Source organism: Trichoplax adhaerens, genomic scaffold (assembly GCF_000150275.1).
Source record: "Trichoplax adhaerens TRIADscaffold_27 genomic scaffold, whole genome shotgun sequence".
Taxonomy (NCBI): Eukaryota; Metazoa; Placozoa; class Uniplacotomia; order Trichoplacea; family Trichoplacidae; genus Trichoplax; species Trichoplax adhaerens.
In genome coordinates, this window is record NW_002060968.1 from 548,753 (window position 1) to 618,181 (window position 69,429).

Genomic DNA, 69,429 nt, shown 5'->3' on the forward strand with positions numbered 1-69,429 from the left:
TGCTCCTTCTACTTAGCGAACTATATACAGTTTCTATATCCTTGAATACTTTACTTTCCATTATGGCAGAATACGAAGTGGACCAATATTCAAATGAATGAATTAAATATTAGATGGAGAAGTAAAGCTAAATGAATGATAAAGTTGTTTATTAATGCATATTGCTGTTGATCTCAACTAAGTAGATTGTAATCAGCGTCTTACGTATCTCTTTATTTTATTTTATTTATCATAAATTGATTATTACATAATTACTACGTCATTTCGACGTTATTGCCCTTACTGAACTACTAAAAGATATGTTGAATATAATCCAGATCAAGTTAAAATTAGATACTTGATACAAATCAAGTCTGAATTTGTTGATGTTTCTCTAAACTAACTTTCGTTAGATTTAGAAATTATCCCATGATATTACATAACGGCCAAAAGTATTTAAAATTTATGAATCGACTGCAAGGTAGTAAAGCAGAATATGAATCATTCGTACCTGTCAATAAAGTGACCAATGACTCCTGAATTAACATCCAAAACATTAGCTTTGCCTTACTTTGAACTGTACTGTAGATGCTTGCGAAAAGTCAACTCACTCTTCTAGGCTATTTGTTTTGGTTCACTGATTAATAGTATAATTTAGATGAAGCTATTTAGCCCATTTCATTAATCTGAGCTTCATTAATCCAGCATAGAGTTTAACAATTTATAAATACTTCGATTAAAATTAAAGCCTAGTAACACCCATGTTTACTAGAATAGCTGATGATGAATCTAGGTATTTACTTGTGTCTACTAGCACTATAACAATAACATCAACTAATACATCGTATATTTACTATTATTTCGGCTGAAATACCTATAGTACGATGTGATATTCCTCGGCTTGTTAAGTATTATCGCAGGCGATTTTCTTATTATTGATTGTATGTAGATTTTAATCAGTATGCTAATTTGTATGTAGCTATTCTGCATGTCTAGCATTATTACGATGTGTAAGCTCGTTCTAATGATAACTTTAGATGGATAAGTTTACTTTATATGCACCAGAAGTTTCTGACGAGACTATAAAAGGCTGCTGCCTGAAGACCGGTTTTTAGTTAATTAGTCGGTTAGTTAGTCAACTAGTTTGCCAATTGCTATTAAATTGTCAAGACTATCATCTTGGTTATCAAGATCTCTTCAGTAATTAATAGTAGTCCATCTCTTACTACGTCGTCTATATTGTACCATAGTATTTGGTCGTTGGAACTGAATTAGTTGATGATATAGCTCATCTTGCCTCTTGAAGTCAGTAAGAGGTGTTTTTCATAAGTATTGGCGTATGTAGACTACTTTGTCACTGGTGGTAAGTGACAAGCGTTAATCAAAATGTGCGTAAACCATCTTCGTTTTAGTTTAGATGCCTATGGAGTCTATTCCTTGGAATGAGATTTGAATATTGTTTCATTTTTATATTGCAATAAAAAAAAGCGTTGTATATGCTAAACTTTGACTCAGCATTATGGAAACTCCAAAGCAACGTATTCAGCATATCGTATAATACATTACTTAATCCGGAATAGTTTAACAAGAATTTAAAACTGCAAATCTGTACGTAATAATTTGAGCTAATTGCAATCGTAATTCGTCTGAAAGTATAATGCTAATACAAAATGGCAGCACTGTTTAACGTAGTGATTAGCAACAGTTGTACTTAAGTATATTAATTGTAGATGATAACTGGTGTAATGAAACGATTTAAAACCAATTCATTACACTATCACTGACTTTCTTGGAAAGAGACTCTAGAAGAGTCGATGGAAAGATATTTTTCCATGCATGCTAGTGTGTATTCCCGTATTTGCATTGGCTGAATAAGTACTGCAAGTTCCAGTAGCTTGCAACTGGATCTAACACCAAAGTCTATAATTGAGTGGAGCCGCTCCATTATAGCTATCAATGAGCTACATGGTAACCACAGTTGCAACATAGCTGATATTACTATCAGTTTGTCTCCTAAAGCCACCAAAATACCCGGGCAGTAGCTCATCGAAGCGATGAAATTGCTGCTAGGATAGTTCAATTTGCTATCAAACGATGGCTTAATGCGACGTAAGAGGAGCCTTAAATAACTGATGACTTTGCGTCTCTGTTAAGATTATCCATCATCCTTAACGTGCACTTGTGCAGCTATGCAGCTCTTCCATAGGCAGTAAGACAGTACTATAACTGGTTTAGCATAGTTGAAGCAGCTTATTATTGTGAAAAAGAGACCGAATATCCCCCAATTCCCTAGAGAACGGATCAGGTCGACTTTGCAAAGATGTATGGTTAAATAGAACTTCCAGCGGCTGCTCTCTTCTTCACTTTAGTAGGCAACAGAGAAGATGTCTTGCGAGAGCAAGGACACTGGCTCCAAAATAAGTAAAATTGTGCTATACGAAACACTATTATTTAGCTACAGTGCTACAGCATTGACTGTAATATTGCCGTTAGAAACAGTCGTCATGGACTATGGACTAGTTGGAATCGAATAGTCTATATGCAATCTTGTGGTTGTCATGAATTATATTATGAATAATTACTAAGCGCTCCACCCAGTTATTTACTTTGGCATCAAATCAAATCTTGAGCTTGTGGAATGTACTTGTGCAAGCAAATGGTGGACAGGATTCTTTCTTTGATGTAGCGTATTGCTTTTGTACTTGTCTGAGGGTTGTTTTGCTACCTTCTGAAATTTGCACAAGAGCATTGAAGGCAACGGCCTCTACCAGAAGTGGATACCGTTGTTATTGTCCTTTGGTTGTCCTTTTTTTTAGCTCGCATCCTAGCACGGTAAGCTAGCTCCAATCGAATCCTGACAGTTTATTTGCATTGATTGTCTTCTGGCCAAGACAGAATATTACCTACCAAAGGATTAAATTTATCGTAATAAAACCATTCTTTGACGCAAGCATAATTCAATATTGAACCGACAGGTAGGCTTATCGACGTCTTATTCACTTTCAAGTCAGCCATATTGGATTTTGTACACGTATAATAGCTCATTCTCCTCGTTAATTTTGCTATTATAGTGGATTGATATTCGTTAGTGCCTGCAAATTACTTTACTAATGGAAAATAGGATAAAATTTGTAGCTAATTTTGTTCTACTAATTGCACTCATCGTTGACATCACACCTAAAATTTTATAACATTTTTATGACGAATTCTCTAACGACTGAGATACTATGTAATAGTGTAACAAGCTCTGACAGATCAGGAAAGATCTTGGAAAAGAAGAACTAAAAACACTGTAACGGTTTGCATAGAATAAACATTAATTACTAAGAGCAGGGGCTGCCAGCTTATAGACTGAGCTAAATGTGTTCGTATTCTTGAAGGCCGGGCGTTTCAACGCTGCTACAGAAATAGAAATCGTTAGGAGATCGTAAAATCTTTAAACTACGAAACGAACGTAGTAACAGTTAGGCAATGACAAGCACTAGTAAGAGAGAAGTGTAGCGGCTTCAATACGTTACCTAACTTGGGTACAACTTAAAAATTGCGAACAAGATCATTTAACACTTACAGAATTTAGTATTAGAACGGTAGTTCCTAATTAATTATTATTACTTCACTAACAAGAAATTAAATAGAAGAGTATCACAGACTACCTTGTGACAAGTTTACTAGCCCAACATAAAGCACTTTCGTCGAGTTGCTTCTACAGATTACTGCCCTAATCTGTCAGAAGATCTTGTAAGAGTATAGTACTACTGCTACAACGCTCAAGAACTGCCCTTTTAAAAGGCTCACAACCAGTAGACACGCTATTTTATAATCTACAAAATAGCTTTATTCAATAACACTGAAGCTTTGTGAGCAGCAATACTTTCTTAAACTCTATAATTATGCAGTCTAACGGCAACCTAGTGGCGTAGCTAAGAGCGTTGAACCTAGTTTGCCCTTATTAATAAGCACGCAACTATTCTTATGGCCAATTATTCTGGATTGACTGTAAGCTAACAATGTACGGGTACACAGTATTACTCTAAATTACTTCTGCAATTCTGTTTCGAATGGCGATGGTTAGTTTACTATTCTAAATGTTTACGTTATAATGGATTGAAATAGTTCATTAAAACTCTCTTGTGATTTTGACAATATATTCTACTCTATGTTGAGTTTAACTTTGAAAATATTGTGTCTTACTATTTTTAACATCCCTGTTTGTTGGTATTATATAATACAGCATCTGTGGACATAGATCTTAATATGCTTTTTACTGTGATAACGGTTTGGTGCCATGAACGCAGTGCACATATATAAATAGAATGTTCTCGTTTAATTTGAGTCTTATTTTAATTCAGTTGTCATCTGTCACCGCAGTTAAATAATACTAGTGAAGCCTACCGAAGTACTAGCTGGCGTAGAATTTGATATTTTTTATTAAGGTTAAAAATAGAATAGAACTAAAGTCCATTAGTGAGGTTTCAATTATTCACAGTGTTGACATTTAGTGAAGTACTAACGGTCGCAGTGCCTAGAATTCATATAGTTTAAGGCCCAATCCTAATAAACTCATTTTGCGAAACCACTTGAAGTGATAATACTTTAACCTTAGCAAATATGAACTACAAGTTCCAAGCTTGCATCTTTAATGGGTATGCCATTGTGCTAGAAATTATTGAAACATGAAGAGAAGACAAGATCATCAAACATCAGAAGTAGCAAAGAAACCGTCTGGTCATGCTGATGAACATTCCGAATATGAAGTACGTTATTCTTATATAAATACTGTAACTTTAATTGATTACTTTCATGGATAGATTAAATATGAAATCATAATGATCATCATTTCATTTTAAATTATTGAGATACATAATAGCCATAATTCCTTACTATAATTTATCTACACAGGAGCAAATGATGATGGTTTGGAAAACTAGAAATATACTTAGAGAAGAATGCGATAATGAAACTTTATGGCTAATGAAATGCCAAATTGGTGAAACTCCCAGTGACGAACGAACTGTGAGGCCTTAACAAATCGTTGCAGCTTGAATTGGGCAATATTTTGCTTAATAATTCAATCATTGATGCTAACTCCTAACGGCTGTTAATACTTTAATACTCATCGTTTATCAGAATCTAAACGACTGTGCTGAGCGAATGGTATTCGGGGCTTTCGAATCTTGTCCTAATTGTAACAAATCTTCCAAATATTTCGAGTAATTATATATTAGTAAACTTACTACTAATGACTGTAAGGTCAAGTAATGGAAATAATTGTCGTTTATAATTTAACTAGCCAAATTTATAGTAGCTTAGAAGATACTGAATCAAATGCGCTCAGTACTTTACCTCTAGGTGTACGTCTAGTTTAAAATTTTTTAATTTTCTAAGCAAAGATTAAAATTTACTCCTAGAGAAACATCGAATGGCTTTGTTTGCACAGGCGGAATCGCCAACGTTCCATGCGAATATGTTACAGAAAAACGCGAGAGATGCGCTTGCAAAATTTCTGAAGAACTAAAGGCCAAGTCTCCGTTCCTGTAAGGATCATAATATTGTGTTGTATTTTACTTACAGTATTTATACATGGATCTTTCATCCTGTTAATAACTACTATACATCGAGATGCTGATATTACTGATTCAATTTTTACTCGTTTCATAAAAGAGATGTTACTAGTTGGATCATGTTGAAAAATATCTTAAAATTTATTTTCACTATTCTTTGATACCGTATTGCATGCCTGTTTATGAAAATTTTATCAAGTACAGAATACAATTTTCTTAGTAATAGTTATTCCTATGTACCTCGCGATCGGATCCGATTAAAGAAAGACGAATCATACCCTATTCCTGAAAAATCAAAGTATCGATATATTTTTAGGTACAAGTAATAATAACTGCTGGGCATATATATCTAAAATACATAAAAATATTGGTATAGGGTATTATTGTAAACTGTAGCTGTTTATAGATCATGCGCCAAGTAAATTAATACGCTATTAATTTTTCATGTATTGGTAATTTAATAAGAAAATGCTGGCTTAGAAGTAGAAAAATATATAGTTAGATGAGTATCTAATTTTTCATATAATTCTATGTAGGCGTAACATCGTAAAGCAGAAGCCCCTAGGCAATATTCGTGTCGCTACTATTGGCAAACTAGGAGAGAATATGGTAAGTTACATTTCTAAAAGAAAACTTCCATAAGTGTTTACCAATTATGTAATCAGTAACATTCCATTTTACACGCTGTTCTTTGCACTCAATAATAGAAAATTATTATTACTGTACTAACTGTTTTATTTAAAGTCCAATATCAGAAAAAAAATTGAAAATTTAGGAGGAATCTTTCACGAGCAGATCTCAAAATATGTAGATTTGTGTATTGGTCGACTAGGTTTGCTATTAGACTGCCTATAGAACAATACTTATCCTACAATACAATGTTTTCTTATAAATTTTGTACTAGTTTTACGTGAAATAACCTTTCCCTTTAGGTAAACTAAACAAGAAATTAAAAGAAGAGATCGATAATCTAGGATTGCCAACGGTTTCGGAAGAATGCTTGTCAGCTATTGCAAGTGACAACTTTGATGAGACTATCACAAAATATGGCATTAGTAATTGCACCACAGAGAAGGTATGTTCTCTTTTATTATCGATGATATTAGTGTAAAAGCAACAGTTTTGTAAATTAGATTTCATGAAACGTCTGAAAATGTATTATATGTATGTGAATCTTAATTTATAATAAACTTTTATCAAACGTAGGTCGCCAAGATTAAGAATAAGCGAAAAGGTAAGTATATAAAATATATATATCTTGCCCAATAGAATGAGAAGTAATATGCAAATAACGTAATAGCCCTTACTTGACTATATTATTACAGGCTTTTATTCAACGAATATTATTTCGCTATCAGGCCTAGTCACTACTGACTTACACAGCGGTAATAGCTGAATCTAAAATTTATTTCATGTGATGCTATTTTAATATTAAATACTCACGAACATCATATTTTGCTATGTGCAAAAATTTATGATAGTGCTCGTATGATAAATATTGATATTACATTAACTATAAATAAGTATAGCTGATAACGTTACTAAATGAACTTTTTTAGGATTTGAAAATGATTATAACGTTATCAAAGATTCAAATTGTAACGTTTATAGTGCTGTAATTGAAACTGCTCCTGGCAAGTGGCTTAAATTACAGGCCCTTCAGCATAATGAATTACACAAGTTAGTTCTAAAACAGACTTTATCTTAGCGATCCTCGTTTCTATTTGTGGCATTATGATAATGCAATAACATTCTATTTACTTGAAATACAGATTTCATCGAACAGGTCTGACTTAAACGATTTTGTTAATTTTTATAGCTATTGCTTATTTACGATTGAGAGCGCTATTGATTATTCACATGCAATCAAAAGCAACATTAAAGTAATTATTGAATACTTAATAATACTTGATGATTAGTATCAGTATTCTTTTACGTTAAATGTGCTTTCCAAATATCGGAATTTACTTGTAATAATAATGTAAAGAGATATAAGTTATAAGCCTGTTTTACTTATTTATAGTATACGTGTTCGAAAGCTGAAGCCATGATGGCCTTTGATGAGCTTTATTACGAAAACACAGGTATGAAAGTACTTACGCTGCATTAGCATTATCTTGTACACAGAGTGATAAAATTCGCTAAATTTTGGATCTATTCTCATAGGAGTTACATGTTTCAAAGATACTCAGATCAAGCGAAAAATTCAAAAGGGTTACCCTGTTGGCACCTCATATATTAGCGATAATGTACGGATAAATAATATTTCATTTGCTTTATTAATTTATCTATTTAATATAATTACATATTTCTATCATTAATTGGCTACGACTAGGATAACGAAGCCATTCAATTGGATAACTTAATTTCCAGTTCTTCTAGTGCCAAAATCTCGCCTAACATCGAAAAGCTGTTGAAGATGATCTTTAACGTCAAGCTGCTATCAGCCTATCTGTTAGACTACCAAGTATAGTATAAAATATTTATTAAAGTATAGTGCTAATTACAAAGATTTACAATAAGATTACGGATTCTAAATTGTTTGTTTTAATGTAATGTCATTAGGTTGATGTAGAAAAAATAAAACTGAAAGCTTTAACGACTGACAGAGTAGAAAAAGCAGTGCAATTACTTCATCAAATAGATTCGGTTAGTCTATCGTGGGTAAACACAATTCTGTTGCTGCTTGCATTTTTATTGCAAACTAATTCTGATGTAGCGAAAATTGAAGCTAGGAGTCTACTTTCTAACATACTCTTACTAGTATTTTCAGTATATAGTTTATCTAAAAGAAATGATACTCCTACGATGATAAGATCATAGTAGCTGTAGACTTGTTTCATATAACTTAAAGATGCTGCTTATTAAACATTATTAATATCCAGTATATTACACGCGGATAGGTTTCATCAAAGACATCGAGTAAACAATTAGAAAGAATAAATACCATAAAAAAGCTTAAAGAGAAATTTTTCAATTTAATTTACAAAGACTTACATAAAATAGATGGATGCCGTTATTGCGATGATGAGTATAATCTGAGGGTAATTTCCTTTGTTTTAATATCTTATGCACAGGATTATTACTAACTGTTCATACTAATTTTAAATATATATAATAGAAGACGGTAATAAATAAATATTCAGCAAAGTTATAAATCGGTATTATAAAGCGTAATATCTTATTTTGTTTCAGGAAATATGGTCTAACATGGATGATGTTATGGATATTGCTGTATGCTATGATTTAATAGAAAACGCTAAAAGAGTTGGCAAAGATCTTTTGTATAAATTATATCAAAGCATGAAGATAGAACTAGAAGTATGTCAAAGTTACATACCCTCTTGATGAATTGTTAAGAGCACTAGGATATACTAATGTTACAAGATTAATTATCGTAACTACTATATTATACATGTATCATACCCTTAATTATTTTATCATTGATACTGTTTAGCCGTTATTGCATAACAGTGATGAATTCAATATGATCTTCGAGTATGGAAGTAAAGTCTGTCAAAGGAAACACGACCAATTTTACAATTTAAGCATTGAAGAGGTCGTAAGATTAATTAATGTTGAGAGGAACTACTGAATTATTTCAATTTACTGATTTATCCATACTCGAAATTATGCGTTATTTTATTAATCTACTAGGCGGTTAATTTCGCTAGGTATATAAGGTTCAAAATCACAAAAGTCATAAAAAATACGAAAAATATTGTACTATGGATAACCGTATGTTATTATGGCTTGGCAATCGTGTAATTAATTACAGTCGAATACTTACTAAGGGTTTACAACCAATGGCGAAGAGAGATTTAAGCTATGTAGGTACAACGGTTAAACCATTTGTATATAAGTTTGTACTTTGCCTTCTCTCGATACCGTTATTAAATTAAATAGGGTTATTACTCAGGATATAATGTAATGTAAAATTAAATTTGTAATTAAGTAGCTTATTTTATATCATATTCTCTACCATAATCATATATTGTTGTGATTTAGCTCATGTGAGTAGATCGAGGGAAACAGTAGACTAGTTTATAGTAATCCTTTATAAGATACTAGCATGACACTTCATGATACGGAAGGCATAAATTGTCATAACAATAATTCAGCTCTATAGTTACGCTAAATCTTTAAGCATTAAGTTCTCGACTATGAACTTACTTATTATAATATAAGTTAGTTCACTTTGATATTAACTTGCTATGTAAAATCCTTGACGCCAAATAGTCTACGCCATAACAGCTGCTTTTTATTAGTTTTATATTCAGTAATGCTACATAATATAGCAGTATATTGCATGAAGAGTACGCTTAACTTAAGTTACGTAAGCATATTAGTCTATCGAGTAACCTATTTCTCTCAAAAGTTTTACAAACTTAATTATTTTGATTTAAAATTTTGATATAAAATATTAAATAGTACGAACTTATTAGATTTTTAATACACATATAACTCTATAGAATGTAGGTTTTCCGCACGGGAAAGGAATTTATTTTTCAGGTAAATATATTCATGTATCACAAGTATGTTAGTAACTGGACTTTGTAAGGAAACCGACGTTGTATAATATTAATTATTTATTTATATATTTTTGATTTATACGTCAAGATATGTTTTGGCAGGTAATACAAAAGCAGATTATTTAACTTGAAATTATTCTATCTCCATCTAACTAAGTCATAGATTATCATGATATATTAGTAGTATACTAAAACACGCACGAATGGTTTTATCTCTAGGCTGCTTTAGACTGTGGTTTAAGTATTACAAATTCGACAGGACTATTAATGCTATGTGAAGTAGCACTTGGGAGGATGTACGCTCTATAAAGAACTGTTTTGTATAAATTATTGAGATCAATGCTGTATTAGATACTGTAGTTTTTTTGGCTCACTCTCTAGCTTTTTACATTATTATAGAATGCACTGCAAACATTTTGTTAAAATGATGTATTTTAGATTACATTGTTTTTGATTGATTTCACTATAGCACCAATGAACAATCAGATCTATCGAAAGCGCGTCGTACGGCTGATAGTTTTAAATGTAAATATCGACATTAATACACCAAACAGATTTATGGTTCGAATTACAGGTATGATTGCTAAAGTTTAAATTTAATTTTTATGTTTATACGATGTAGTCAAAGGAGAAGTCGGACCCGATCCTGATGGAGATATTACAATAGAGAATGGTGTTGTCGTACCGTTAGGAGATATTGTTGGAGACTTCGACTGGCCAGATGGGAATAAGTATCTTGCATATCTCTTTATGATTTCTATATGTCGTGAATTGATTATTACATAGTTAGTGTATCAAGTATTATGTTATTTTCCTTAACCGAACTACTAAAAGATACGTCATATACAATCCAGATCAAGTTAAAATCAGATATTTGGTACTAGTCAAATCTGAATTTGTCGATGCTTCTCAAGATTGACCTTCGTTATCTTCATAAAGTAAGCACTTACATAATGTTTAATCTACTATGAGCATAATCAAGCAATTTTGGGGAATGGTATATATCTATTAAACCAAAATAAGGATCATGCATACCTTCATTAAGGTTACCGATGAAACTACAGTATATTAAAATTGACATTTAGCCCTACCTTCTTTTAAAGTTTACATTCCTGCGAATGTAAGCAAATTCTTCTAGAGTGTTTAATTGCTTAGCCTGGACTTCAATAATTTAACACGCGTTGTAGCATTTTGTAGGTTCGCCGATTAGTATTACAGCCGAATAGCACCCATGTCTGTTAAAATTTTTGACGATCGATCTAAGAATTTATTTGTAATAGTTTAAATCGTCTAACGACCCATTTCGACTGATGTATTCTACATTTACTCTTACTGTAATAAGGTAACGTATACTTTTTAGGATATGATTCCCTATCTTTGATACATTGTTATCACAGGCGATTTCCTTATTGCTCATTGATAACGTCATTTGCAGTTTTCATTTAGCATCTTACGATAAGGTGTATAATGCTACTTGTGTATTCCTAGCAGTATATTTAGTGTCAACATTTTAATTCGTGTTGCAGCATTAGTTCATCGGTGAATAAGATTTCGATATTGTTTCATTTAGACTAAATAAATGCCTGGTATTATGAAGGTGTTGTAGTCGGTCTATTGAATTATTTAAGTCGATATTTAATCCTTATGAATCGTATTTTTTTCTTATTTGATTGTTGATCCTTAGCTGGATAAATTATGAGTACTTTACAATTCAGAAAGTAAATTGCGGAACTTTTTGTAGATATCATTGTTGTTATCTAATTATCTGTGCTTAAAAATTAATTCAACAGCTACAGTAGTATTATAAAAGTAAATTATCAAAACAATGAAATTTGGCATAGATTCGCACAGTAGTACATTAGGTAATGCATCTACTAGGAATGATTAGAATTGATACAACACAATATGAAACAGTGTAGATTAGCCAAATCTCCTTATACCGTGGCAGTATTTTTTATTTATAGTTTTTACTTTTATGATTAACAACTAGCATCTCTTTATACCTAAAGCAGTGTTCTCGGCTGCATGGCAGTCGATACTTGCATCGTCGAAATTTCGGCGATAGGTTAGGCCATTGTATTGCATGATGCAAAGTAAACGCTTAACAAGGGTATCAGGATTAGGTTTAGCAATCCCTTAGGTTTTCAAGCGATTGACTCTGAATGTGAGTCGTTAAAAATAGAGAAATTTCTAAAATGACACAGGTCTATCGCTTCATATTCCCAGCTTAGCGTCCACAATTACGTTATTAAGCATACAGACTTTCTACATCCTATAAGGCTGACTTCGTATTGCTAGGATACTGTGAACACGCCTTGCTGCCTTAATTAGCTGAACTCGTTACCAAATATAGCAAAAGCAACTGAAATTGCTTCATATAAAATATCTGCTACGACACAGTAAATGTTTAACAGTAGATATTGAGCACGAGAAATTTTCAAAGTTAAGTTCAAGAACGATTTGCTATTTAGCAGCTCATGTTGCAGATGAACTATTTCTAATATCGTCAGGCCCAATGATGGATTTGCAGAAAGAGTCCCGCAAAGCCAAAGCTTAGCCAGCCATTTTAAAAATTGTTATATGTTAAGGAGTGCCTTGAGCCTCTAATCAAAATTGATCAGGAAAAAGAGGAAAAGTACACTTGTTTACTACGTTGAAGAAACCGTAATAGTAATGTCAGCTATCTATAATGTCGCATATTTAGAAAAGATTGCATTACGTAATGACCTCAGCTAACTATATTAGTAAAGTAATGATCAATGATGGGTGATCGCTAGGATAGTTCAAAACGCGTTCATGGCGCTTTCACTGATTTTGGTTTGGTGCATGCATAGTCGCGTCGTAGGAGCTTAAAATGTGATGACAAACCCAAGTCAACAACTGGGTGGAGTTAGTCAATTTTATTGCTGTTGTACAGTAATTGCTCTAAACAGTGGTATTGGCTTGATGATCGTAATTCTACGGTAGGTTATATTACGATATAACTGATTGGTGATGAGCATGTTTTCCATTATCCACAGAAATAGCTTGCCAGCAGCCCACTAAAGTGACGAATGAAACAGCTGCTGCTTGGTAATTAATTCGGATAAAGACAACATCTCCTATGACATCATAAAATACTGTATACATTGGATTATTAGCCCAGTTGTAACTCTAATGTAATTAAAAGGCATAATCCAGCCCGTGCAAGTACAACATATAGTATTTAGAAGTTATTATCTTGCAGCCGATCAGATTGTTATTCGTATATTAAGTAGCGAAAGAACTGCTTTACAGCATGGAGGTTGTCCGTAGAGCTAAGCTAGGCAGTTTTGAAAGTAGTCTTATCCGCAATTTTCTCCATTTCAAATTGAAGATTAATTATTGGATAATTTATTGTGGGATTAACAAGACTACGCCGTGACAAGTAAACTGCTTATTATTATGAAAAAGTGACCCAGTATGCTTTAATTGCTCTTAATGGTGCAACCAGTCTTGTAGATAAGCAATAAAGCTGATTTATAAATTTAACCTCTGATAATGGATTGCAGTATTACCACAAATTCCTTGCCTAACTATCTGTGTTGGATTCATCATTTTATAGAAAAGTTAACTCGCTAATGCAGGCATAATGATGAAATAAAGGCATCCAAATCATTTGTTATTGCTGATAGTCGTTTTCAGTGCCATACTCTAGATATTAAAACCTGATTCTATCATCATTTAGTAGTTATCGAAAGGGCTTGTAAGATATGCACTCGCAAGTGAATCGTTTTGAGGGCACGATGTATCATTTTGATAGCCTAGCCTCCATTATTATTGCAGCTAGTTTGTAATTGTTCATTTATTCTCGTACTTTGCAATAAGTGTCGTCCTCTATAGTCATTTTAAATTAAATTATAACCGTCAATATTCCAAGGTTTCCCGATCAACTCATCGAATTCGTCCCAGAATTAAAGAACACCACGGCATGTTAGGAAAATAGAACTACTTTGAAGAGATTACGCTTCCAATTTTGAAGTGCAATCAATCTAGCCTACTGGTGATTTTCATTTTCCATAAAGTTCAACAATTTGTAGAATCATCGATAAAATATACGCCTACCGTCTTCGTTTCAGTTGCAGCCACAAAATTTAGTCCATTTCGCTGAATGAGATTTTAAATATGGCTTCTTTTAAAACGGCAATGAAAAAGCCGTATGTACGCTTAACTTTAACTAAATATAATAGTTACCACAGTGCAACGTGTCCAACATACTGCATACTGTATTATGTTACGAATCTCTATTTAATTTAGCAAGAGTTTATCTGCAGACCTATATGGAGTCATTTGAGCTAGCTGCAATAGTTTTGTGTTTAAAAGTTAAATGGCAATACGAAATATAGCACTGCTTAACGTCGCTCTTAGTGTCAGTTGTGCGAAGTAAATTACTTGTAGAGGATTGTTGGTATAATGAAACGGTTCAAAAGCAGTTCATTATACTGTCACTGAGTTTTCCTGGAAGAAAACTGAGGATAACTTCAAGGAAAGTTGCTTTTCCATGCATGCTACTGTATATGCCGTATCTACTTTGCCTGCATAAGTGCTGCATGTTCCAGTCGCTTAAAAAATTGGCTCCAACGCTAAAGTCATCAGCTTAGTGGAACTGCTCAATGATTGCTATCCTTTGCTACATCATAATCACATTACAATACAACTGATATAGCTATCAGTTTGTTTTCTAAAGCCGCCAAAATACCCTGACGGCAGCCCATCGAAGGGGTGAAAGGAATAGCTGCCATGATGGTCTAATGACGTAGTGCTTGGGTTTTACAACCTCTGTTCGCAATCATCTAACTCAAAATCTGAGTTAATAAAATTGAGCAAACCTCTAACTTAACGCAAGATCACAGATACATCACTACTGATATTGCTTTCAGCTTGTTTTCTAAAAGCCATCATAATACCCTAGCAGTAGCCTATCGAAGCAATTAAAGTTTAGGTAGGCAGTACTTCTACATGAAGTTAGATAGTGTCTGGCTTAGTATATATGTAACGGTGACGGAGTATCTGCTAATTCCCTCGAATATGGCTTAAACTGACTTTGCCAAGACGCATAGTAAAATGTTACTTCCAGCGGCTGATCTGTTTTCCCTTCACTTTGCCAGACTACGGCCAGGATGTCTTGCGACAGAAAGCGTACAGGCTCTATATTATGGAGTCTATATTCAATAAATGATGCTGTAAGATGCACGATGCATTTTTATCCTGCATTAATTACTACTACACTATTCTATATTGCTGTTTGCAACAATCGTCATGGACTATGTTCTCGATGCCAATGACTACTCCTCCCAGTTGTTTACTTTGGCATCAATTCAAACCTTGAGCTTATGGAATGTGCTTGGGCAAGCAATGATGGATGGAATTCATTCTTTGATGCGGTATATCGCTTTTGTACTTGTCTCAGGATTGTTTTAGTTCCTGTTGAATTCGTCACAATAGCATCTATGCCAACGGGTAGTCTACGAAAGATGCCTACCATTATAATTCTTGTTGTTCCTTGGTTGTTCTTTTAGCTCACATGCCATTACTGTGAGCAAGCTCCAATCGAATCCTGATTCTTTGCATTGATTTTCTTTTAGTCAAGAAACATTACTACCTACCAAAGGATTACAGTTATCGTAATACAACCATTCACCGACGGAAGCATCATTCAATATTCAAGCTAAAGGTAGACTTATCAAGCTCTTATTTACTTTTAAGTCTGCTATATTGGATTTCGTACGCGCCTAATAGCCTATTCTCATCGTTGAGGATGTTATTTATCATTGATGATTGATATTCGTTAGTTCCTGCACATTACTTGACTGATGAGAAACGGGAGTCAATTGGTTGCTAAATCTCTTCTACTGACAGTACTCAGCGTGTGCATGTACTAAAAATTTGATAGCATACTTTTGCTAACTGATCGTTGAACGACCGAGATACTGCATAACAGTGCTACAAGCTCTGACAGATCAAGAAAAACTTCCTACAACAGCAGTATTTCAAAAAAATGGTCTAAAAACAGAGAAACGTTTCTGCTCCAATAACCGTACTTGTTTACACCTAAAGGATTGCGAATAAGATCACTAAACACTTACAGAATTGAGTATTAGAACGGTAGTTCTTGATTCGTTATTACTTTACTAACGGGAAATTAAAGTGAATGATTTTATCATCTTGATCAAAACAGTAAGATTCAGTCAGTGTAGCCAACTATTCAAGAAATGGAAGAGCTTTGTGCCTAGTCTATCTTTATTAACTAGCACCAAACAATATTGAAGGTCAAATATTCTGGATATACTGTTTGCTAGCAATGTACTCTTTAATACACCAAAACTAGTTTTTTCAATAGTGTTTAGAATGGCAATGGTTGTTTTGCTTTTCTAAAAAAAGAATCCATAATAAATTGGAATAGTTCAAGAATACTCTGTTGTGATTCTGAAGGTATACTCTATACTCTATGACAGGTTTAACCTGCGTGGTTTTGTCTCTCACTATTTTTTAATATTACTGTTTGTTTCGTCGTATATCACACAGCGGTTGTGGACACAGATCATAATATGCCAGTTACTGTGATAGCGGTTTGGTGCTATGACCGCAATATTTGTATATAAGTAGAATGTTCTTGTCAATTAAGAGTCTTTTTTCATTTAATCGTCATCTGTCATAGCAGTAGAATAATACTAGCGAAGCCTACCGAAGTACTAGCTAGTGTAGAATTTGTTATTTGTAAGTAAGATTAAAAATAAAATAGAAGCAAAATTCCCTTGAAGCGGTTTCAATTATATTCACATTTCGTGCAGTACTAACAGTCACAGAACCTAATATTCACCTAGTTTAAGGCCCAATCCTAACAAACTCTCTTTGCCAAACCACTTGTCATAATAACAGTTTAACCTAAGCATATATTGAACTACGCGTATCAAATTTAAATTTTTAATGGTCTCGCAATTGTGTTAGAAATCATTGAAGCATGAAGAGAAAACAAGATCATCAAGCATCAAAAGCAGCAAAGAGAATGGCTAGTCATGCCGATGAACATTCCAAATATGAAGTACGTTATTCTGCTATAAATACTGTAACTTAAATGGATTACTTTCATGGATAGATTAAATATGAAATCATGATGATAATCATCATATCATTTTAAATCATAGTTATGCAAAATAATAATAATTCTTTACTATAATTTATATATACACAGGAGCAAATGATGATGGTTTGGAAAACTAGAAATATACTTAGAGAAGAATGCGATAAAGAAACTTTACGGCTAATAAAGTCTCAAAATGGTGAAACTCCCACTAGCGAACAGACTGTGAGGCCTTAATAAATTGTTGTAGCTTGAATTGGTCAAAATTCTGCTTAATCGTTTAATCATCGATGCTAATTGCTAACGATTGTCAATACTTTAATACTTGTCGTTTATCAGAATCTAAACGACTGCGCTGAGCGAATAGTATTCGGAGCTTTCAAACCTTGTCCTAATTGTAACAAATCTTCCAAATATTTCAAGTAATTATATAATAGTAAACTTACTACTAATGACATTAAGGTCAAGTAATGGAAATAATTGTATTTTATAATTTAACTAGCCAAATTTTATAGTAGCTTAGACAATACTGATACAAACATTCTCAGAAACTATGCCTCCAGATTTATAGAGTAAGATTTTTCAATCTATCTAAGTAAGGATTAAAATTTACTCCTAGAGAAACATCGAATGGCTTTGTTTGCACAGGTGGAATCGCCAACATTCCATGCGAATATGTTACAGAAAAACGCGAGAGATGCGCTTGCAAAATTTCTGAAGAACTAAAGGCCAAGTCTCCCTTTCTGTTAGTATCATAATATTACGTTGTATATTACTTATTAATATATCGATCCCTCATGCTGTTAATAACGACTATGATGTGTCAAGATGCTGATATGACTGATTGAATTTTTACTCGTTTCAAAAAGAGATCTTACTAGTTGAATCTTTAAAATATTATCTTAAAATTTATTGCCATTTCTCTTTGATATCTTGCATGCTTGTTTATGATAATTTTATCAAGTACAGAAAAAAATTTTCTTAGTAATAGTTATTCCTATACACCTCTCGATCGGATCCAATTAAACAAAGACGAATCATGCTTTATTCCTGAAAAATTAAAGCATCGATGTATCCATAGGTACAAACAATAATAACTGTACAGCAAATATCTAAAATACGTAGAAATTTTAATAGGGTGTTAGTGTAAACTGTAGCTGTTTTTAGATTATGCGCCAAGCAAAATATTACGCTATTTATTATTCCATGTTTTGGTAGTTTATTGAATGAACGTTAGTTTAGAAATAGAGATTTATCTGGTTGCAAGTATTATAATCTTTCATACAATTCTATGTAGAGAGAGTATCGTAAAGCAGAAGCCCCTAGGCAATATTCGCGTAGCTACTATTGGCAAGCTAGAAGAGAATATGGTAAGTTACCTTTCTAAAAGAAAATTTTCAGAAATGTTTATTAACTATATGAATTTAATCAGTAACCTTACGTTTACGTCATTGTTCTTTGCATTCATTATTAGAAAGCTAATGCTATACTAACTATATAATACACATTTAAAGTCCAATATCAGGAAGAAAATTGAAAATTTAGGAGGAATTTTTCATGAACAGATCTCAAAATATGTAGATTTGTGTGTTGGTCGACTAGGTATGATTTAGACAGTCTCTAGAAAATAACAATCCTGCAATGCAGTGATATGTTTTTAATTTTGTCCTAGTTTTACATGAGATAACGTTTTCCTTTAGATAAACTAAACAAGAAATTAAAAGAAGAGATCGATAATCTAGGATTGCCTACAGTTTCAGAAGAATGCCTGTCAGCTATTACAGGTGACAACTTTGATGAGACTATCACGAAATATGGCGTTAGTAATTGCACTGCAGAGAAGGTAACTACTCTTTTATTATCGTTGATGTTACTGTAAAAGCAACAGCTTTGTAAATTAGATTTACATGAAACGTTTGAAAATGTATTATATGTATGTGAATCTTAATTATAATAAACTTTTATCAAGCGCAGGTCGCCAAGATTAAGAATACACGAAAAGGTAACAGTATACACTCGTACATAAATGACTCCTTACTATATAGCACCCATCATAACGTACTATTGCAAATTGTACGACGATATCTTGCCCAATAGAATGTGAAGCAATATGCAAATAGCGTAATAGCTCTTACTCGAATATATTATTACAGGCTTTTACTCAACAAATATCATTTCGCCATCTGGCCTAGCTATCACTGATCCACACAGCGGTAATAGCTGAATATAAACTAATCTCATTTGATACTATTTTTATATGAGATACTTACAAATAGCAATTTTTGCTACGTGAATAAATTCATAATAATACTCGTATGATAAAGACTGACTAGATATATGATTTTAAGTATCGATGGAACATTAACTATAATTAGGTATAGCCGATAATCATACTAAATGAACTTTATTAGGACTTGAAAATGATTATAGCGTTATCAAAGATCCAAATTGTAACATTTACAGTGCTGTAATTGAAACTTCTCCTGGCGAGTGGCTTAAATTACAAGCTCTTCAGCATAATAAATTACATAAGTTAGTTCTAATACAGACTTTTATCTTAGCTGTCCTTGTTTCTGTTTATTACATCATAATGCAATGAAGTATTCTTAGTTAAGATGCTGTACAGATTTTATTAACCGAATAGTTACTAAAATTATTTTGTTAAATTTTAACAGCTATTGCTTATTTACGATGGAGAGTGCTATTGATTATTCACATGTGATCAGAAGCAGGATTAAAGTAATTATTGAATACTTAATAACGCTTTTTGATTGACATCAGTTTTCTTCTACTTTAAATGTGCTTCTTATAAAAATCGGAATTCACTTGTAATAAAAATGTAAGAGATATAGGCTATAAGCCTGTTTTTGCTAATTTATAGTGTATGTATTCAAAAGTTGAAGCCATGATGGCCTTTGATGAGCTTTATTACGAAAACACAGGTATGAAAGTACTTACACTATATCAGCTTTATCTGGTACACGGAGTGTAAATTTCGCTAAATTTTGGATCGATTCTCGTAGGAATTACATGTTTCAAAGATACTCAGATCAAGCGAAAAGTTCAAAAGGGTTACCCTGTTGGCACCTCATATATTAGCGATAATGTACGGATAAGTAATATTTCATTTGCTTTATTAATTTATCTATTTAATATAATTACACATTTCTATCATTAATTGGCTACGACTAGGATAAAGAAGCCATTCAATTGGATAACTTAATTTCCAGTTCTTCTAGTGCCAAAATCTCGCCTAACATCGAAAAGCTGTTGAAGATAATCTTTAACGTCAAGCTGCTATCAGCCTATCTGTTAGACTACCAAGTATAGTATAAAATATTTATTAAAGTATAGTGCTAATTACAAAGATTTACAATAAGATTACGGATTCTAAATTGTTTGTTTTAATGTAATGTCATTAGGTTGATGTAGAAAAAATAAAACTGAAAGCTTTAACGACTGACAGAGTAGAAAAAGCAGTGCAATTACTTCATCAAATAGATTCGGTTAGTCTATTATAGGTAAACGTAACTCATTTTTTTGTTTGTATTTTCATTGCGAACTGATACTGACGCAACGAAAATTAAAGCTAGGAGTCTACCTTCTAACATACTCTTCCTGGTATTTTCAGTATATAGTTTATCTAAAAGAAATAACACTCCTACGATGATAAGATCATAGTAGCTGTAGACTTGTATCATAAAATTGAAAGATGCTGCTTATTAAGCATTATTAATATCCATCGTATTACATGTGCATAGGTTTCATCAAAGATGTCGAGTAAAAACATACAAAGAAAAAATAAAATAATAAAGCTTAAAGAGAAATTTTTCAATTTAATTTACAAAGACTTACATAAAATCGATGGATTCCGTTATTGCGATGATGAGTATAATCTGAGGGTAATTTCCTTTGTTTTAATATCTTATGCACAGAATTATTACTAACTGTTCATACTAATTTTAAATATATATAATAGAAGACGGTAATAGATAAATATTCAGTAAAGTTATAAATCGGTATTATAAAGCGTAATATCTTATTTTGTTTCAGGAAATATGGTCTAACATGGATGATGTTATGGATATTGCTGTATGCTATGATTTAATAGAAAACACTAAAAGAGTTGGCAAAGATCTTTTGTATAAATTATATCAAAGCATGAAGATAGAACTAGAAGTATGTCAAAGTTACATACCCTCTTGATGAATTGTTAAGAGCACTAGGATATACTACTGTTACAAGATTAATCATTGTAACTACTATATTATACATGTATCATACCCTTAATTATTTTATCATTGATACTGTTTAGCCGTTATTGCGTAGCAGTGATGAATTCAATATGATCTTTGAGTATGGAAGTAAAGTCTGTAAAAAGAAACGCGACCAATTTTACAATTTAAGCATTGAAGAGGTCGTAAGATTAATTAATGTTGAGAGGAACTACTGAATTATTTCAATTTACTGATTTATCCATACTCGAAATTATGCGTTATTTTATTAATCTACTAGGCGCTTAATTTCACTAGGTATATAAGGTTCAAAATCACAAAAGTCATAAAAAATATGAAAAATATTGTACTATGGATAACCGTATGTTATTATGGCTTGGCAATCGTGTAATTAATTACAGTCGAATACTTACTAAGGGTTTACAACCAATGGCGAAGAGAGATTTTCGCGATGTAGGTATAACGGTTAAATCATTTGTATATAAGTTTGTGCTTTGCGTTCTCTCTGATACCGTTATTAAATGAGGGTTATAACTCAGGGCATAATGCAGTGTAAAATTAAATTTGTAATTAAGTAGCTTATTTTATATCATATTCTCTACCATAATCATATATTGTTGTGATTTAGCTCATGTGAGTAGATCGAGGGAAACAGTAGACTAGTTTATAGTAATCCTTTATAAGATACTAGCCTGACACTTCATGATACGGAAGGCCTAAATTGTCATAACAATAATTCAGCTCAATAGTTACTCTAAATCTTTAAACATTAAGTTTTCGACTATGAACTTACTTATTATAATATAAGTTAGTTCAACTCTGATATTAACTTGCTATGTAAAATCCTTGACGCCAAATAGTCTACGCCATAACAGCTGCCTTTTATTAGTTTTATATTCAGTGATGCTACATAATATAGCAGTGTATTGCATGAAGAGTACGCTTAAGTTAAGTTACGTAAGCATATTAGTCTATCGAGTAACCTATTTCTCTCAAAAGTTTTACAAACTTAATTATTTTGATTTAAAATTTTGATATAAAATACTAAATAGTACGAAATTATTAGATTTTTAATACACATATAACTCTATAGAATGTAGGTTTTCCGCACGGGAAAGGAATTTATTTTTCAGGTAAATATATTCATGTATCACAAGTATGTTAGTAACTGGACTTTGTAAGGAAACCGACGTTGTATAATATTAATTATTTATTTATATATTTTTGATTTATATGTCAAGATATGTTTTGGCAGGTAATACAAAAGCAGATTATTTAACTTGAAATTATTCTATCTCCATCTAACTAAATCATAGATTATCATGCTATATTAGTAGTATACTAAAACACGCACGAATGGTTTTATCTCTAGGCTGCTTTAGACTGTGGTTTAAGTATTACAAATTCGACAGGACTATTAATGCTATGTGAAGTAGCACTTGGGAGGATGTACGCTCTATAAAGAACTGTTTTGTATAAATTATTGAGATCAATGCTGTATTAGATACTGTAGTTTTTTTGGCTCACTCTCTAGCTTTTTACATTATTATAGAATGCACTGCAAACATTTTGTTAAAATGATGTATTTTAGATTACATTGTTTTTGATTGATTTCACTATAGCACCAATGAACAATCAGATCTATCGAAAGCGCGTCGTACGGCTGATAGTTTTAAATGTAAATATCGACATTAATACACCAAACAGATTTATGGTTCGAATTATAAATATGATTGCTAAAGTTTAAATTTAATTTTTATGTTTATACGATGTAGTCAAAGGAAAAGTCGGACCCGATCCTGATGGAGATGTTACAATAGAGAATGGTGTTGTCGTACCGTTAGGAGATATTGTTGGAGACTTCGACTGGCCAGATGGGAATAAGTATCTTGCATATCTCTTTATGATTTCTATATGTCGTGAATTGATTATTACATAGTTAGTGTATCAAGTATTATGTTATTTTCCTTAACCGAACTACTAAAAGATACGTCATATACAATCCAGATCAAGTTAAAATCAGATATTTGGTACTAGTCAAATCTGAATTTGTCGATGCTTCTCAAGGTTAACGATCGTTGTCTTTAAAAAGTAAGCACTTACATAATGTTTAATCTACTATGAGCATAACCATGCAATTTTGGAGGGAATTGCGTATATCTAATAAACCAAAATAAGGATCATGCATACCTTCATTAAGGTTACCAATGAAACCTATATTAAAATTGACATTTAGCCCTACCTTCTTTTAAAGTTTACTTGCTTACAAATGTAAGCAAATTCTTCTAGAGTGTTTAATTGCTTAGCCTGGACTTCATTAATTTAACACGCGTTGTAGCATTTTGTAGGTTCGCCGATAAGTATTACAGCCAAATAGCACCCATGTCTGATAAAATTGCTAACGATCGATCTAAGAATTTATTTGCATTAGTTAAAATTGTCTAACAACCCATTTTAAGTGATTTAGTTTATATTTACTGTCAATAAGGTAACTCATACTTGTCTACGATGTGATTTTCCTATCTTTGATACATTATTATCGTAGGCGATTTTCTTGTTCCTAATTGATAATGTTTTTTTGTAGTTTTCATAAAGTATGTTATGATAATTTGTACAATGTAACTTGTGCATTTCTAGAAATATATTTATTGTCATCATTTTAATTCCTACTGCAGCTTTGGTTCATCCGTTAATAAATTTCAATATTGTTTCATTTAGACTAAAATAAATGTGTGGTATTGTAAAGGTGTTGCAGTCGGTCTATTAGATAAGTTAAGCCAATATTTAATCCTTAGCTGGATAAATTATGAGTGCTTTACAATTCACAAGGCAAATTACAGTACTTCTTGTGGATGTTATTGTTGTAATCTAAGCAAACTGCCTAAAAATTAGTTCAACAGCTACAGTATTGCTATAGAAATAAATGATTAAAACAAATGAAATTTGGCTTAAATTCGTACGTTAGTACGTTAAGTAATGCATTTATTAAGAATGATTAAAATTGGTACAACACAATATGAGACAGTGCAGATTAGCCAAACTCTACTAGCACCTTTTTAATATTGTTCATTTTTGGTGTTTAGCATATGAATTAATAACTAGCATCTTTTTATATCTAAAATAGTGTTCTCGCTTAGATGATAGTCATTACTCACATTGGCTAAATTTCGGCGATAGGCTACGTCCTTGTATTGCATGATACAAAAGCGCTCAACTAGGGTATCATAATTAGGTTTAGCAATCCCTTAGGTTTTCAAGCGATTAACTCTGAATCTGAGTTATTAAAACAAAGGAATTTCTAATTCTACTTCATGTAAGGCTTACTTTGTATTAATTGGATACTTTGAACATACCCTATTGCTGTAACTAGCTGAATTCACTAGGAAAGATTACGAAAGCAGGTGAAATTGCTTCATACAGAATATCTGTTACAATATACTAAACGTTCAACTGCAGACATTTAGCACGATAATTATTCAAAGTCAAGTTCAAGAATGATTTGCTATTAGCTGGTTACGCTGAAGAATGAACCTTTTTCAAATATTATCAGGTCTGATGATTACTTTGCAGGAAAAGTCCTTGCCGAACCGAAGCTTGACTGGCCATTTTTAAAACTGATGCATGCTTAAGTTATGCCTTGAGCAAGCACTGCTTAACTTCTGTTTTCACAACATTTATGCTAAATTCTTTAATTGTAATTTATACTATATTCAGTTAGAAATCTACGAAAACTAAATTTGAGTAGTCCTTGCCTTAAACCTTTAATCCAAACCAATTAGGAAGAAGAACAAAAACATACTTGTTTATATTTTAAGGAAATAGCAAGAGTAGTGTCAACTATCTACGATGTTGTATAGGTAGAGCAGATTGCATTAAGCAGTGACATATGCAAACCTAAGGCAGTGATCTCAGCTAGTTATATATTAGTAAAGTAATGAGCGCTGATAGCTGATGGATAGTTCAAAAGCTATTGATGATCCTTTCACTAATTTTAATTTTGTGCATGCATAGGCACGTCGTAGGAGCTTTAAATATGATCTCAAGCTAAGGTAAACAACTCGGTGGAGCGAATCAATTTTATAGCTGTTTGTCACGGTACGAACTACCGTAAAGAAATAGCTATCTAGATTTGGTTAATATAATATAGTAATAATATATTACAACTAGTTACTTACAATAGGAATTACTCTAATTATAAATGTGTTACAGTAAATTTAATGCTGTGCTGCAATGTGATCTGAAATAATTCAGTGAATGGACATATTGTAGTCCGACTAAGAAAAATTAGTTAGTAGATGTTCTAACCTAAGTGTTTTTATATGATGACTCATGAATGTTAGCTGCTGTAGAAGGGTATATAAGCCCGTCAGATAGTTGAATAAAGTAATTCTCAATTGTCTAGTTGAGTTTAACGTAGAATCGAAGGTGTCTAAATTCTTGTGAGGTAGTTGAGGGATACTGAATCCCGGAGACTATAGTAATTTCGAGATTTGTTTTACGTTATCCTTGTCACGAAGCTGGTTTGCGACACTGTTGTATAACAGTTATCCTAAACAGTAATATAGCTTAAAATAATTCTTTATCAGCAATTAGTAAAGCAACGCAGATAATTTTAAATCAAAAATAGGATACCACAGTATATGCCATGTCAAGCGTGAATATCATACCATTCAACTTAGAATACGGAGATACAATTTAAAAAAGACACTAAGTAAAGTCTTACTATGATCATTGTGATAAAGGATTTGATAAATCGGCTATGTAGCTGTCCATTTAAAAGTCATTCGAGATAATTTACATGAATTTATGGTATAGAAGTAGATTCTATATTGAACGAGGTAATTTAATTTCCGTGTAGCAAGTGAAGAGGTTAACAAATTGAAGCTTAAGAAATCTCTGAGCTTAAGTAGCTCAATTGTTGTGCACGATCTCGATTGGAGTACCATCCCTAACCTTAATATAACCCGTCAGTGTCTAATGACAGCTTGATTAATAACGAATCTTAGTGTAACGAATATGTAATATTAATCGCCTATATTAATGCTAACGTATACATTACTTTTATCACAACTGAATCTACTTTCTAACGTCGTATTATTTGATATCTTCTCTGATAATTGTAATATAATATACTGCACTTATCACATAAATCAGGAATGCATGAAACTCTCGCAATTACCTACAATTAGTGTACTAAGATAGACTGCAGAATACCTTCTACTGGATAGCAAGTTTACCTACGGATTATGTCTCGTTAAAGCTAATTAATATCATTATTTGTGACTCATTTCCAGTCTTGATAATCAGCTTGTTGATCTTTATGATCTACCAGGATACTGCGCCAAATTTTTTTAGAAACGGTGATTACAAATACTTATAAGTAGTTCAAAGCATTTGAAGTACTAGCTAGACATTGTATAGCTACGACAGTTCTTAGCATAGAAGCTCTAATATCTATCACAGAGGTTGCGATGATCATAAATGCTGCAGTAATGGAGGAAAGGTCTGCTAGCTCTGTACGATCTCTTTCTCAGTTTATACGTTGACAAAATTTTGGCCTTCTTGCATAAAATTGATTAATTATAAAACTATGCACACTAAAATTGCCCTTTGTTAGCGGTTACTCGTGTCACATGAATAACATTCCCAAGATACTGTAATACTTAATTTATTACAATGTCTACTAATTGTCGAAACAGTAAATCATTAAGATACTGATTGAATCATGATTAAATTGATATGAGTAAAATAATAGCCGGACAACTATTAATTTAATCTCATAAACTAAACACTAGAGCAGGTCATGTGTGTACTTGCAATGATTGCCAACTTTAAATTTTTGGCAATAGATATACTTTATACCACTTGGTTGAACCTTGTTTTAGAATCGAGGTAGCAATCATAATCGACCACTTAATTCTATGAATAATATTGACAATTAATCTACGAAGAGGTTGCTGTCTATTTCTCTTCTTGAGAGTAATTATGCAGACAGCGATGCTGAAGATAATGACAAGTGAACTTAAATATGCAATGGAGATGGTCAATGCATACAGTAATAGTTCGATTATGCAATGTTACGTTTCTCAAGTATTTTTGATACATAGCGTTTCTAGAAATCCAGTGATAGCATAAAATAAATAGTTTTTACGAAAGTTAGTTAGTAAATTTGAATTATTTTTGCTTAAAATGTGAATTTCAATTACCCACGATGAATTTTCATGGACGATGCTTGTTTAATTACTGCAATACCAAAACATGCAAAAAAGTTCTGATTTTAAGAATTTGCTAAAGTATGATAACAGTATCTTCAACCATACATTATTCTTGCAAAGTAACTAAGGAACTCATTACAGTCAAGACATAAATATACAAATTTTATTGAATATACTTCCATTTATTTTTATTTCATTATTCGTTAAAATTAGCATTCATATATTAATCAGAAGAATATGGGATTATCGATGTTTATCCAATAAATATTGTTATGCTATGTCTAAGAGGTAATGGAATTAGCCAATAATCTTGAGCTCAGGTATTTAACTCATTGTCATTAAACTCTAAAGTAGAAATTTTATTTCTGTAATTGTTTCCTAAACGCTCATATCTAATAAGATGTCCATAGTCAGGATCTGTATTCAATAAATAAGACTATAAATACGATTATGCGAATTCATTTTGAAATAAAACGAAAAAGGAATATTATGATATAAATTAGATTAATTGATAACGTCTACCAATAGGATATAGAGTTCAGTTAATTAATATTTAGTTAATCAGTGTAAGAAGTAACAATATTAAGAACCAATTTCATATTAATAAAAAGGTAAATTAGATGTATCTTATATATTTCTATTGTTTTTTTCTTTGCGATGTTATGAACTTTTAATTACCGATGAAGTTAAAAGGAACTTCACATCAGCGACAGCAAATTGCCTTTCCTTTATATTTGCTATCCATTGCATTAGGGTATTCAATATGAAACCATATGTCTATCAATTTAATACCTCAAAGGAGTTAAGCAACTCCAAGATAAAATGAAAGTCAACGGAGGTATGATTAATTTTAAATCATTCAAATCGATCTAGTATTAAGACTTACAGACTAATTCTATTATTGATGATACCATTTTAACAAGTTGTTAACTAATTTTAGCGATGAACTTTATTATTGGTTATTCTAACGTTTAAGTAGCGGTAAACTTAAAAGAAATTCTCAATCTGCGAGTCAACAATTTAAATTCATTTTTAAAATTGATGCTAGCAAAGTTATATAAAATAGGATTCAATATACCTGGCATAAACATCATTACGGTAGTTACACGAAATAACATAGAAAACTTAGAAAGCAGTTTATGAGTGAAATTTGGATCCAAAGTTTTTTGAAACGAAATCCAGACGTAACTAAAAGCATAGGGTATAGTGCCACAAGCGGAAAGCGTCGTGATAAGTAATATTGAAATTATGCTTAAATTACGTTTTTTAATGGTTTTCAACGCGTGTAATTTGTATCTTGAGTCTTCGATTGGAATATTTATATTACGCAACTTAATAATGATGCATGTATAACATATAAAGATGATCAGTAAGGGTAATAATGAATTTAATACAGCAAAAAATGCTGACAAGACTAAACTAGTATCTAAATGAGTTTGAGAAAGTAACCCAGAACAGTCAATTAAGTCTCGGCGATCATAATCGGTAACAAAAATAAATATTGTTGCACAGACTAGTGCATAGAACCAGATGGCAATAATAATAAAGTTCATTTTATTCCTATGAATCGGTCCAGTAAGTGGATGAATAATGCCGCGATATCTTTCTATTCCAATAGCAGCTAATGTCATCATAGAATTCGACATAGCTACTGCTGCAATAAAATTGGTAATGCCACATAAAATCTTGACGTTCTTACGCAGTAACTGCCTAATATCTAAGGAATAATTATAATCGGCAGTGAAGATAATCATAATGCATCTTAAAATCGATGAACAGCCATAAAGAATATCAGCAAGCGCTAAATTTGCGATTAAAAGATGAAAAGGTTGTCGAAGTCGAGCACTGTTTGATATGAGAGAGCAAACAACGATATTGAAGATTATACTAATAATACTGATAAGTAAAACGCATAAAACCAAGTCGAAATTTTTGCTAAAGATGTTATTACTGGTCGAATTCGAGAAAATTGCCATATTTGGTAGTTGCAATAGTATCAAATTAATATCTATCTTGACAGATATTTATAAGTTTGATAGATTAACATGAAATATATCAATTTAAGGCCTTGAGATAATAAATATACTATCGTACAATTATTTAAATTCCTAATCATGCTTTTTTTTTGTATGTTCAATAGATAATTAATTAGTTAGTCATCAATCATAGTATATCCAAGTCTAAAAATAACATCTTAGTCAATAAAATTATGATAGCATCAACTTTATCATGCACACCTCAATCTTCTATAGCTTAAAGATAAATAATTTATCACTACCTAATTCATAGTAATTGTCGACTGGCACATAAAACATTGAATACAGGTGTATGTCTTTTTTATACTAGTTGCATTTTGTAAATCATTAAAGACTCCTGTAATATTATGGTACTAATTATAGTTTATTCTTCCTAATGATAGAAATCGCGAACAATAATGCTTTAAATTAACAGATTTTATTGAAGTAATTGACATTTCGGGTTACGGTCAATACGTCAAGTTTGATTTTGCATCTGTATAACGCTAAATAGCAAGGTTAATGAACTATTTAATCTAATATCATTAATTCACAGCTGCATTTAATTAATTTCAATATAAAGCTCTTGTAAGCTTTAACGATTAATCAACATTTATTTAACTTAACAAAGTTTGATCAATGAAATTAAGTTAACCATGGGCTCCAAATATTTCCTAAGTAAGAAAAAAGGGAACTTTTGCTATTAATAATTGTCATAAGTTAAAAAAATATCGATTAGTCTATATTTTATTGTAACTTCTGTCGAATCCAAATTTATTTACATGACCAGATAATTTATAACCAACGGGTCTATCGTTTGTTCTTGTTTGCATTTTTAATTCTACATAATGTTAAATTTAATCATCGTGCGTACTTTATAATTCTCTTCAAAATGGCATAAATAATCTTAGCTGTTAAAAATTAGGCAAATTCAGTATTTCTGAGACATATATTTTAAAATAAATATAAGTTAGAGATACGGGTATAATCATTAAGAAAGTAGTTTCATGTTGCCGAGGGTAAATTCTAATGGAAATCAACTACATCAAGAGATCAATCTCTTAATGCTGAGAAAAATTTCAAATTACAATATATTGAGATTAAGACGTTTTTGTACAATTTATATACGATAAGATTCAATTTTAAAAAAGCTGTTTCTAGCAATTTTAGAATCACATTTAAATTTAAAATAGATTTTAAGAAGGTTCTCTCAAAATCTGCGCTTGCATAATTATACGGTACTGGATTTATTGAGCATGGTATAAACATAATGTAGGTCGTTACGTACAGTAGGCTATTGAACTAAATTGCGCATTGTATAAAGTTTGGTTCTAGAAGATAACGACAAGAAATCTAAATTCAGCAAACAGAGAATGGAATAATTGTACAAACGGACATTATCATTATTATAAGCAGTGATATTATACAATTTCTTCGTCGTTTTATTAATTTCATGACTTCAAGTTTATAATAAGAATCATCAAGAAGCGGATTATTTCTATATAATGTTAGTATGACCCTTACATAGCAAAATAGCATTAAAAGAGACGGTATTAAAACTGCTAAAATACCAAAAATCACTGCTAAACAAGTTCCGTTAAGGCATGAATTGTGATGAGAACAATAGAGAAACCATTATTCTGATAGCTATCAGTGGAGCACATAACAATTATAATTCCTGAACAAGCAAGAGTATAGATCCAAATACCAATATGATTTATCCAAATTTTACTTTCACTAACAGGCACAGATAGCGGATGTATAATTACATGATACCTTTTAAATGAGATACTAAACAAGGTAATCTTAGAATTAGATGTAGACACCACATGAATATAACTGTTTACTATTTCAAATTCCTGATAATCTTGACTGCCTACAATAAGGGTTTCTTACGCATTTTCGATAGTACTAACAGCAGGTATTGTATGAATTCTAGTTGTTAAACAGTTTGAGATATCTGTGATTGCTAAATCAGCAATCATTATATATGGTGGCTGCTGAAGATCTTTATTAGAAAACATCAAATAGCACATAATTACATTAAGTAAAATACCTACAGAACCGAAACTGACCATGACTACTACTGAAAACGTATGCAAAGATTCATTTACGGGATGTGACAGTGTTATGCACTGTATTAGAGTAGAAATATCTATGTTAGGATAATTCTGTTAGCCTATCCTTATTTAGTTAACTTCTAATTTTGGATATACTGTGTTTTAATATAGCACTGACTTTTTATGACAGTGACACTTATACACATACTGAAATTAATAGTTATAATAGGGAATGCAAATCATCTACTTACAGTTCCAATCATTGTGATTTTAATTTACTTATGGTAGATCGTAAATTATCATGGAAATGTTCCGTGATAGGACATATCGTAATCTGACTATTCTGTATTAGTCATTATATGTCTATGTTGGTAAATACTGTTGTCTGCATTAAGGGAGCAGTAGCTAAAATTAATGTCTAATTCAGTAAATGATTCTAATGTTAATTGTATTAACTATGACTCATGAACTATTGAGGAATAGTTCTGTATATAAATGCAGCATATCGTGAGATAAAGTGAAATCTCAAACATAGTATTTAACGTAAAATACGAGGCGTCTAAGTCTTTATGTAGTCTGCTAGTAGAGCAAAAGTGTTTGTGATAGTGCAGATATCGTTCCTTGATACGTGGTTCAAGGAATTGACTTATTGATCGTATATTACGTTATCTTGTTGCAAAGCTGTTTTGTGACACGAGAAGATTCGCATCCATTAGATTAAACGTTTTGCGAACTTGACGATAAACCAATTCACCAAAGCAAGTATCTTCAATTTAGTTTAATGAATTTGAATTCAAACCATAAATGATGTATTAATGGAGATCAATTGACCTTCTATCGCATAGTTTTGTAAGCTTGCAGAGATAATTTGTAAAGGTTCATATATGCAACGATATATTATACTGCAGATTTCTAAAAATATAAATATATTGTAGTAACAGATCGTTTAAGTTAACTGAACTGAAGTTGAACTGAATCAAATTTTAATGCATTCTGTAATAGCCAACTATGATGAAAAATTTAGAAAGACTATCGGCCTTTCTAAGGAAATTAGTATAAATTTTAATTCCTTTCTTTTAGCATACAAATAGATCTATTCCTATAGCTTATTGTATTAAAATATCCGTGAGAGTATCGATTTAAACCCAAAGTAACTACATATGGCATGCCTTCTAAATTTTTTTGCCATTAATTAGTCCTATGTGGTAAAGACTTGCTATTCATAACTATTATTATACTATTCGCTATTCGTTTCTCGTTGTTGATGATAACCTTACCTTAGGGCTATTATATAAACTATTCGACAGATACGCGCATAGTAGTTCTAGTTTATAAAATTATCAGTGCCCGCCCAACTGTTTTAGGATATCTGTTCGGGCTAAGCAAGATCCTTACTCATTCACCCAATATAGGCAAAGGGATAGGCAAATAATGAGACTGCGTCAAAGTAAATATTGCCCTAGTTAAAGAGGCTAATACAAAGCTTTGAATTTTTATCACATTCTAAAATTCTCTGGTAATTTGCTGGTAGAATTAGGAATTTAATGCTGATAAGTATTGACGGGATGTAGATGTAGTTTAGAAATCTTTTAAACTTTATAATCAATACTTTCGTGTTTAAAAATATGTAAAACAAACTTTTCAGTTTATTTAGACTGACTATTAATTAAGCAGTTACAGACGTAAATGATAAGTGTGAACGCTTTTTTTAATTCTTTGACTGAAATATTATATTAGCGATATTTTTACCCTAAAATTGAATATAGTAACTGTTATTACATTAAGTAAGCTCAAATTTAGGATTTTATGTTTTAGTAAAAAATTGGTTTTACTTGGATTCAAATATAACATTAATTGCCTTAATGCTAACTAAAGCTCTTGAATTCGTCAAAATATGTCTCTTAGATAGCTAGCTTAAACCAACAAGGAGAATTGCCGCATGAGGGTGTTTACAATTGGTTTCAAAGTCAAATAATTTTATGAGATTACCTTTGACTACATTGCCATATTGTCATATGCGTCCCAAAATAAAGCGAATTAAATATTCCATGTACATATACGAGCTTTAAAATGGAACATAGCATACGTAAGGGTATAACCAGCAAGCGAGTGGTTTAATTTAAGGTACATGTATTTAATTCTAATAAGATTTGGCTGTTCCTAGTAATAACTCTCTTAATACAGAATAAACTTTTAAACTTTAATGCGTTCAGATGAAGATATTTTAATGATTCTAGACACGATAAGTCTTACTTTATACAGCTATTTCTGACAGTTTTAGTGTACATATTTAAAATTAAGTTTAAGAAGACTCTCCTAAAACTGGCACTTGCAAAATTATACAGTATAGGATTTACGATACCTGGTATAAACATAATGTAGGAGGTTGTGTAAAGCAGATTATTAAACTGAATAAAACTTTCATAAGCAAATTTAGATTCTTGGAGATAAAGACTAGAAATCCAAATCCAACAAACAAGGAATGGAATAAATGAACAAGCAGACAATATCGTCATAATTAATAACGATGCTATACAAATTTTTCGTCGTTTTATCGATTTCATGACTTTAAGTTTATAATAAGAATCATCAAGAGGCGGATTATTTCTACATAGTTTAAGTATGATCCTAACATAGCAAAATAATATTACTAGAGACGGTAGTGAAACTGAAAAAATCGTAAAGACTAATACTAAAATAAAAGCCGTTAAAGCATCGCTCGGAATAAGAACAATAGAAAAACCTGCAATCTGATATGTATCGGTAGCACGCAAGATTGTCACTATTCCTGAGCAAATAAGAGCATAGATCCAAATACCAATAATATAAATCCAAATTTTACGTTTACTAACTGGTACAGATAGCGGACTTACAATCCCGCGATATCTTTCAAACGATATAAAAGACAAGGTAATCATTGAATTGGACGCAGAAAAGCTTGAAATAAAACTGGATGCAAGGCCAAATTTCAGATAATCTTGCTTGCCTGAACTATAGCTTTCTTCTTGATTATCTGTAATACTTATCGCTAGTATCACATTTGCATTTACTGCTAAGCAGTATAAAATATCCGTTATTGCTAAATTAGCAATCATAATATGTAGTGGCTGTTGAAGATCTTTGCTGGAAATCACCAAATAGCACACAATTACATTAAATAAAATGCCAACAGAACCGAGACTGAGTGTGGCCACTACTGAAAACACATTCAATGACTCATTTAAGGGAAGACTTGAATTCGTTAGATTAAACATTTTGTGAAGTTGATGATAAGCTATTTCACAAATACACGAAACTTACATTCAGATTAATCAATTTAAATAAAATTATAAATGATTATATAGACGATGATTAATCGAGGCTACTGTTGTACAATTACTCAAACTTGTAGAGACGATTGATAAAGTTAGTAATTTAATTTTGGACTTCTAACAAAAACGAATAATTAGCAGATACAAATTGTTTAAAGTTGAGTCGTACTAAAATTTAATTTACTTTCATACCATGAAGCTGTCTCTACGCTAATACGCAGCGTGTTTGTCTGCTACCCTTAACTAAAGGCTATTGAATAATTTTGCTCTATAAATTTAATAGTTCCAGTCCATAAAAATATCAGCGCCCCGCCCCACTATTTTAAGGAATCTATTTAACTTAAGTAGGATTCCTGCCCATTTCACAATAAAGGCTAATAATAGTCCTACATCTGAGGAATTACTGTGTACGTAAAGAAAGCTAATGTCAAGTTTCAAACTTCTGCGGCATTATAAAATTATCAGGTAATTTGCTAGTAGAAATCGGTGCTTGATACTTTTAGGTAATAGTAGGATGTAGTTGTAGATTTAAAATTATTTTAACTTTATTGTTAAAAACTTAATGTTTTAAAATATGTTACGCGAATTTTCAAGTTTATTACCTATTTAATATTCGATAAACCTTATTTATTACTCTGTCGCAGATATTATTGATTAAAGTGATTGCTTGTTTTAATTATTAGATTGGAATATTAAATTAATGATATTTTATGCTAGTATTAAATACAGCAATAGTTATTACATTCTGATCTCAAAGTTAGGATTAATTTTCATAAGAAATTAGTTTTAACTTCCATAACTCATCATTTATCGAACCTTTTAGAAATATAGTTCGATTCTTGGTTAGTAAATAAAGGATAATAATAATATTAAGATTGACTATCCTCATAATAATCAGAAAAGAATTCTATAAGACCATCAATACTAAATATAAGACGACTTTTTATAGTACGGAGAAATACCAATACTATTTTGACACCAATGCACCTTATTTAATTCTTATCCATATAAAATATTCTAAGAAAGTTACAGAGCCATGTAATCTAGTGAACATAATATCAGTGAAGAGTTTAGCTATTTTACTTTTACTGATTTCGATAGCTCACCCAAATGTTACATTAATGCCTTGATACTGACTAAATCTCTTGAAATCGTAAGATATGTCTCCTAGATGGTTAGCATAAAACCGATAATAACTCTCTTAATACTGATTTTGATGGAGGGTTCGAAGAGTCAGATAATGTGGTTTTAGTTGCCATGCAGAGAATTGCATAAGAACTTAAGAAAAGAGGATACTTTTATTGTAGATAGTAGTTAGGTACGGTAGGTCAGCGTGGTAGCTGCCTTGAGTAAAGTGTGAATACCAAGTGTGACTAATAATGCAACTTAATAAATCTAAGGTAGAAAACGGCAATATTTATAGCTATGGCATTAGAACGCATGCAGAGAACATGATTGTAGGAATAGATACAACATATACCATAACAGGTCATAGAATAACAGATGATTGTAGAAAATAGTGAGGACTGTAATAGCTAAAAGTAGTAAGCCATATTTGAATATAGAGCGAACAGACCGTAGATATGTCTAAATATAAGATCAATACAACATGTCTATATTTAAGAGCAGAATATAGTTACAGTATATTCTAAATATACTACACTGAGTAAAATTTTAAACGTTAATGCGTTCAGATGAAGATATTTTAATGATTCTAGACACGATAAGTCTTACTTTATACAGCTATTTCTGACAGTTTTAGTGTACATATTTAAAATTAAGTTTAAGAAGACTCTCCTAAAACTGGCACTTGCAAAATTATACAGTATAGGATTTACGATACCTGGTATAAACATAATGTAGGAGGTTGTGTAAAGCAGATTATTAAACTGAATAAAACTTTCATAAGCAAATTTAGATTCTTAGAGATAAAGACTAGAAATCCAAATCCAACTAACAAGGAATGGAATAAATGAACAAGCAGACAATATCGTCATAATTAATAACGATGCTATACAAATTTTTCGTCGTTTTATCGATTTCATGATTTTAAGTTTATAATAAGAATCATCAAGAGGCGGATTATTTCTACATAGTTTAAGTATGATCCTAACATAGCAAAATAATATTACTAGAGACGGTAATGAAACTGAAAAAATCATAAAGATTAATGTTAAAATAAAAGCCGTTAAAGCATCGCTCGGAATAAGAACAATAGAAAAACCTACAATCTGATATGTATCGGTAGCACGCAAGATTGTCACTATTCCTGAGCAAATGAGAGCATAGATCCAAATACCAATAATATAAATCCAAATTTTACGTTTACTAACTGATACAGATAGCGGACTTACAATCCCACGATATCTTTCAAACGATATAAAAGACAAGGTAATCATTGAATTAAATACAGAAAAGCTTGAAATAAAACTGGATGCCAGGCCAAATTTCAGATAATCTTGCTTGCCTGAACTATAGCTTTCTTCTTGATTATCTGTAATACTTATCGCTAGTATCGCACCTACATTTACTGCTAAGCAGTATAAAATATCTGTTATTGCTAAATTAGCAATCATAATATGTAGTGGCTGTTGAAGATCTTTGCTGGAAATCACCATATAGCATATAATTATGTTAAATAAAATGCCAATAGAACCGAGACTGAGTGTGGCCACTACTGAAAACACATTCAATGACTCATTTAAGGGAAGACTTGAATTCGTTAGATTAAACATTTTGTGAAGTTGATGATAAGCTATTTCACAAATACACGAAACTTACATTCAGATTGATCAATTTAAATAAAATTATAAATGATTAGATAGACGATGATCAATCGAGGCTACTGTTGTACAATTACTCGAACTTTTAGAGACGATTGATAAAGTTAGTAATTTAATTTTGGACTTCTAATAAAAACAAATAATTAGCAGATACAAATACAAATTGTTTAAAGTTGAGTCGTACTAAAATTTAATTTACTCTTATACTATGAAGCTATCTCTGCGCAAATACGCAGAGAGGTTGCCTGCCATTCTATGAAAATTAAGATAAGTTTTAATTAATTTCTATTGGCCTCGCTCAACCATCTTAAGGAGTCTTTTTAACTTTAGCAAGATCCATGATAATTTTCAAAATAAAGGTTGATGATATTGCTTAATGTAACTTGAGTAAATACCCTATAATTCAATGAGACTAATATGAAGCTCACATCTTTTTTAATTCTGTTGATTTATCGGGGAAATTTACAGGCTTTAAGGTATAAGTTGCTCGATACTTTGAAGAAGTGGTGGAACGTAATTGTAATTTCTAAATCTATTTTACTTTATAACCAAACGCAAAATGTTTCAGCATATATTATATGAATTTTTTAATTTATTAATGATGTAAAATAAGACAGATTTTATTAAATCTGGTCAAAGTTGCAGTGTTAAATGACGTTAAGGTTAGGACTACTTTTAAAAAATAGATTGTTTACACTTCGATATTGTATCGACAACGAAAATGTCTTAGAAGTAAAGTTCGATTCTGGTAAATGAATTCTGAAAATATTATTGTCAGGATAGCCAATCCTAATTTTAGCCCTAGTAGAAAGGATACAATGCCGCCAATGCCAACTAAGGACAGTTTGTGACGATATATCGATACTGCCATTACACCCATCCCTCCTTTTGATACTAACTGTTACAAAAAGTCTAATATAGCCATGTTACCTTACATTATCGCGTAGTTGTGAATTGTTGTTATACTATCAGCTTTATTCACGTTTTTAAACTTTTAGCCTTCATTTTCTAATAACCAAAGGACATAGTTTAATATCTACCTATAAATTATTAGACTGCTAAAATATATTCTTACTCTTTTAAGCATCATTTTAATTTCCTTTTTAAAGTTATCACTTGCAAAATTATACAATATTGGGTTCAGGATTGCTGGCAACAACATCAAGATTGTGAAAAGTTGAAAAAAGTACCAAGTCCCTTCGGGTACTTTCCAATGAAATTGTGAATCTTGCAGTTTTTGGAAAAATAGCCAAACATACGATATAATGAACGGGCAAGACGCAGTTGAAGATATCACAGTGATGATCAAAAGCCAAATAATCGACCTGTATCTTTTACGAATGGACTTCCTGATTCTTGTTTTATAACTGGAATCATCCATAGGAATAGTTTTTCGACATAACTTTACTAGGATGCAAACATAGCAAGTAAGAATGATGCTTAAAGGTATGAAACAGCCTATGGTAGCAAATACAGTTATTATTACTGTATCGACTACAACAGAACCAGAAGACAGCGATCCTGAACAATCGATAACATCATGGTGCTCGTAAGAGTTAAAGACCAAAAATATGGATGCCGCAGCTACAGTGTAAACCCAAAGGCTTAAAATAATAAATTTCAACTTGTGCTCTATAAAGGAAAATTTTAACGGAAAAACTATTGCACGAAATCTTTCCATGCCAATTAGGGATAACGTTATAATAGAACTAGCTGAAGAAGTAACTCCTAAAAAATTGGCAATATTACATATGATAGTAATACTGGTAATGGATAATTCAAGAAAAAGCTTGGGATTATGAGACGATATTACGACCAAAATGCAGTTGTAAATAGATACCATGCAATACATCATATCACCTATAGCTAGATTGGCGATCAAGCAATTTATCGGCTGCTGTAGATATTTTTTAGTAAAAATTAGCACACATACCGTCGTATTGAAGAAAATTCCTATAATACTAAGTACTGCGAGTGTTCCAAGAACAGGATAGCTCTGTAGTTTTAGGGCTGATGCCATTGAATCAGTTGCATTCATATTAATTGATTAAAAAGGCTTATTAAGATTTTTTGGTGAAAATATTTTAGTCTAACGCGAAATAGAATTAACTGTACGTAAAAAGTAAGTATAATCAATTACGGCTTCTATTTCATATAGTCTTCTTATAAATGATGATAAAACTATTGAAACCAAAATTATATTTCAAAATGTATAATAATTAGCTTTAATGTCTAATATGAACCATTTGAATGGAATCGTTTCCAAGGATTAAAAATTACTCAATTTGTCAATAAGTGTGCACCGATAATTAGTGGAATATCGTGATTGGATATTAAATTAAAAAGAAAACTAAGCATTGTGAATAATGTAGCGGTAAATGGTCGAATCAGGATCATTAGATATCACAAGTTAATGCAATAGTATTTCTAACATAAATTTATTATCTGAATTACCAACAATCAAATGTTATAGTTAAATAATTGCTAGTAAGCGATTAATAGACTATCTATCTTATTCTATGTCAGGAATTTATCGTTATTTAAATAATTTTTATGTAGTTACTTTTCAAGATATACTATGGTTTAGGCATATTATAATCGTTCCCAAAAAGACTATATTACGATATGCTAGGATAAATGAACATGAGAAAAGATCTGTTGTGGAAGTTAATCTATCGAGTTGTAACTGTACAATATGGATGATACGATAAGAAATTTTAACAGTTGAGATACATTGCAGCTATAAAAAATAATTAATTACGTTCAATAAGACAAGAGTTAATTGCTATTTAAAAATCTTATAAAATGATACTGGCTTAATGCACTTAGTTTCAGGAAAATTTTCATTTTCTGATATCCGAAGAATCAACTAATACATAATTTTGTATCGTGATAGAAATTCGTTTTCAAGACTGTTGAGAAACAAGTTTTCGATATTTTTTAGTGACAATAGCAGACTCATAGCTTGAAACTTCATTATTAATTACGTAAGAAAAATCTTCTAAATAAAGTTTAGCTAAGAAATTGGCTAGTACTAGCTTAGTAGAATGGTGTTAAACTGAATTGTAATAGCCATTAGTTAATAGAAATCATTTTCATTGACCATATAGTTTCTTGTAGGATAAAAGATAGACTAGCAAGGATAATATTAGCTCAGAAATGTGCAGTAGGAGGGTAGTTTTAATCTATGACAAGCTATTAGCTAGACTTACTAGATTAAAGGGAAAAATAACACTTATTTCATTTTATACTCATAATATAACTCATACCTTAAATCTGCCATGCCAGCATTACAACAATTAAATTTACTCATTCTGTAGTGGAAGAGAATTATAGTATTATAATTTCATATTCTATCACTAATCTATGCACATTGATTGATTTTATAGTGTCACCCTTTTAGTAATCATAATTTAGTGGTAGTCATGTTAAAAGCTTTAATGTCTCAAAATTAAATCAAATGCCACCCTGTATTATTCATCCATTCTTTCCAAAGAGAAAAATAACAATATTATATCAGAGTATCCGGAGTGGCCTTAAACTGTGCTTTAGTAGCTATTTGTTAATGCGAATTTATTAACGTTGGCTCAAGAGTTGTCGTAAGGATAAAATATAGAGTAGTGACGATAATATCAGCATAGCTGTGACAGTGTTAAATACTGTATTACAGTAGAAATATCTATGTTAGGATAATTCTTGTTAGCCTATCCTGATTTAGTTAACCTCTAATTTGGATATACTGTGCTTTAATATAGCACTGACTTTTTATGACAGTGACACATATACACATACTGAAACTAATAGTTATAATAGGGAATGCAAATCATCTACTTACAGTTCCAATCATTGTGATTGTAATGTACTTATGGTAGATCGTAAATTATCATGGAAATGTTCCGTGATAGGACATATCGTAATCTGACTATTCTGTATTAGTCATTATATGTCTATGTTGGTAAATACTGTTGTCTGCATTAAGGGAGCTGTAGCTGAAATTAATATCTAATTCAGTAAATGATTCTAATGTTAATTGTATTAACTATGACTCATGAACTATTGAGGATTAGTATATAAATAAATGCAGTATATCGTACAATAAAGTGAATTCTCAAGCTTAGTGTTTAACGTAAAATACGAGGCGTCTAAGTCTTTATGTAGTCTGCTAGTAGAGCAAAAGTGTTTGTAATAGTGCAGATATCGTTCCTTGATACGTGGTTCAAGGAATTGACTTATTGATCGTATATTGCGTTATCTTGTTGCAAAGCTGTTTTGTGAGAATAGCAACAAGCAGTAAAAGAATAATTCTAATCTATAGCTTACTGCCATGAAGATTTACTAGATCAAAGGCAAAAAAGGATACCTATTTCATTTCAGACTTCACTTCAATTATGTTTATTTCCGCTGAGGTAAAAGCAAATTAAAGAAAAATAGATTTACATTCTACTACCCGGCTATGCATACTGATTTTACAACAGTACTTGTTCAAATAAACGTAGTTTGGTGCTAGTTGTGATATTTATGCTAAGAAAACTGACACCTCAAAAATGAATCGAATGCTTTCCTGTGACAGGCTTCTATTTATTCAAAAGAGACGAAATACAATATTGTATTATATCATACGAAAAATTGGAAAAGATTAAATTATGCTGAAAAGATGGTAACTTGCGCAAGAATTAAGGCACAATCTTTAACTGAATCTACGATAAAGTCTATATGCACTTAAGAATATATTATTAATTGATCATACGAAATAGCTAAAATTAACGTATTTGAGTGAAGTCGAAAATTTGTTTGCAATAAAGCTTTCGAATAACAAATAAATGAAAGGTAACTTTTTTACTCTCTAATAACTTTTAAATACAACTATCTTCCCAAGCTATTTTCTTAAAGTCAGCTACATCACAGTATCGAAATAAAACTCTGATAGCTAATTTTTATAAATTTTGTATTAAATACTAGCTTTAGCATGCAATTATAAAAGAATTTTTAGAATTCTACTGTACTACTTGTTGTTATGGAAGTAAAATTAGCATCTTGGATGACTTTTACTAACAATTGTAGCTCTATTCATTGCCATTTTTAAGAGTCACGAACGCGTTCATCATTAACACGCAATCTTATTCATGAGAATTTGTTTACTTCCGCATTATGTTAGCTTGTGAATTTTTGCTTTATCAGGTGAAATTTTTCTATCTAAGCATTGTCATTCCTAATTAATGAACCAGACTGAATAAAGTTCTGAATAGAAGGTTCCTTAATACACTAATAGCAAAATAAGAGATAATGATATAGTATGACCATTGATTGCAGATAAAATGTATTCAGTGTTCTCCTACTATTGGGATCTTCAAACTGCTAGGTACAGTAAGGTATGATTTCCTCTTGAAATAAGCGACATTTACTCAATGACTTATACTAAGCGATTTAAATATTTTATTTATCGTATAGTGGCCATTCTGTTAATGTTTGAAATGCGGATCTGAAAATTCTTCAATTAAAAATAATAGGTTTTACTAAACTTGGTACTACAGAGCTGTACATGGCTTACCACAATCAAATGATAATAATTTAGCTTATTGGTGTCATTTAGCCAACGCAGTATATTTTCGGCATATTATTATATGCATTCAAACCATGTTACAGTAATTTTATACGCGCTTCAGCTCAGATGCTGTTAGAATTATTAGATCAACTAGATTTGTAATAGCAATCTAGTATACATAGTAAAATAAAATCCCCCTTAAACTACAGTGCTTTGTAAATATAGGAAACTAGTACTAGCATTAATATAGTTATAAAGTAAGGATGAACTTAATAGGATTGTAGATTTTAATCTTATAATGATTTCAATGATGTTAAGCTATGCTATTTTGATGATAGCTATATACATATATTTATGTAACGTATCGTCCTAATATAGATATTGATCAACTATTAGTCACGTGTTAAAAGTTAATAATAATAATAATAATATAGAAATAATCTTCAAGTAGGGGTAGTTGCTAATGTAAAATTGAAGACAATGTATGTTTTCGTCTTTGATCGCTAAATAAATTTCCTCTAAGCTAAGATGGGTTGTTGTGTACTAAATTTCATATGAATATAATGACGAGTAGTTTATTATAACTTCGCTATACTAGTAATTTGTTCATATATAACATGAATAGGCTAAGTCATAATTTATATAGTATTTTAAACAATAATTTCTCAAACTAACGTTTTGAATTTCGATTCACAATGAGTTTTCTTTAAAAAGTATTAGGATTAGCAAGTACAGTATGCATAATGGTGACATAGTCGAAATAAAATTAACCGTGTGTATCTCAGTTTTATCATCTTAAATATGTGCTAAACCGATACAGTCAATTCTGTAACCACTGATTCTAATTTCCATTAACCAAATTAGATTGAAAATTGATTTTGCGAGCGAAACCTTATAATACCTTGCCTATTTTTCTACGATTGATTAAACAATCTGTAAGCTTTATATCAATTGCAGCAGAACTAATCAATCCGGCTTGCAGCTGTTCCTGATTTCAAGAATAAGAATCATCCAACCGGCATAAGCTATTACTTGGTTTAATCAATAACATTTTTACAGTTTTGAGAAGAAACAATTATTAAACATTTTAAGCGATTGCAACAGAATTGATTACAGCATCATGAATTTCGAATAAATTCTAATTATAAATCATTTCCGGTATTCTTAGATTTCAGGCTAATAAATTATTGATTTGTTGATAAGTTCCCAAATTCCTGTTATAAATTAGCAAATACAGTACATAAATCCATGCAAGGCATCTGTAGTTCAAAATATTTCAATCATGAGGCCATATCCTATCTATTAATTTACGCGATGGCAAAGAATAAAATTGAGGTAGCTACGGTTTATGTCACAAATATCAAATTAATAGCGTAAGACTATAAGAGGAACTACAACTTTCTAAGACGACTATCAATATCTATTTAATTTCTTGGAATTATTTGCACTTTCATTAAACTATTTCGCTGTTTGCATCAATTATTCAAAATCAATAATACACGATATTCGTATATGTTTAGAAGAACAAAAATGGCTGATTTTTATGCCGTTGAAATCAAATGAACACATATGGTAAAGTTGCTTTTGGCGAATTGATTGCATCTGATGCTTGTATATGTTTGTATAAAGTATATAAATCCATTTTTATGCCACTTAAATTAACAAACATCCCTGGTGAAATTGTTTTTTGATGAATCGATAGCGCCCAATACTTGTAAGCTTTTACAAGAAGTAAGTAAATAGATTTAATGCCATTTAAATCCCAGCCAAAAATTCGGTAGTAATATTGCTTTTGTTGGATTGATAGCGCTTGATTCTCGCATATGTTTGTAAGGAGTAAATAGTTTAATTTTTATTTCATTTAAATCAAACAAACATCGTTGTAAGTTGCTATTAGTAAATTGATAGTATTCAAAACTCTTACACGTTTGTAAAAAGTAAATGGTCTGATCTTTATACCATTTAAATCAACAAACTTTGGTAATAAAGTTATATTGGAGATCGTCATAATTCAATCTTATGAACATCTATTAAAAGTGAAATTGATAGATTTAAATTTTTAAGAGCTTATCATAGCAAGCTATTTTCTGGAAGTGGAGTCCGTTTTCTTACTTTCTGGCCAGATTTTTCTCCGAAAAATCGGTAATCCTATCGATTTCAACAAATTTTTCATTTCTTTTCGATAACTGTTACTAGCAATATTATATAAGATTGGATTAAGAATACAAGGCAGTATCAGCAGAATGATAAAAGACTGAAATAGCGACCAAAATTGATATGGAAGAGTTTTGTGCAATTGAGGATTGAGAAGTTTACTGTATGTAATCCATAGGAAAAGTGTTGAAAAAGGGCAAAAGGATAAGGCCGACAAGATCGTCATAACCAGCAATGTTACTACGCAAGCATTTTTTTTATGCTCAATTCTTGCCATGTGAATTTTGTAGTCTGATTCATCCATTGGAATAGTTTTCCTACATAATTTGATAGCAATAGTAACATAACAGCAAATGATGATCACGATTGGGATAAAAATTGATATAGTGGCAAATATCGTAGTTAAAGCTGCATTACGAACAGTTCCTCTCGAGGAAAATGCTCCAGTACAATCCAGAACTTCGTAGGTGGTATAATCACGACCAACGACTAAAATTAATGCTGTAGTCACTGATATAGTCCAGATTACCGGGAAAAAAAACTTTATATGTTGTTTACTTAACGGTGATTTAAGTGGATAAATAATAGCACGATATCGTTCGATTCCAATCACGGCTAAGGTTATCATTGAGCTAGATACCCCTAATATGCCTGTAAATGCTAACGTATTACATACCAAGGTTATGGTAGAAAAAGACAGATTGGAATAACATTGCGGATTGCTAGCAACAACCGCTGGATAGGTAAATTTAAAGCTAAGTAATATGCAGTGTATCATATCTATTATAGCCAAGTTAGCAATCAAACAATTTATTGGTTGTTGTAGATTCTTTTTGGTAAAAATGGTTACACACAGTGTGATGTTAAGAATCAAACCGATGATACACAGGCTAATAACCACAACAGAAAGTCGAAAATCGAACCAACTAGTTAGCGTTTTATTTCTGAATACAGAATGATTCATTTTAAAGTGCATACTCGGTACTACTTCAAGACACCTAAAGATAGACTCAAAATGGCAATAAGAAGGAAAATAATAAGCAATAAAATGGCGAAATCTTAAATAGTGATGTTTGAATCAATGCATAACAGGAGATTTACTCCCAAATTGGACTAACCGAACGCCAAAATAAAGGAATTAGTCAGACGTTAGTGAAAAACTTATAGTTGGGGCTTTGTAAATTAGCAAAAATTCAATCAAATTTTACCAAAATTAAATCCAGCAAATACAATATATAGCACTGTATAAACTGACAGGTCTGCTGTTGTTTATTAATCTGTAATGTCAAATCTCCAGTTAGATAAGTCAAATCAAAATAACTGAAAAATTTAGAAATTTTTCTTGTGCGGAGCTAATACTAACTTTATTTGTAAGGAGGAGAAAATCTTTCGGCTAGCCAACACCCACTCGCAATTTTGGATCATTAATTGAAATACTGTAATAAATTTTTGTAATAAGTGATTTCTTTAGTACTTTATCTTGACTCAGAATAGATCAATACCTGCTGATAATTTCATAAAATTACTTTGAAGCAATAAAACGAACGTCGATAGGCACTTATTTAAACCTTACTATAAGTTTAGCTTTCTTAATAAATGATCAGCTAAACTTTTCTTTAAACATTATTCTTAAAGAAGAGAAGAAAAGAAGAATTTGCGTTTAAAAGGATCTTTGTTTCCGCTTATATGCTGCAATAAAGCTCGATGTCTGCCTAATGTAAATTTATTTAATTACTGTATTATAGTAAGTGGTAAATAAAAATATCTGACTAATTCATTGATTAATTTACTGGATCCTTATTATCATCTCGTCAATAAATCGTTTACTTTTGGAATCCTAAATTACTTATAGGTACAATACTCGCATCAATAGCTGTCACATACAATTACTCATTTAGTTGACAGATTGGCATCGATAGTGTAAAACTTCTTTATTCCAAGTAAAAAATACATGCTAATGAGACATGCAACTATAATGAAACAAATTCCTTTTATCAGATCTCATGAATACTCGTACAATTTATTTATTTGTTATAGCAAGGATGAGTCTCTTCGCGTGACTGCAGTTAATAATGTAAACTAAAAATAAGAACCGAATTATCTGGGTACTGAAATTTTGGTAATTTACTTCTTTAGATCATTTTCATTAATTGTCTATCTAATTGATGGCTGTACAGATATATTTTGAATAGAAGACAAACTATTGATCACGGTCAAATGTAAAAAATGTTTAATAATGATTTTTTGAGGAAGTTGACTTGCTAATTATAAAAATGGCAGTTTTATGCGAGCGTGTAAGAATATCTATAGGATAACATATGTAAACTATTAAGAAAACTTTATTTTAAGTTAAATGAAAAAGAAGACTATAATAGAATTCATAATGCTGAATAATAGTTAGCTAAGTAATTTCATTAGCCGCCATAATAAACGAAAAAATCTACGTAACTCTCTTCATATTATTATTCATGCTTTTATATATAGTTCATCGTATGCTATAGTAAATAGAACAGTAGATGAGAATAAAGTTAATCTATCATAAATCAATCATGCTTTGCAAAACGAAAGTTTTCGCAATATATATTTGTCACACACCACTAGTGACAAAGTAGTCTACACACACCAATCCTTGCGCAGAGCGCCACTTCCTGACTTAAAGAGGCTAGATTAGCTATATCGCCAAATAATTCAGTTCCAACGACCGAATACTATAGTATACAGTAAATATAGCGTCATAGATAGTGTAGACGAGGTAGTCAGAGATTTACTACCATTTATTACTGAAGGAATCTTGACACCCAAGATTATAGTCTTTACAATTCAATAGCAATTGATAAACTAGTTGACTATCTAACCAACTAACTAACTAAAAAGGGATCTTCAGGTGCCAGCCTTTTATAGTCTCGTCAGAAACTTCTCATTGTAACAATATTCAATACAATCACTGGAGCTAACTGATACTGCAGGCTAGAAGTTCTACTTATAGCATGTTCACTAAGCTTGCACTAGAACAAATTTAGTTCTAAAATTATTTAAAATCGAAGCAAAACTTTTCACTTTATTAAATATATCGGCTGTATCCAATTAAACCAATTGATATTAAAATCTACTATTATGGTCTGGCTGAATGATTTAGGCTAGCCATTTTTCTGGAATAAACCATCAGTAGGCCAAAGTAAGTAAATTTTATTCTAAATCTAATATCAGTTTTAACAAAAAATCACATTTTGTAAGTATGTAATGAAATGTTCATGAAAATTTGAAGACTACGTCTTATCTTGGGAAGCCTGAGAAGAAGGCTACCGTAAATTCTTAGAACTATTTTTAGTAATTAGCGGAATTACTGCGCTTAAGAATCCTAATACATATAGAAACTAATTTTGGGGGAAATCGAAGGAAGGAGTTACTTAGTTAATATTATACAGAAAAGACCCAGAATTTTCTCTCTGTTATAAGAAAACATTTTGTGTATAACCGTAAACTAACGACTTCGCGGAACTACACTGTAGCTTATTCATACTCGATGAGTGCGTAGCATCTATTATTTTTCAATTTAAAATATAATGAAATTCTGTTTATGTGCAACAGCCGGACCGCCAAGTGTACAAATAACTTTATGATACTGTCGATATCCTTATACGATTTGTACAAAAATTTTTTGAATACTCCATGAAAAAGACTAATAAACGAAGCAAATAAGAAATTAAATAAAAGTTAATATTAAGACCAAGTACTTCAATAATTTGATGAGGAAAGTACATTTGTGCCTTATTGCAAAATCAGTTACAAGTAAATATCACCTAATACAAATGGACAATATCACGGTTAATTATATTGAAATGATTGTGTTCTGCTAGTAGCAACTGCATTCTAAACTGTATAACATTAATTTACGAAATATCTGTTAGTTTATATGTTTTATCACTTCTTAACGGAATAGACAACAGTTGTCATTCAGTTTTGTTAGAATTATCACGCAATACAAGCCGTTAGATGTTTAAGCTTTTTAAAAGTAAAATAATCCGCTAGTTTTTTACAGGATCTGAAATTATACTTGTGGTGTATTTGGGATCGTACTGTAAATGTAATCTACTTTTAAATATAGGCATATCTACAGTCTATTTGCTCTACATTAAAATATCGCTTGCTTTTATTTAGTTATCATATTCCTCACAATTTTCTGCAATCATCTACTATTCTGTAACCTGTTACGGAATATGTTATATCTAATTCTATAACCCTGTCGTCTGCATGTGTTCTAATTCAATAGCTATAAATACCGGCATTTTCTACAGTAGAATTATCAAATCCTTAGTATTTCACACGCTACTTCACGATACCTTGCATGCTGATCTGCACTGGCCTTCACACTGTACCTTAATTTCTATTTCTACAATACAGTAAGCAATTTCTTAGACTCTTTGCACAATACTCTCTATGGCGACTGAACTTGCATCATCTGACTCATCGAACCCTCTATCACAGTTAATACTAAGGAATCGGTTATATTCAAAAGTTTAACGAGCTTAAGAGCTCTTTAGCGGCTTTTGCAAGTATGGATTTTAGCCAAATTAATATGGCCATATTTATGGAGATAGATATCTATCATTTAATTTTGAATATGCAGATTATATTATTATCCACTGTTACGGTTTAAGATATTATTAACAATGTGATAATGTTATTGAAGTAGAAGTAGACGGTTAAGTTTAGATAATGGTAAATATTATGATCTGTTGCAAAAATTGTGATGTTCAATCGTTAATGAACTTCCATTAGCGATTGTGTAGGAGTGAGTTGCTCTTAGAAAGACACCTACTTACAACGACGATAGTTATATTATGCGAACACATAATTTTACACACGCATATAAATTTTATTTAATACTTAATAATTTACTTTAGCCTTGCCGTACCATAATGCCCTGCTCTGTATTAATGTCAGCCGATCCGATAATTAATTCGAGTTCTTTTATGAATATGTCTTAGGTAAATCTGCTTACTCATCGTTCGAATTTAAAAAATTTTACTTTAACAAAACATGTTTCGAAAATTATTTTTTATTCAATAAAGATAATGCAAAGAACAAATACGAGTACAACATTGAATTAGTTGCTATAGGAATAGCGCAAATATTTGTCATCTCAGTAAGTATATTTCTCGCTTTACTAGACCCCAAATACTTTCTTACCTAGCAAATGCATCAATTATGATAATTATCCTTCATATCGAAGCAGCTGTGTTTATTTAGATTCCAATAAAAAGTTTTATCATATTTTTCTCTAGAATTTTTGTTAATGATTTTGCTTTTTTACTTTATCAAATAAAAAGTGTTGAATAATATTATTGCTTAGCTCTATACAAATTTCTTACTCTTACTAAAAATTAATGAATCCAACTAAATGAAATAAATGTATCATTTTATTTATTTCTTCTAAATTTAACTTATAACGATAAAATACCAATAACAATAATAGATTAACCAATTAAGAAATGAATACACCGTCAGCATTTATTTTATTTTCGTCAGCTGAGTTTTTAAAATTAGATTCAATAAAAAATGAAAGGCTTGGAATGATGATTAGATTGTACGGTATACAGTACGGAATTAAATGAACTTATTATACGTTCAAGTATATATTAGCTACAATAGTGAAGAAGAAGCGTGAAACTATGTTACTTTTGTTTATCAAAATGTGACATTGTATAAATTTTTATGCTCGCATCTCTGCTATTGCTGTGATTGATTTCTTATTGGGGATGTATTATTAAAGCTTAAATTTCTTTTCGCTAAGTTTATTGCATAGAGTTCTAGTCTATAATTTTTTTATAGTGTATATTTGTAAGCGTATTAAAAATAGAATTATAAAAATACTGCGCATCTTGTTTCAGTTCCTAAAAGGAAACCAAATCCTTTCCAATATTTATATGAACAAAACTGTAAATGATTAAATTTTATCTCATGAATTTGCAAAGTTCACATTTCTCTACTTAAATGATGTATAGTATAAACATATAGATATTAGCTGTTAACATTACACACCAGTCCGTTAGTGAATTAATATAGACTATGCATCCTATACAGAATTTGATTTTCTGTCATGAGATAACGGAAATTATATACTTAATGTTAAAATACGAAAGCCCTATTAAAGTAATTTCAAGCTCCAATTTAGTGTTTAATGATATCGAAGATGAATAGTAACAAATTATAATAAAAATCTATTAAAAGGCATAAAAATGTTGAATGATAGATTTTAATTTGGTGATACTTAATATAAAGACTTTATTCGCCCACACAATTTCCAGTCAATTACCTCCATTTCCAAATTAATCTTCAGATTTCAATATCCATACTATTTCATATTTATTTAAGAATATCAATGTAGGTTCCATAAAGTTAACCCTTATATCTTTTACTGTTAAAATTAGTTATCACAATCTAAAATTTTTACAATCTTAAGGTAATATGTGACAATAGACTAAAAATATATAATCTGAACTATTTAAAATTTTCCAGGAAAATTTTCAGACTATCAGATAGCAGTTACAACCGAAAAATTACCTGAAATATGATTTAATGTCTACCGATCAAATATAATTATCTTATAATTAATTAAGTAATGTAGATTTACGGAGACATGTAATTAATTTATCGCTATTTTTTCAAGATACCGTTTATAAAGGGCATTTTATGTTTAAATTGATTGAATTTTTTTGATTCATAATTACTAAGCAAGTTATCAGTAAATTTTTTTAAGCAAGATTCAAAGTGTTAGAAGCAATTTTAGATGTTATTAAAATGATCTTAATTTTAATACAACAGATTCGAACAATCAATGTATTTTGATATTCTGCAACCCATGCATCTTAGTTTTTGCTGGTTGTAACATGCTTCTAAATAAATAATTTATGTTCAAAATGGTAATGAAAAACTATAACAAATTTAAAGTCGTAAGGAAATTAAAGCGAGTTGTGATCGTCAATGCTACTTGCATAGAAGTGGCATCTAGTCACCTTAATACCATAACTATGTTATACGGATGCCTAGTAAATTAGTGAGCACAGGATGAATAATTCGGTTAACTGGATTCAAACTCACATTATATACGACCTAAGCAATAACCTAACTTGCTAGTGCGAGCTATTAAACTAATATATAATATAATTATTATTATTCGGTAAAAAGAGTATTCATACGTCAGAGATCAGATTAGTGACAAGGATAACGTAAAACAGATCTCTAAAATACTACAGTCTCCAGGATTTAGTATCCCTTAGGTATCTCGCAAGAATTTAGACTCGTTTGCTTCTACATTGAAAGACTAGGGAATTTCTATTTTACTCAGCTATTTACCGAGCTTCAATACCTTTCGGTAGCAGCTAGCATGAATGAGTCATCATGAGATTATGAAAATTAATTTGTGCCAGTACTTCATAGCTAAATTACAACAAAGATATTTATAATCACGGACATGTACCAAATAGTTCCTGATAGCTAGACTACAGTATGTCCATTCGAAGAATTATTTATTGTATCACCCATAATTGAGTATCTTCAGGATATTAATCACAAGCGTCACAAGATGTAGGACTATAATCAATATCACTTTCCACAACAGAACTCTTACTGCAGTGCAGCATTATTTACTGTAAAAATAAAAGCTATCATGTTTCTTACTGTAAGCCATTGATAGTTATCACCATATTAAATGTTATTGCAATAAATCACTTATTTAATTCTTAACGGTAGTTCATACCGTTACAATATATTTATAAAATTTTATGCCTAATCATATGCAGCGATAATTAAAGATAAATTTTGTCTTAACCTTTATTTCCCTGTGAATATCTAGCTTGAGCTCAAATTGGCTTTACTCAAAATCGAACATGAAGTAAAATAGTACCATTTTATATACCATATTCGTCTACAGATTTTGAGGAATTTGTTATTTAAAATCCTTACTTGTTACCTTTCTCTTCTCCAAAATTTACTAAATCTACAAGTATTACAGTTAGGAAACATAAATACAGTCAAAGGAATTTGTTAGACTAAATTAACAACTACTTGTACTTTATCAAAAAGTATGTGACAACAGCTAGAGATTATTTTAGAAACGATTTAAAGCTATCCAAATTTTGCTACTTTACTTCCTAAAGTATCCTCTAAGATATACAGAAACATCCTTAATTAAAACAAATTTGCAGAAATAATTCATTAATACGCCACATGTCCCAAAATCTTCAATATAAGTCAACAATACACTTATGAATCATGTAACCGGGCTAAAAATTGCAGATGAAATGCGGTATGAAATAATAAAGTTAGCAATTATTCAATATCTTAATTTATTTTAGAATATTTACGAATAGAGAAACTTATGATGTTAGCCGGATCCAATTTAATAAGTAAAAATTTATCATGTATAAGTAAAGTTGTTACTGTGATCATAATCTTAGCTATCAGGTATATTACTAGGGCAAAATAAAGTATAGATATAAGATCTTGAATTAGAAAATACTGCTTCCTTTCTGCTAATATACAGCGACATGAATAAAAAGTTTTACCTTTATCGCTGATAATTATAAGACAATCAAACGGCCGTTAATGAGTAGACGATGTACTTTTTTTGTTAGATAATCGAATTTTCGGTCGATATGAAATGATACCTATGCTAGCTAATAACCTTTTGATTTCTTCCTTAAAAGTTGGGCTAGCAAAGTAGTACAGGATAGGATTGAAGACGCATGGTTGGATCATAATTAGTGGGAACATTTGAAAGAAAATCCAAAATCGAGACGGATAGAATAAATAAAAGCGTGGGTCGATTACTTTATGATAAGTCATGAATGCATAAAGGATAATAAATGGGCCAGTTGATATAGCGGATAGGATAGTACTTGAAAGTAATGCCGTTATACTTAACTTTTTCTTTTGTATCATTTTCCTAATTTTCACTTTATAGGATGATTCATTAACGGGGATTTTCCTTACACAGAGTTTGGCAATAATCATGGTGTAACAGACAGTAATGATAAGCAGTGGGATAATACAGCTGATGATGGCAAATATTATAGTACATATCGCACTGGTGAAAGAAGAACCTTTGGAATATATTCCAGTGCAATCAACGATTTTGTTTTCTTCGAAATTGGTTGCAAAAACGATTAAAAACGATCCTCCAATTGAAATTGACCAGGAAAACAGTAAATTGGCCACTATTTTCCGGTTACGATAAGGCGATTTAAAAGGATGCAGTATTGTATGGCATCGTTCCTGTCCAATAAAGGCCAGCGAAAGCAATGAGTTAGACATTGACGCAGCTGCGAAAAAGTTCAAAAACCGACATACAGTATTTACTGATGTCACCGTTAGGCCATGAAATGCTTGAGGATAGGTTGAGATTACGATAGGAAAGGTATATTTAAGGCAAATGCTCAAACTATGGGTCAAATCGGATAGAGCAACATTGGCAATCAAACGATTAAGAGGCTGCTGAAGATACTGCTTTGTAAAAATCACTAAGCATACGGTAAGGTTGAATAAAATACCTAACGAGCAAAGAAAATATAAGGCGACTGAATAAGGTATATGATACCAAACATGTGTAGTGTCATTTTGATTACTTTCGTTAAACATGACTTTCATTTTGACTTGAAAGGTAAGTAAACTAAATTTCAGAATCGTATTGTTTATAGAACTGAATTTTGTAAATGTACTTCAGTACCATTTGGTAGGAAAATTATTGAGTTGGCTAATAGTGTACTTTATATAATGATCCTATCAAATTTCTACTTTTAACTTAATCAAGCCCCTTGAAAGTTTTCATTGAGAAGGTTTTCAAGGCAAGTAACTTATTTATGCAGACAGAAACAGATACTCGACTACCATCAAAAGATTTGTTTCCCTTAATAGAAAACTGATAACATTAAAAGCATTATTTTATTATCAATGTTTAGAAAAACAATTAATTCCAGTAATTTGATAAAGACTTATGATATGATAGAGTAATTTTCAATAAAAGGACATAATATATTCAATTTACAAAAGTGGATATCAAAGTTCTTTGATACATTCATGACCTTTCTAGATCTTCGTATAATATCATTTTTTGCATTGTTGCATAATATAAGATGTTCAGTTATTCAATTTACAATGGCACCAATCAAGTGAAGATACAAGAATTATAATTGACAGAATTGAATACAAGATTTTAATAGAATTGCACGCTCACAATTCTGAAATAAAGAATAGAGACAAAAATTTCAAATATCATTAAGGGAGAACATTAAGCATTATCTATATTAGCAATGAATTAATCAACTAACGTTTAGGCATGGTATTTCACAGAAATTAGTGTTTATAATCGCTCTTAAATTAATTTAAGGACATTTACGCAATCTAAGGATCCCAATATTTTCGGCCCTCGTAGAAAATATCCATATATGGGTTAAGGTGGGCTACTTTAGACGAAGCTATCAGTTTACGTGGTCAAAGAGGTTTTGCGGTAGGTATGAGTAAATACAGGCTTTGATTTGAAGAAAAAAATCAAGTTGTCAATTTTAGCTAGTGCTAATTTATAGATTATATAACGTACATAGGCATACGAATGCACCAATACGATGAAGTATTTCATTCCTCCATAGCTGAAAAGATTTTATAACTGTCTTGTCTGGTATTGCTAATCAGCAGCTTTTGTACAGTTACTGACAAATAGTAATCGTACCTAAACTAGTCTATCTACTGTTAAGGTTCTCCGACTAACTCCGTAGATCCTCCGTAAGGGAAAAATAACGTATTCCGATACTATAGCAATCGAGTCAAACGGTAGGTTTAGGTTAATAAATATATTTATTACTAGCCCGTTTACGTTAGTACCAGTGTGCTCTACGTTAGCCTCAGTGGAATTGAGATTAAAAATTAATAATCAAGCTTATTTATAATTTCATATTTCTCATAAATAACCCCGGTGCTAATCTTTCACGTTAAATTATATAATGTGCAATACAGGCTTACTGTAGACAAGACCGAGTGTTAATTAATTTTTGTTACTAATAAATATGACAGTGTATCATTACAGTTATTCTACTATCGTAAATTACTACTAGTTATACGTAAGGAGCATCAAGCTCCGTAACATGAAGCTAATAAATTTAAGTTTCAATAGAGGGAAATCGTAAGTAAAAGGATTGAAATATGCAAGTAGAGCAGGTTATGTTGAAAATGAAGTATTTTTGATATGATCAGGTTTGATGATAGGTTTGCAAATAAAGTCCGACCGAATCGAAGCTTGACTAGCCATTTTTAAAACTGTAGCATGTTTAAGCTTTGCCTTAAGCCTTTAATAAAAAACGATCAAGAAGAAGAAGAAAAGGGTACATCTTTAATTTGTTGAGGGAACAGTAATCGCAGTTCGAACTATCTACCGTAAAATGTTACATGGGTAGAAAAGATTGCATTAAGTAGTGACATCTGTAAATTTATGGCAGCCATCTCAGCTAATTATGCATTAGTAAGGTAGTAGCAACTGACGACTGATGGTGTTACAACGTTATATACTGTATTAGAGTAGAAATATCTATGTTAGGATAATTCTTGTTAGCCTATCTTTATTTAGTTAACTTCTAATTTTGGATATACTGTGTTTTAATATAGCATTGACTTTTTATGACAGTGACACATATACACATACTGAAATTAATAGTTATAATAGGGAATGCAAATCATCTACTTACAGTTCAAATCATTATGATCGTAATTTACTTATGGTAGATTGTAAATTATCATGGAAATGTTCCGTGATAGGACATATCGTAATCTGACTATTCTGTAATAGTCATTACATGTCTATGTTGGTAAATACTGTTGTCTGCATTAAGGGAGCGGTAGCTAAAATTAATATCTAATTCAGTAAATGATTCTAATGTTAATTGTATTAACTATGACTTATGAACTATTGAGGAATAGTATATAAATGCAGTATATCGTGAAATAAAGAGAATTCTCAAACTTAGTGTTTAACGTAAAATACGAGGCGTCTAAGCCTTTTTGTAGTCTGCTAGTAGAGCAAAAGTGTTTGTAATAGTGCAGATATCGTTCCTTGATACGTGGTTCAAGGAATTGACTTATTGATCGTATATTTCGTTATCTTGTTGCAAAACTGTTTTGTGACAGATGGCTAGAATAGTTCAAAATCCATTCAAGATGCTACCACTGATTTTAATTCCGAACATAGATAGAAAAATCGCAGGAGCTTAAAGTGTGATCTCACCTCAAAGTAAACAGCCAGGAGGTGCTGGTCAATTTTATAGCTGTTGTAAAGCGATTATTCTACACTGCGGCATTGACTTGATTAATTATCGTAAGTCTACGATAGGATATGATACGATATAAGTGATTGACTATGAGCTTATTGCCATTATTAATATAAATATCTAAGCAGCTGCTGCTAGGTAATTAATATGGATAATATCAATAGTGAACTCACAATGCAACGTATACTGTACATTAATCATAATCCATTCTGTGCAGAAACAACAGACAGTAATTAGAAGTTGTTATTATGCAGGCAATTAGATTGTTTTTGATACATGAAGTAGCGAAAAAACTGCTTTTGAAGCTGAGAGATTATTAGCAGAGCTATACAGGGTAGTTTTAAAAGTTATTTTATCCCCAATTTTTCTTTATTTCTAGTTGAAGATTAATTCTTGGATAACAATCGAATAAGCAAAATTTCGCATTTGACAAGTATGAAGCTTATTATTGTGAGAAAGTGGCAAAGTATCTGTTAATTTCATCATAGTGTAATCAGCTCTTCGCATAAGCGATAAGGCCGATTAATAAATGTATTCTCTGATAAATGCAATAAAAGTAACTAAATCATTTGTTATTGCTGATAGTGGCTTTCAATGCTATAATCTATATTTCATAACCAGATTGCATTATCATCTAGTAGCTATCTAAAAGGATAGTAAGCTATGAGCTTACGCGTGGATCATTTTGAAGGCAAGAATTATCATTTTGATAGCCTAACCTCTTCGTCAAGGTTATGATTGATTGTGGGTGATTGTAATATGATCGTCTATAGCTTATCCTGCTAGACTGCTACAAATAGCAAGAAAGTTAGTAGGACTATTTACTTCAATTCGCTACAGTGATCAATAAATACTTAGGAAAAACTATGAAGATCACTTTACTCTAAAATGAATTAACTGCTTCGAAATTCACAATTAGTCCATTTTAGATACAGGATTGATAATTTTATTCGACTAATCTAATTAGCTTCTGTTCACCTTTAGTATTGACATAGCAATCGTTGAATGTTATTTTGCTACTAATCATGTAAATGTTACGTTGTTAAATTGCTATATACGCACCACAAGTTTGGTGATAGGGTATAAAAGGAGGAGCAAATGCTCAAGTCTTCAGTTCTTGATTTGTTAGTAACCGGCTAATCTATTAATAAAACTATACTAAACCTTTAGAACAGTCTTATCCCTGCGTGAGCGCAAGTAGGGTAGGCCTACCGCGCAGTATCTAAGTGTAAAGAAGCTAGGAATAAGTAATCTATTAGTTTAGGATAGTTGTTCGCAAGTTGAGTTTGTGACACGATATATGTGATATCTCTTGATAGAGTAAAACACTACTTAAAGTATGCATAGCTTGTCTTAACTGTGGCTATGACCTGGTATTTAAATTAAGTATTAGAAGGCTATTATTGTCGCAGCGTTAGGTTGTAACAGCCTTGTAATTTATTATTTTAAAAAAAATATCAGCAATTGTTAGATTTATGTCTCTAAAATAACTATTAGTGAGAATTGTAGGAATCTATTATATAAGATAGTTGGCTGATGGTAGAATGCTTGGTGCAGTTAATTTTTAAGCATGGAGTTTTAATTTATGCTGCTAAATTCATTAAGGTATTTGTTATGATAGAGCTTTAAGAATTACTGTCGTAGGTCAAACTAACTCATAATAAATGTACTTTAAATTAAGAAAACTGATTTGAATATTATTTTTTACTATTACTGGCTTTTACCTCCAATACAAGATTTCTACATTAAGTAAAGTACAATAATTACAGTTTGTGGCAACAGATTTTATTAAACATGACTGATAGCAAACCAAGTTGCTATCAAGTCACACATATTAAATGTGTTCAGTTTTGCCTGTAATAAATAATTTTTGTACTTAATATACTAATGATTTGGTCTGATTTGGTCTTTTTAGGTATGTTTGATAGCAAAACATAATGTATACAAGTCATGCTTATAAGTTAAAAATTGCAAGAACTTCCCGCAAATTAAAAGCTTACTCATCGTAGGTACCATAACATCAGCTCTTTGTACGAATGGATTCATTGCTCTTATAGTTTGAATAAGTGCAAGTACGGTCAGCTATTGAAAAATATTTCTATCCGCTTTAGAATTAATTTATGTTTGTTTGCAAGCCAGCAGAATAGTATAGAGCTTTTGTATATAAATTTAATCATAATTGAACTGCTCAAACTAAAAGCATTCCACGCCTACTATTTTCTTATATCATATGTTAAAGGCATTCCATAGTTACTATTGAGAGTCTAGATAATAGCAAATTAAATAGAAAACCTGTCGATTGTCTAAATTCCGAATTAATGTTGCTCTAACCGAATAATACTTGTAATTATTAAAACAATATCTCTCTATTACTAAGTAGTTTAGCCTAGTCAACATTAAAGCAAAGCAGAACATGACTGTACTCGTCCAGTGATTGTAATGTTGTTGACATTATTGTTTCGTTGATTTTATATAAAAGTTGCACGTGTTTTGCAAACTATTACATTTCAAATTTAGGTAGAAAAATAACAAAATGTATCAGATTGTCATTTCTAATTTCAGATTGCACCAGTGAGGCTTACTAATAAGAAGTAGTTTAAATTAGCAGTAGCTCAAGATTTCTCGGATCTGCCCTAGTAAAGTACAGCTTTTACAAATTCTATCCTACGAGTACTGCTATAGATACGAATTCCACGCAATACTGTGTGACTACTCCTACGTGAAGCTAAGTAATTGCAAACTATCGGCTTACGAGAACTCTTATTACAGTTATTTTGGCAGCAATTGTTGTAAAGACCTACTTTGGATTAGCTCTCGCTAGGATCTCCGGTTAGTAAATACAATTACCTCAATAAAATCAATTACTTTTGCTATTCATTCATCATTAGCCGTACTTAACACAACAAGTTAGCCATGGCAGATATAAACAATTGTTTAACACAGTAAATTGCTAAATCATATAGTCCTAATTACAGTTGTCTGCTTACTATTACTTGGTACAAGAAATTAATAGAACATTATTTCGCTACCATACGGCAATGTTTGATTCCCTATCCATTCCATGATTAAACCATAGTCAAATTAGAGTTACAACCTAATTTACCTTGTGTTTTAGAATTTTGCTATCTTATATAAAGCTAAAATATTCCATTAATGATGATTTCTATAGTTCGCTTTGTTATAATCGGTTACTTAGTCATACCTATTGCTGAAAGTGATTGCTTGAAAAGTACCTTCGGCGTAATATCTTTGTGATTTTTATAACATTAATAGCTACTGGATTTGACACCTCGTTTGAAGATATTCAATTACAGATGATACTATATATATATATATAATTCTGTGTATGGACATACTGTAGTCCAACTACCTAGAATCGCTCAGTACATGTCTAAGATTATGAATAATTTCTGTATTAATTTAGTTATCCAATATGAACTAAACTGCTATCACTCATGCGTAATAACTGCTGCCGAAGGGTGTTTAAGCCCAGCAGATAACTGAATAACAGGATAATGCTATAGTTAGTTAGCGTAGAAGCAAAGGCGTCTAAATTCTTTTGAGGTGGTTAAGGGATACTCAATCCCGAAAATATTGTAATTTAGAGAGTTATTTTACGTTACCTTTCTCACGAAGCTGGTTTGTGAAATGAATTAATAGCTAAAATAAATAATAGTGATAATTCATTAAGAAAAGATAAGGTTTTACCACGTCCTAGTACTTAATTAGTTTCAAACATCGAGTCTCAAAAATCGTCAAATGCTTACGGATAGATGTATGCTAGATTCAGTTTTCAACACTTTAAAAATATTAAATTTATGTTACTGCTATTTTACTTCTTTAAAAGAAAAATGCTATCTATGATGTAAGTTGTACAGAATATCTGGTTCAAATATTAAGTTTTACTGACTTCTAGGGAATACAAAACATGAAAAGAAAACAAGCTTTACAGAAAAACCCTGATAAGGCTAAAACAGTGAAAAGCTCACAAAGTGCGGATAGCAAATATGAGGAATATGAGGTGAGAACGAATCTCAATCAACTACTAAAATTAAATGAGCTAAATTAAAATCACCTTATTAACTTTATTTACACCAATATACGACTTCTTTCATATTGTAAATCTTTTAAAAAATTGCAAACTGAGCTAGGAGCAAATGATGTTGTTATGGGAAACAAGAAATAAAATAGGGAGTGAATGCACTGAGGAAATGCTTAGAGTGATGCAATCTCGAAATAATCGTCCAGAGCTATCTGGAAATGGAGTGAGTTTGAAATGAGCATGAATTAAAAGTTAACGATATGCCGCTATATTATTCACTTAAATTGGATTGCATTTTATGACCTGATCAATAAATATTGATGTTGAAATAGAACTTGGAAAGTTGTGCTGATGGTATCTTATTCGGAGCATTTAAGCCCTGTCCAATCTGCCATCAGTCAGAAATCCGTTTCAGGTAATTAAAATGCTTTGAACCAGCGTATCGAGAAGTTTACTACAGAAGCAGAACTTCATAAGAAAGCATTGATGCCAATACCCTACAAAAAGCAGCTTGATTTATCTAAGAGATTTTAAGCTAAATTTTTAAATAGTATGTACTAGTAATATATTTTGACATAGGTTTGAGTTAAAGATTGCTTCATTATGAATAGATTGTTAAACTAAAATTAAAAATTTAATATTAGCAAAAAATCCCGTTGCTACAAGTGCTATAGTTTTATGGGAGGTAAGGTATGCGAATATGTAACAGATAAAGCTGAAAGAACTGCCTGGACAATTCCTGAAGAATTTAAGGCAATATCTCCATTTCTGTGAGTAGACGTCGTGAATCGCATGACATTAACTATGCTTTACAAATAAACTTATTCCTCCATTTTCAATGCCTTTTAGATATTCATCTATACCCTTCTTCTGTATTTAAGTACTAGTAAATCAATTGATGATATGAAGATATCTTTAACTTTTGTACTTTCCTATCAGTGCATGTTTCTGATACTAATTTGTTACATGCAGAGCAAGTTATAGTTACATTCCTCGTGATCGAGTTTACTGCTGGGCTGACACATATAGTCCTCTTCCTGATGAATTGAGATGGCCTACGGTGTGCAGGTATGACAATAACCAAGTATTAAAGAATATATAAAAATATATATATATACAATGTTTATATGAGATTTCAACAACTACTATCTATATAGACACCATTAAATTTAATTCCACGTATTTTTACTATTTTTATCAAGTTTTCAGTTATAATTAATTAAAATCTAATTTTAATGACGGTAACTGCTGCCTTATTAAATGTACTGTAATGATTTGATTATCTTATTTCAGATCTGATATTTTAAAGATAAGACCATTAGGCAGTATACGTATTACAGCTATCGGCAAGCTTAAAAACAATAATGTAAGTCAATTTGAAAGCTAGATTCAATTTTCTTCATTTATGAGTACGTATTTGAGTCTCCTGCAAAGCCAAATGTTATGGTCTTACTTGATGCTAAGGGTAACATTAAGAAGAAAATAAGTAACTTAGGTGGCATATTTCGCGATCAGATCTCCAAATATATCGATTTATGCATCAGTAACTCAGGTTATCAGAAATATCACTTAATTTATTACCTTTACATTAGTAGCATCAGGTGTTTGCAATTGGAATCTATCTAAGCTGTAATTATATTTTGCATTCAGAATCACTTAGTAAAGCTGAAAAACAGAAAATTGATAGTCTGGCTTTGCCTGTTGTTTCGGATAAGTTCCTTGAATTTATTAATGACATCAATTTCGATGAGGCTATGATAAAATATGCTATTAGCAATTGCACAATCGATAAGGTTAGTTGTATTAGAATGAATAAAATCATAGATTACGTTTAATTTTCGCTTAATTTGCCTGTAACCAGATATACTTATAATATATGAGTATGTCTAATAATCGAATTCGATACTGTATTTATTTTAGATTGCAAGTATTAAAAACAGGAGACAAGGTAAGTTGAATTATTAGCTATTGATTCACTTCTGGTATTGTTGTCAACTGATACTAATCATGAAATTAATTTTAATTTCTTATAATTACTAATAATATTTGTAGGATACTATTCAACAAGTATTATTGATTTACGCAAAAACAGCAAAGCGGTTGTAGATCCTTACTCTGGTATTTATATTATAAATGCATAACTAATCACTTGGCCTAAGTACATCTGTTAGAGCTTCTGGTAGAAATGGCTCTGTATAAAATAATTGTGGCATTTAATAAATTGCTTAGTGAGAAAAAATAATTAGCAAATCAAATTTTATCTAGAATTTAAAAGTTTATATTTAATATTTGATAGGCTTGCAAGATGACTATCATGTTATTGAAGATTCAAATGGTATTGTTTACAGCGTAGTGCTTGAAAAGACGCCTTGCGAATTTCTTAAATTACAGGCACTAAAGCATAATCAATTGAATCAGTTAGTTTATTTTTTGTATGATCATATACAAATTATATTAGCTGATTATTGCTACACTTTGTATTTGTAGATAAATTGCTTTAATTTGATAAAACGGAATTTGTTACATATTATATAGCTGTTGCTTTGTTCGGATTAAAGATTATGTGGCTGGCATTGGAGAAATAAGAATTGAAATTGAAGTTAGAAAACAATTTTCTTTTACTTAACAGTGACCAAATATAATACGATTGTAATCATTGTGCTCATTTGCGGAATAAATTACATAGAGCTTTATGTATTAGTATGTTTATGTTTCCTCGCTAATCATTTTTTAGGATGGCCTTACCGAAATAGAAGCCAAGATGGCTTTAGATGCTAAGTACTTTCAGAAAACAGGTTTGTACGAATAGCATATTATCACTGTCTCTTAAACAGTTTAGGTTTATTCAATACTAAGTTATTCTTTTCATAGGTTATTCATTTATAAATGGGATACAAAGTAAGCGCAAGGCGCAAAAGCTTTATTATCCTATTGGTACTGCGTACATTCCAGATGAGGTCTATAATTCATTTATTATTTTAGGCAATCGTGCAGCCGTAAATAGCGCTTTTTACTTATAGATTTTTTATTATACTAATTTTTCCCCTTGAAAAATTATTGGTCGCTGATAATTAGGATAAAGAAGCGATTAAATTAGATAGTATAATATCCGAGGCGCAAACTAGTAAACTATCATATGAGATTCAGAAGTTACTGAAATTAATTTTTAACGTTAAGTCCATTGCAGCAATAGCCATGGAATATCAGGTATCAGCTATTACCTAAGATGCAAATTAACGGCTCTTATTAAAGTAACATAGACTATATTAGATAATCTAATAGCTATATGTGATATATACCAATCACGAAATTCCAAATTTTAGAAAAATAAGGGCTTTATTGAATCTTATACAAAGATTAACTACACACAGCTCTACTCTAGCCGAATACTACTACTAAAGACTTCTATAAGGAACTAACAGAATAATCTAAAGTTGCATGCTTTTATATTTTTCGTAGCATTCGCAGCTACAGTCCGCGTGGCAACCTTTTACCTTATATTATACATAGTTAAATTAGTCTTAGTAACACTATTCTACTGCGGACCATCATTAATCCAATATGGATACGGCTACAGTACTTATGTAGACATTATTCACTCCAGCCAAAGTACAATGAATTAACCTTATTCTAATATAAGATTTACTGTTCTATTTTTACCTATAGCCTTATTAGTAACTCAACACCTTACTGCATATAGTCATCTGAACTCTAGCATAGAGTCTCTACCACTACAGTCTATAGTTATAGCTACCAAATATCTCTTAGGATAAATATTTACCGTACATTATACTAAATATGGCTAACAGTCTACAATTACAATGCTAAGTTACATTACACTATATTCATAGATTGATGTAGCGAAATTACCGTTAAAAAATCTCACGGCTGATAGGATTACAAAGGCAATGCAAATTCTTCATCAGCTCGATGCGGTTAGTTTGTTATAAAAAATTTTTTGTTTAAATTATCTAATCTCAATATTTGATTACGAAATGAAATTGTTATTAGCTGCAAAGTCAAATAGACCGTGCTACAGAATAATTTGCTAAGCAACATAGATATAATAAATACAATAATTAAGCAATTTATTTTGTTACTTAGCTTTCAAATAAGAGAGGTTTGAAAGATCGAGAAAGACTAGACAAGGTCACGAAATTGAAGCAGAAGTTTAGTAGTATTCTTCCGAAGGAATTATCAATTGACGGTCATCGCTGGTTTGATGATGTATTTCGCGTAAATGTAAATTATTAAGCTAATTTTGAAAATTAAATCTATTATACTTTATTATCTAACAGAATAAAATTTTATTTTACAAGCACATTAAATAACGAGTTTAGTAGCATGTCTTCTGAATCTTATACATTATTTCCGTAGAACATTAAGTATACTTTTGAGCATATTTCCGACATCCCAGTGGCTTATAATCTGATCAAAAGTATTGAAAATGTTAAAAAAGACCCTATATACAAATTATACCAGAGCTTAAAGACAGAACTTGAAGTATGGCGTATAAATTTAAGCATAGAAAATTTAATGCTTTACGTTAATAATAATATCGTATTAAAATTAAAATGCTACATCATGTAATGGAAACTCTTTAGCTTGTAGAAAAAGAAAGTGAAGAATTCAATATGATTTGTGAATATGGTAGCAAAACTTGTGAATCACCTAGAGAAGAGTATTATAAATTAAAGATAGAAGAGGTTTATAGATAATAATGTGATTTATGAACTTGAGTTGTAGATATAGATAATTAAGAACCTTAAACTATACGAGTGAATAATTGCAGTATGTACAATTCAATACGCAGATATATAAGATCAAGAATCATAAAAGTCACAAAACATACGAAAAATTTTGCGGGTTGGGTAATCGAATGCTTTTATGGAATGGAAATCGCTTAATTAATTATGGTCGAATATTCAAGCAAGGAATACAACCTATGGCAACATTCGGCTACCTAGGCGTGAGTATAAGGCTTAGGATTTAAATTCAACTGTATGTGATATTAAATATTAATTACAGCATATAGAACAGTGCTGCACCTTACTACAACAGAGCTATAGATTTGATTTAAGAATTAACTATTATACCAAAGTGGCTTATTTATGATTCGAACTTGTGATAAAACAAATTCACAAAATCTTTATACGAAACAATCCATAATGTAGTCAATACATATTTCAATTTACAAACTGCAAGATCAGTAGTAGTCAGAAAATCATTTATTGAAATTTTCTAACCGAATCCCTAGATTCTAAATTAATAACTAACGCTGACATAGTAAATAGACAATTTCTATTCTTTCGTAATAAATGCAACGAATTAAATAGCTTTAAAAAGATAACAGATAGTTGCGGTATTGATATCAAGTTGATTATTAGTAGTTGAAGTTACTATCGATGTCTTCAAAAATTTTCTACAACAGTCAAAAATTGTTACAGCTGGCTACTTTAAATATAGCATGCTAATTGAATATAAATATTTCTATGTAGAGGAAAAGTTGTGATTATGGAAAAGGAGTTTATTTTTCAGGTAAGTAGATTGATATATTCTATTTCTATAACATTGATTTTTAGAAAATTTTTTAGAAAATTGCATTTTAATCCAAAGATAATTTTATTTTCTTAATATACAGATATGATGTGGAAAGTAAGGAAACCGTAATTTATATCAACTAGAAATATTTATATTCCTTCATTTCTTTATGATAAATTTAAATATATACTGTAGATTTAATAATGTAATGATACTCAACATTAATATTGATAGGCCGCTCTAGATTGTGAAGCTACTTTTACGAATTCTACCGGATTACTATTACTATGTGAAGTCGCACTCGGTAGAACGTATGTCTATCAATAGCACTCATAGCTGATCACATCATAATTATACCTATTTGCTCTACTAACAATATCAAATTTAAAAATAATTTAATAAATTAAACTGCTGTTACCGCCATTACTCTTGTTCTTTGTTACTATTAGCTCAGAAAATCCGTCTGACGTTAGTAAACCACGCTCAACTGCTGATAGCGTCAAATGTAAGTTATATACATTAAGCAAAGATTAACCTGAATAAATTTCCTAAATTGCGCTATGGGCTGAAATTAATAAGTTAAATTATTTGTGTATTGCAGCTACAAGTCCGATAGGACCAGATCCGTCTGGAAATATAACGCTTGAAAATGACGTAATTGTACCGATAGGAGATATTAACAAAGCTGAATACTTTGGGGAAACAAATCAGTATCCTGACACACTTTAATTAATTTACGTAATAGATAAAAGACAATTATTATGCATTACAAATTGTCATTTTCCTTGATGATATTATTAATAGATATGTAGTATACAATCCTGGCCAAGTAAAGCTCAATTATGTTGTACAAGTAAAATTCGATTGGGTCGATATTTTAGAAGATTGAATGTAGTTGTAGACGGCTTAATCAATAGACTAAATATTACAATTACTGTTGTAATATCATGATCAGTTTAAAAAATTATAAGTACACTGTAATGACCATTTATAGTACTTTGATAGGATTTTAGGTATTTAGTTTATACATACTAAACTATAAGAAAAATCTTCGACTTTGGGAATTGAGTAAGTCTTTTATACAACACTATTAGTATCGTAAAGCGCAAGTCTTACAATTTATTAATCTATATGGACTAAAGTAGAAGTACTTTTCTAGCACAGCATACTTACACACTTCGAAAATCCTTATCTAGTCAGTTATAAAGCATATTTTTTTAAATACAGTAAAAAATTATTATCAATATATTTGATAATCCAGATGTAATGCACTTAAAGCTATGCCTAGATACAATATGGTAGACAAATAAGATGGAAATAGTAGAAAAACGTAGGAAAATATATTTGTAGGCATGTTTACCGGTGAATTTATGAGCTTTAAATTAATGATAGCAATAAAGAAAATAACTTTCTTCGTAGCTATTTTTTCGAAAGTGAGTGAGGTCTTTGATAAAATAAAAAATTTGTTAAATAAATCTAAAGCTTCTTTTAGCTGTGACTCTTTCTTTATATTTTAATTGTCCGAAGTTTTTTTTGTTGCGAAGCTGGGGTGGTGACAGCTCTGTGATCGATTTTTCTCTAAACTTAAATAATTATTAGATTCATGTATCTGAAGTAAATTATTCTTGGCCGGAATTTTAGGAAGTACGATATCATTGGCTAGCAAGCCAATGATAGTTTCAATTTTGTTAAGAATCTTACTTGATGCGAGCGATAGAAAATATACTACGGTTTAAATGTAACTATCGTATTTTTAATCGTGCTGCTGAATAAGTTTTAAAAGGTATTTACTATACTGAAGCTGTAATAAATACTGTCAAATGTCAAACACTTTTATCAATAAATAACTTCGATTAATATAAGTTTTCAATGTCATTTTTGCATTAGCTGATCTTTTTAAAGGTATATAACTGGGTCATTATTAAATATGTGTCTACTATCTAAAAGCAAAGGTAGATGAATCTGTAGTTAAAGTATATTTCATATAGGCTATTACCTAATCCAGAGCAGTTCTCAAGAATTTAGCTAACTATGATGGTTGACTAG

General features: G+C 31.0%; 5 protein-coding genes across 5 annotated transcripts; 4 read left to right on the plus strand and 1 right to left on the minus strand.

The window, feature by feature from the left end:
- Positions 1–4,652: 4,652 nt before the first annotated feature.
- TRIADDRAFT_61726 (uncharacterized protein) lies at positions 4,653–9,476 on the plus strand (the record flags this gene model as incomplete). The annotated part of the gene is made up of 17 exons (XM_002117644.1): positions 4,653–4,733; positions 4,879–4,992; positions 5,365–5,513; positions 6,077–6,149; positions 6,285–6,372; positions 6,473–6,615; positions 6,747–6,774; positions 6,866–6,925; positions 7,100–7,220; positions 7,360–7,423; positions 7,564–7,624; positions 7,707–7,789; positions 8,106–8,189; positions 8,444–8,584; positions 8,736–8,861; positions 8,998–9,102; positions 9,447–9,476. 17 exons carry the CDS (start codon positions 4,653–4,655, stop codon positions 9,474–9,476), a joined length of 1,551 nt encoding a protein of 516 aa, XP_002117680.1.
- Positions 9,477–17,051: 7,575 nt separating this feature from the next.
- On the plus strand, positions 17,052–19,395 carry TRIADDRAFT_61727 (uncharacterized protein; the record flags this gene model as incomplete). The annotated part of the gene is made up of 10 exons (XM_002117645.1): positions 17,052–17,132; positions 17,283–17,396; positions 17,511–17,593; positions 17,791–17,916; positions 18,157–18,252; positions 18,469–18,541; positions 18,686–18,773; positions 18,872–19,014; positions 19,146–19,173; positions 19,325–19,395. 10 exons carry the CDS (start codon positions 17,052–17,054, stop codon positions 19,393–19,395), a joined length of 903 nt encoding a protein of 300 aa, XP_002117681.1.
- Positions 19,396–20,079: 684 nt separating this feature from the next.
- TRIADDRAFT_61728 (uncharacterized protein) lies at positions 20,080–23,345 on the plus strand (the record flags this gene model as incomplete). The annotated part of the gene is made up of 11 exons (XM_002117646.1): positions 20,080–20,113; positions 20,195–20,277; positions 20,594–20,677; positions 20,933–21,073; positions 21,225–21,350; positions 21,487–21,591; positions 21,704–21,863; positions 22,507–22,562; positions 22,779–22,855; positions 23,029–23,084; positions 23,182–23,345. The coding sequence occupies 11 exons, from the start codon at positions 20,080–20,082 to the stop codon at positions 23,343–23,345; spliced, it is 1,086 nt and encodes a 361-aa protein (XP_002117682.1).
- A 4,592-nt stretch (positions 23,346–27,937) lies between these two features.
- Positions 27,938–29,597, minus strand: TRIADDRAFT_61729 (uncharacterized protein; the record flags this gene model as incomplete). The annotated part of the gene is made up of 2 exons (XM_002117681.1): positions 27,938–28,038; positions 28,700–29,597. 2 exons carry the CDS (start codon positions 29,595–29,597, stop codon positions 27,938–27,940), a joined length of 999 nt encoding a protein of 332 aa, XP_002117717.1.
- Positions 29,598–61,728: 32,131 nt separating this feature from the next.
- TRIADDRAFT_61730 (uncharacterized protein) lies at positions 61,729–68,112 on the plus strand (the record flags this gene model as incomplete). Its single annotated transcript, XM_002117647.1, has 24 exons — positions 61,729–61,821; positions 61,952–62,065; positions 62,175–62,257; positions 62,487–62,612; positions 62,815–62,910; positions 63,136–63,208; positions 63,253–63,394; positions 63,493–63,635; positions 63,763–63,790; positions 63,895–63,960; positions 64,139–64,259; positions 64,378–64,441; positions 64,577–64,637; positions 64,714–64,799; positions 64,918–65,049; positions 65,694–65,777; positions 65,947–66,084; positions 66,447–66,548; positions 66,656–66,811; positions 67,341–67,380; positions 67,484–67,497; positions 67,618–67,694; positions 67,833–67,888; positions 67,985–68,112. The coding sequence occupies 24 exons, from the start codon at positions 61,729–61,731 to the stop codon at positions 68,110–68,112; spliced, it is 2,223 nt and encodes a 740-aa protein (XP_002117683.1).
- Between the last annotated feature and the right edge of the window lie 1,317 nt (positions 68,113–69,429).